The following is a 60,948-nucleotide window of genomic DNA, read 5'->3' on the forward strand; positions in this document are numbered from 1 at the left end:
GGCTCAGGCATGAGCGGACGTACTATACCGAGGAGGGAGAGAGGTTCACGTGCCTTACCTGCGCCCGGAAGTTTCCTAGACGGACACATTTGATCCGGCACCAGCAGGCGCATGGGAAAAAGAAAAAAAAACCTACCCATGCGAAGGGTTAACAAGGGTGTTTTACCGGTTGTGGGACTGGCGAGTGCATCAACGTGCTGAATACGCCAGGGTAAGTCACACACACATATACACGCACTAGTACCGTATAGTGTCGTATCGTATATAACTATAGTAGAGTATAAGCATAATACTGTATAGCTATAATATAGTAAAACTACAGTAGGGTAATAGTACGGTCGCATAGCACGGTGACTGGGTGTAAAAGGTCTGGGGCGTGTGATGACGCGACACCCCACGTACAGTGTCAGCCAGCATGATGAACACGGCAGGGTAAGTCACACACTGGTAAAAAGCCAAACGGTTTTCAACACTGGGTCAGACACCGCAGCGCTTTGTATAAGTCACACATGGCGTTATAGAATCGTGTTATTTACGTTCTTCCCTAGACCTGAAGGCCGCCGACTAAAACGGACATATTTATCATACGATGCAGTATAAACAAATGCCGTATTTCGTACTATGAATGGTCCAGTTTTCGAAGTGGCACAGCGAGTCTTACATAGCCGTATGTTTCCAAGTTATAAGCTTATTTTTTTACCTACATGTTGCCTAACACGTTTATGTGGCCATATTCTCTGGATTTGTTGCCTTTTATGTAACATGGAATAAAAAAATAATTACTGGACATTACAAATGGCGCTGTGTGGCTAATATAAGCCCACGTTTAAACGGAATGTGGTGGGTTCGAGTTGCGACACTTTTAATGTCCGAAAGCGCGAAAAATGGGTCTGTACATTTTATAGGCTATGTTGAACTTGTTCTGTTTTCTTCATTTTACTTGGGGGAAATCATTATCGATGACAATTAAACACTTAATCATGTTTAAAAATGTAAACAAATTAGAGCTTGACAGTGTGGGAGACGATAGCTCTCGGGTTTTCACCGAACTCTGGGACATTCTGGCGAGCTTGTCAGGCCTACGTATAGTTATACCTTACTATACCATACTACAGTTATATTACACACTACTATAGGTATACCCTACTATACCATACTCTACTATAGTTATGCTATACTCACACACCACACCTAACCACACCACACCACAGAGTTATACTATTTTTTCATAGACGGACGAGTTGAACAAGAAAAAAGTGGAAGAACCCCAGCGAGCCACCTCTAACCCAACCCAACCCAACTCCCTATCTAAGACGATCAGCAAACCACGTTCACCGTCGACTATAGCTTTGGATACATCCTTCGCCACAAGGAGACTGGAAAGGTGCGTTACTTTTGACCCCACACCAATAACTCCCGGGTACTCGACGCTTAGTACCACGTTTAGAGTCGGGCTGACCCTGCGTGAACTCCTCACCCATCTCCCCAGCAAAGATCCACTCACCTGGACGCAGCAACAACGCCCCAACACGAAATGGATCGTAGACCTCTCGACTGACGTGTTGTTTTTTGTCCACAAATTTCCCCATCAGCCCATCGGTGAAGGCGGGGTAACTTCACCGCCTTGCCTGGCGGCAAACTATGGGCTGCACACGCTAGTGGAAAGAGCTAATGGACCTTATAGGGACCATTTGTGTTTCTTTCGATGTTTGGCCGTCCATTTAGACAAGGCCAAACCCCAAAAACTGCGAGAACCAGGCTCGATATCACCACCGAATTTATCTGGAGGTGGCAGAGATGGAGCCTCTCAGTGCGCTGAACACGGTGGAAAAGCCTATTCAACGTGAACATTCAAGTGTACCAGCTCGTCCCCATGGACAACTTTTACTGGGCTCAACTCGTCCATCGCAGTGCACAGCGCTATGCTTCCACCATGCGGTTAAACCTTCACAATCAGTATTTCAGCTGCATCAAGGACATGGCTCGTTACACCAATCTTACACGTGTGAAGTATGCCATAAGACGTTTAATAAGCTGTATAAATTGCGACGGCACATTCAAACGTGCACCTACGCCGTTCGCCGATAGTACCCGGGATGTGTATTCCACAATCAACCCAGTAATTTCGGAGTGTTTCAGACATGGGTATTTAGCTCCGGCCAGGGGACGACGGAATATTCCCTTACCGAGTATGTTACGACTTCGAAGCTTACCTGGTCCCTGTGAACGAAGCGATGACGGGCTCATCGGAATGGACGTCCCATCACATCCCCACGAGTGTCACCGTAAACTCCAATGTGCCCGACTACGACCAGCCTGTGTGCTTCATCTCTACGGGTGATCCCCAAGCGCTCGTCGAACGGATGATGGTTTACTTCAATACAATCAGCAAGACCGGTAGCTCACAGAGAGCGTTATGCCTACATCCTGGACAAGTTAGACGAGCGCATCGATCCCAAAGACACCAAGACGTCTTACACTCGGCGGGCGCAATTGCACACATTTTTCCCCTGTATCAACCAGCTCCCCGTCCTCGGCTCCAACTCGGCCAGCTACGACTTCAACTTCATCAAGCAACAGCTTTACCTTCACCTGGTCAAGGCCGGTGATTTGGAGTGGGTCATCAAGCGTAACAAAAATCACATGGCCCTCAGCACGCTGCAGCTGAAATTTCTGGACGTTCAAAATTACCTGGCCCCTGGCAGACATCTCAAAGCAGACTTTTTTGTAAATGTGAGCGGAATGTCAACTCATATTTAAAAACACCAATGTGAGCCGGGAGGACACAGGCCCCGCCATGGCGAAGTTCACACGGGTGAAAGTCCGGTTCCAGGCGAATGCTGATCGGGAGTATATTCGGCACGGAAATTCTGCTGGCCACCCCATTACTGCAATGGTACCTCGCTCAGGGGTTGGTAGTGACCCGCGTCTACCAAGCGATGTACACGCCCAAGCGAGCTTTCCAAACATTTACGGACACCGTCGCCGGCGAGAAGGGGACACCGACAATTCCTAGGCTCTCATCGGGGAAACGATGAAGTTATTGGGAAATTCCGGCTACGGCAAAACCGTGACAAACCAAGACCGACACGTGGATGTGAAAAACTGTGACCTGACGAAGACGCACAAGGTACTAGAAAGTGTACAGTGCCGTACCGTCGACCAAATCGATGAGACCTTCGAAGTGGTGAGCAGCAAGAGGACCATTCGTTACAACCTACCATTGCAAATAGGATGTATGAAGTTTTATTGTGATTTTATGACTCGTTTTATACAAGTACTGCGAGATTTTATGACTCCCAGTACTGCGAGATGGACACGGACTGGCCTGGCCTGACCCGGACTAGCAATCCTTGGTTAAACCTGAGCTGCGAGCGGTATACGAGGCGGAGCGGGACACATGGTTACCTCGACGCGACCGCTACGAATTCGATAATCGCACGCCGGGGCTATTCAAAGTCGAGTGGACTGGTGACGTTATCGTCAGTTTGTGTTCGAAGAGATACTACTGATACGGCGAGGAATCGAACACTAAAGGCAAGCTCTCCTGCAAAGGCGTTGGCGCTCGGGGTGGATAAGGACGTTTACATCTCCGCGTTGCGCAACCACTAAAGCGCGAGTGGTTGTGAACCGAGGTATGCGTATGCGGCAAAAACATGTATTCCTACACACAACATAAAGAAGCTTTCACATATTTTTACGGGAAGCGCAAAGGTTTTGTTCGTTGATGAGGGTGTGGCCTTTAGGCACGAAGAAATGCTTGGTCAGCACGCAGCGGATAGGGTACTAGGCAGGGGCTTTGGCCAACGCTTTCAAATGCCCCAGTTGAACACCGCTGGTGACTTTGACAGCGCACAAAGACCAACACCTCCTCCAAGCAGGTCTTGTAGTCGGGATCCTCATCAGACATCAAAGCAAACACGTCATTCGACGGGGTGAGTCGGATTCGGACGCTCACGTTATTCAGCGGGTGACCCGTTGCAGGAACATGTCACAATGAGGCGCCCCAGCATGTCAACCGACCGAATTTGTGCCGTGAGCTGCAGCTGTTTGTCAAATCCTGTGCTGGTCTTATCCGTCTCGTCAAACTTCCCTGGGGTGTCCGTATGCCACAAGGCGGAGGACAGCTGGGTGCTCTTGGCCTCTTCGCCGTAAGACAACGTCTCCAAGTTGGCACGGTACGGGTACACGTTGGTGGAAGCGGTGATGAGTTTGTCGTTCAGGGAGACGTCGACCTGTTGCTAAAGCGAATGCAGCCACAGGTTAGTCGAGCTCCAACGGAGTGGTCGCAACACTCGGCGTGGGGGAGAGCCATGGTATGCGAATGTCGGACATGACGCTTATATTTAGCTAAATATATCCTGTGCGGAGCGTGGTTTGTTGCGTCGAGGTTGGCAGGAGAGAGTGTGTCTTCTGGGCCCAACGGGCAGGTGAGGACGAGTGGGAGCGGCGCGTCTTCATTGTCCTGCGTGCAGGTGACAGTGGGAGTATTCCGTCGGACCTTCCGTTTTATAAACGCCCCTCACACCCCGTTCGTCTTGCCCAGCAAGATGCGCTGGGCATAGCGACCGGCTTTGGCCACCAGCTGTCTTCCTCCCTTCAGAGCGCGTTGTTTCAAGGCCTGGCTCACCGGCACTCCCTCGTCCCACACGTCGTCCATGACTTTCAGTCCAGCAGGCTTTAACAAGGGCTGCGGCATTTTGATGAAACTGCCAAGCAAGCCGTGAACACGCTGTACAACTTCACCCCGAAACACAGGTAACCCACGTCCGCCAACTTGCTTGGTGTAATAGTGGATGTAGGATCGGTACATGGCGGGGTTGTCTACGGTAAGAGGTAATGCGCGCCGCTGTCGAAAGTGAAGTGTCAGCTCCACTTTACCGAGTTCAAATGCGACGGGTTGGCCCATATCGTCCCTAATATCAATTTCCATCGTCCAGAAATGCATGCGCCGCATCGGGATGTATTTCACGTGTTGGAAGGTCCTGGGGATGTGTCCCGTACTGCCTTTTCGTTGTGACCAGCCGCAACTGAGGCGCCAGCATGTCTCCCACCACATGTGGTTCGACAATGTCCGTGTACACGTACAGCGTGGGTGTGGTGGCATGTAAATCCTCGGCACCGCTATGCAGCAGATCCGCCCGCCCCATGAGCCAATTGTACGGTGAATTCACAAGCTGCATCAGACGTGGGCTGAAACTGAGCCCCTGTTGTTTCTGAAACCGTAGGCTGTATTTCCGCTGCACATCATCGAAGGGATGTTTGTGTGGGTTAACAAGCCGGTCAGGCCCTTGGCAAGGTCTTTAGGTGAAGGGTAATAGCCTGCAATCAATGTTAACTGATGCTTAACGCGGTGCGGGTCCTCTTTGGAGTCTAAGACATACCAAACTTCGTCTTGCCGCAAGTTGAACCAGGTATTGTATTTCTACCAACCACATTCCCAGTCACCAGTCAAATGCATGGGCTGTGACAGTTGGGTGTTGAATTGTGTCAAGGTATCCCTGGTAAAGTATTTGAGCGAGCTGTTACTGGGCAGCGTGACGTAAAACATGTTGGTGAGGTGATCTCCGGGCGCACTGACCGTCTTTCCATCTGGTGCCGGTATTTAATACGGACTCCACTTTAGCGGGGGTACGATGGCTGGAGACGGACGCAGTCCGGGTCGCCACTGTTGTCGCACCTTGTGTCGGCGTGGCGTGGTGGTGGTAGTGGTTTTGGCGGGAGGAGGGCGAGAAAAGACCGTGAGGCCGTTCAGAGACCGTAATGTGGTAGGGGACTTTTTCGTCTCGGCTGGTGTGTCCATCTTTTCCCGCACTCAAAATCACCCACTCGCTGAAACGACCGACAGGCTTGGCGGCGGGCTGGTCCGTCGTCGGGCTTAGGTGTTGCGCGGCTTGGTATTGATTTTGAAACGCACGGTACCGTTGAAGGGTGTGATGATACCGCTGTATTTTCTCATCGTCCGAGAGAGTCGTGTCGTGGAGCATCGATGCCATCTCTTGGTCGAGCGCGTTGAGTGCTTTAACAGTACTGGGCACGGGGTACGGGGGAGACGGAGTACGGGAGTGATAGCCGCGTGAGCGTGTTTAAGAGCCGCGGCTCGACCGTTGCCAATATCTTGGCGTGAGGGTTGGTGCGGCCGTGAGGAGGGGGAACATTTTTCTTTACCAAGGTGCGAAGACCCGTCCTGTGCCGCTGTAACTTCCCCTTGAACGTTTCCATTTAACACATTCTTGGCACATTCACATAAACACCGAATTAAGACCGGATCGTTGCCGCGCCGCACGGCGCGTCAAATAGCGGGGTGGTTCGAGTCAGCAGGGACTGCAAGGGACCGTAACGTTGGAGCGATGCTTGACATCGCGGGTGGCTGAAATGGAAACAACTGATTCGGCAGATCGCGCGTACGAAGTTTTATGACTTGGACAGGTAGACATGCTGAATCTCCCCGGGGAAGATGTGGGTGCGAAGTCGCAGGTGGTCGGGTATGGCTTGCTTTAAATCCACTAGCAAATACCCGTGAGGTTCGGCGGTGGCATCCTCAAATGCCTCGCGCACGTTCTGCGTCCGCCCCGAAGCCATCTGTTTAGCGATCGTGGTAATTTGAGACGCGTCTCGCGGGTTTTTAAACAACACTAAGTAGTGTGCGTTCAGACTGATGGTACTATGATCTTTGGTTTTGTTGAACGAGTTTTGCACGATGTACACCACGCTGATACTGATTCCACGCTGCCTTTGGTAAAGAGTTTTGTCATGCGTATTTCCGCTTCGGCTATCAAATCGTCCACGACGACTAACATCCGCTCTACTGGGTCGAATGTTGACGGGTTAGGCACATTTTCTTCAAACCGAACGTTGGGTAACGTGGTGTACAACGGCTGCCACTCCCCGTAACAGCAGACTACGGTGTGCGGTGTGGGTGAATGAGAGCTTGAGCGTGCTGTTCCAACCGTTTCACAAACAACGACTATCCACACCTCGTCGGTCCGCTGACGATGCAGGTAAAGGGATGGTCCCATCGAGTATCCATGGGTGGAGAAGCTGGGTGAGTCAGTTCGGCTGGTCGTACGGGTGAGGGTGAGGGTGAGGTACAGTGCGAGAGGTCACTGTGGTCAGCGCCGCCGTCACCGCGGGCGGGGAGGGCGAGGCAGACGGACTGCTACTGCTGCTACTGCCGCTCCGCGCCGTATTGGGTGTGGAAACGGTGATCGGTTCCAAGGAGTTGTTAGGGAGCGATGGTCGGTGACGCCGGTGGAGTTAAGGTGAACTGGGAAAATCCCGTAAAATTCAACCGGAGAGTGATGGCTTGGTCCGTGGACGCGTCTTGCTTGGCGGTAAACGCCTTGGTGGGAAACGGGGTGGAGGTCAGGTCTTCGCCCGAGACAGTGTTGTCAAGCCGACTCGCGCTGTCACTCGGCGACGACGGTAGTGATGGTTGCGGCGGTAGTGACAGGGACAAAGGCTTCCCGGACCAACGGAGAAACGTCTTGTTCAATTGCTCTTGTAGATAATGACTGACTGGTCTTGGAGGAGTTCCACGCTGAGTTCCGCGGCGAATCCACCCACTAAAACTCCGATGTGAAAGATTTATTTATTGTGTTGGGTTTTTTTGGGTTGGGTGTTTTACGCTGTACTCAAGAATATTATACTTCTACGTGGCCAGCATTATGGTGGGAGGCCGATGTACAAGAGAACCCCGAGTACGGCTGCCACGGTGCCTTTATTCTCGCGCCTTGTACCCACTGATCCATCCCTTGAGGTAGGTTGATAGGAGTGAAAGTCCACCCCATTTTGGGGTTAAATACGTTTGACGTCCGTCGCCGGCACCCAAGCATTAAAGCTGGGTGGATAGCCGACCCACTTCGCCAAAAAGTACAGTTTTCCCGGCGATGTTCCCCTTTTTAAGATCTTCTTCACCTGAGAACGCTTGTCTGCCGCGGCTGTCATCGGTTGCAGATCCGTCTCGTAAAACGTCCCGAGCAACCGTTTGCCCGTTCAAGTCCTTCAGTGTGTACATGACAGGCTGACGAGGGTGGTGCGGACGATGTGCTCCAATTCGGGAGGTACAATTTTTCGAATTTCCCTTTAATTTTACTTATACGCACGAGATCGCCGGCGCGATAACGTTACACCGATCGTTTGAACGGGGGTGAACCGTAAAAGGCTTGACGCGCTTCTTTCTGGTTCTGGGTGGTGACCGAAGGGGCCCGTCGTATACTCCTGTTGATACGCTCGATTGTAGCCGCGGACCAGCACGGTAAGACGTCCAGGTACCGCCGAATGTGTGTGTGTGTGGGGGGGGGGGGGGGGGATTAATTTGTAATGGCGTTTCCCCATCCAAGTTGAATGATGCACGCCAAGTGTTGTGAGCGGTGAAATGTTTGTACATGCGTCCTTTCCAAAGTACCCATCGATGTCGGTGAGTAGGTAACGGTTGTCGTCGTTCTCTTTGGCAAACGCCGAATAAATATGTCGACCAAGTCCGCTTGCCACTGACTGTCTATACCCCCAACCACAACTCGGTTACGAGGGTAGCGCCGTCGAGCGGGACGGTCAGCGTGCAAGTGTCCCTGTTGGGACAGCCAAGCCGACAATGCGGGCCCGACTCCACTTTGAGTCCATATTGCCGGGCTGCCTTGAGCAAGGGCTGAACGCCGCTGTAAGCTGGACTGTCGGTATCGATCGGGTTTGAGTCTCTGCCCGCGAGCGTTCTCTGACCCCGTTTCCGTCCCCGCCGCGGCGGCTGCTGCTGCTGGCGAGATGGATGGCGGCCGGTGCGAGGCATAGTTCGGTGTCGTCCCCGTGTCCGTGCAGAGTGAGTGAACCTATCCCAGACAGCGGATATATATTACCCGGTGTACATGCATTTAACAGTCAACAAAATTCAGGCGTCAAGACCGACCGCGTGATACCTATGGGTCAGTTTGGTCGCGAAGGAGCTGAAGGAGCTGCCCAACCCCAACATGCCAAGACCGTGTGGCTGCTCACTTGTCCGTCACGCATTTATCTGGCGCCAAGACCGCGGTCACCCATTGGTCATTTTGGCGCGAAATGTAGCTGAAGGAGCTGTTCAACCCACCTCTGCAAGCCGACGTTTTCGCTCCCTTGTCGCTCATTGGTCCGTCACGCGCGTGCGCCTCGAAAAGAGTTGAAGGAGCTGCGCTCATTGGTCCGTCACGCGCATGCGTCTCGAAGGAGTTGAAGGGAGCTGCGCTCATTGGTCAGTTACATGATTCGCTCTGAGCATGGACTCAACGACACGCCCGTATCGGTCATTGTTCCGTCACGTATCACGGCACTCGCTCATGGATGCGCTGCACGGACGTCAACGAAATTCAAGCGCCAAGACCGTGTGGTCACCCATGGGTCCGTTTGGTCGGGAAGGAGCTGAAGGAGCTGCGCTCATTTTTTCGTCACGTGCCTCGCCCCTGAGCGCGGACTCACCTGCATCGCTCATTGATACGTCACCCATCACGCTCCTCGCTCATAGGTTCTTTGCGCAGAGCGGACGTAAACGAAATTCAGGCGCTCAGACCGCGCGGTCACCCATGGGGTTCTTTTCGGGCGCGGACGAGGTGAAGGAGCCTGCGCTCATTGGTCCGTCACCCATCCTCGCCACGCGTGACGTCACGCGCCTAGCTCTGAGCGCGCGTCGCGCCTGACGTCACCCGCCTCGCTCGCTCATGGGTTACGGAGCGCGGACTCAACGACACATCGGCTCCGCCCCAATAAGACACGTTCGGCCCCTTTCCTACTACTAACGAACGAATGACTGCCAACACCCACCATGGAATTAAGACATCACATTAAGGAGCAAGATGTTAGGTTAACATCCACGGCACCCGCTGAGAGATAAATCAGAGTGTGAAAATCCTCAGTTGAAAAAATCAAAAGTCTTGCAGTTTTCCTTTGGTGTCCTGGGGTCATGAAAAAGACCCCTGCCGTGTGCCCTTTTGAATTTACCAGTGATCTTTAAACTTGAATCAATAGTTAACTCTTCACACAACCACGATAGAATGCCCTTAAATGTTACCAAAACATAACGTTTAGGTCTTCTATGGTGTTTCTGTTTGCAAAGAAATTGCTGATGCAGACCTTCTCACTCCTGTAGCTCACCCCTCTCCCAATCCAGATATGGCTAAAATGTCATTTTTCGTCAAAAAACCTGCCACTATGTTTGAGAACGATAGCTTGAATTAGTTAAGGAAGTATTCCTAAAAGTAAACACTCCGTTCCTTAGTTGGTTTTGGGGGGGGGGGGGGGGGTCAAATAGCGCTGTTATTGTATGACTGGTGGCAATATATGACTTAGCACATTGAACAATAGGTACGTTTATTAAAAGGAGCATAAACCATACAAAACTACCTATCTGCGAGGGCTATCGTACCAAAACATGAGCTAAAGACATGTACCAACTTAAAAATAGCATGGAGATTTGGTCACCCTGCGCGGTACTAATGTAAAATTTTGGGTCTTAGCTCATGGACTAAATGTTTAAGGAATAGGAAATGTATTCACTAATAGGCTGAATAACAATTCTGTAGTAATTTAGTATAAAAAACAAGTTCATATGACCCAAGACAAGGTAATAATATTTTTAAAGCCATACTACAGCGTAAAGTCAGGAACGACTCAAAGCATATATGATATATTTATTTATTTGATTGGTGTTTTACACGATACTCAAAAATATTTCATTTATGCGATGGTGGCCAGCATTATGGTGGGAAAAAACCGGGAAGAGCCCGAGGGACACCAACAACCATCTGGAGGTTGCTGGCAGACGTTTCCGCGTAAGGCCGGATGAAGAGGAAGCCACCATGAGCGATTGCGCGGCGCTGACACGCTTTCCACCTATGGCACATCTCGGCAAGAGACCCCCAGGATGTCGAACACGATAACCGTGATGACCATTTCCACATCACAGGTTTGGCCAACCATGACAACATTGCTGGCCCCCTCTACACAAGGGATCACAGTGCTGGCCCTCGACAAAAAGAGAGCACAGTGCTGGGCCTCTACACAAGGGATATCACAGGTTTGGCCACATGTGATTACAGTGATATCCCTTCTCTGCCACCATTATAAGCTCGTTGAATACTTAATAGTCACTTGTGCCAAGACAAACTGCCTCAGCGTCAGAAGTCACAATAATACATGGGGGTGGGGGGTGGGGAGGAAATGCAGTGTATATTTAGTTGCAATCTTCCATGTAACTTTATATAATTGTTTAGGCATATCCCATAACATGCCAGTGTCAGTGATATATTAACAGTGATATAAATTTTCAATATTTCACTCGTTATTTAAATAACCCGAAATTTTGATTGGTCACATGAACTTTCATTTACAAGCTTATCCAATGAAGAAGTACAACTTTATACCGGACTACTTCTGTTGTTTGTTGCCATGAAAAAAAGCAAGGCTAGCGATCATTTACAACACGTCACAGCGGTTCCTTGTTACCAAACGCTTAAGTTTGGGCGGATACTGGATAGGCATAAAATTTATCTTCATGAGATGTGAAAATAGCAAAAGTTGGTGAAAGGGAATGAAGCGCTTGACGCCGTACGCCTAAAACAAAGCAATATTCACAAACACAGGTTCAACCGTCATCGACAGCAGCATGCCTCGGTATCAGATTTTCGCGAAATTAAACACCTACAAACTTACCTTCTGTTATATTTCGTTCAGTATGATTTTTGAAATATCACCCAGATTTAAGTCAATTTTGGAGATAAATATTTCGACAAATGAGTCATCGTCATATGAATATTAAGGACGACGTTAACCCTCAAACATTTATTCAATAAATGAGCAGTGAGGCTATGAACGCTGATATTTTTGAGAAAAAAAAAATAAGGCTTGTCATCTTATCGCACACTAATGGACTGTTATGTTTTCTGTTCACAGAAATCACAGATTTCCTCATTTTTTTAGTGAAATGTTTGCGCCACGTACCACTACAAAATACCCCGTACTGTTAGCGGTGTAGTGGTAAGTGGAGCACGTGAAATGTGTGATACGGTCCCAACCGTATCAAAATAAATGATGGGATGAATAGTATATTCAATTCGTGACCGATTATATCCAATTTATTAAACTCGTGGCGTAATGAAACTTATTGATATAATGGTCACGAATTGTATATCCTCTATATACACAATGAATCTAATGGAAAAATAAAAGATTTCATCTGATGATGTTTATTACCTAGTGATGTTATTAGATATTACATTTGTATGTACAGCCTGATGTATCACAAAGTAATCAGCAAAATATGCAGGAAAATCAAGAATGTATATTTCATGACAGTTCATTTACCACATACAAGTCCTCCTACATGGATTTCCCTGTGAATTGATTCAGAAGCGTGCTCACCGACTACCTGACTGCATACCAGTGCAGCGTGCAGTAAATATAAGATTATCTTTACTCCAACTACACCTGCAAAAGATTCATTTATTTATTTTGATTGGTGTTTTGTGCGGTATTCAAGAATATTTCACTTCCATGGCAGCGGCCAGCATTATGGTGGGGGGAAACCCAAGACTATCCGCAGATTGGCCTTCAAAACATGGCGTTAATACTTTTCTTCAACATGTGTCATAAAGTTGTGCAAAGCTAAATACATCTTAGACATGAAAATACACATGCAAATAATTTAACGTTTATTTTGTATCCCCAAAAGACAAACAATGCATTCCAAAGCATTCTTGACTCTTTCGTCACATTCACTTCCCAGATATGTATACATTTGTGTTGTATATGAAATGTACATTGTAATCCTTGTCATAGTAGAAGAAATTCATATCTGTCAGCATGCCCTTTAGTGTACATGGAGTAAATTTGGCTGAGTACTCCACTAGTGAATACTTACACCTGTAGGTGGCATAGAAGCAGAGTTCTTCGTTCACTGATGTTTAATGAAATACATTTATATTTACTATTAAAAGAACATTTCACATTTATGAGAGTAGGAAAAATGCAAATCTAACAGAAAAAATCGGATAGGCCAGTAGGGAAATTTATTTTCTTTATCCTGGCTAGTGAAAAGATTTTAAAGAATTTTAAAGAAATTAACACTGAAAGAAAAAAGAAAAAAAAAGAAGAAATTCTACCAAAGGCCAGCTAAAAACATCAAAATATGACCCTGTTTTGGACAGTCGGTTGAGTTGCCCTCGATGAAAATATTTTTAATGATGACCTAATATACAAATGTATTGCTGGAGGAATTTCAGCAGACTAAAGATGAAACCATATATCCCCCTTCATCACGAACATGTAGACATCCAGAACATATTTCCTGGTACACACATGCAACCCATCTGAGCCTGCCTAACCTGGCATCTCACAGGTCTAGAAAACAGAAATCATACTTGTTGAGAAACCTGAAATTCATCCTACTCCCACCATATGAACAAATCAACTTTTACTGGCTACAAATCAGCTGGTACTGGGAACAAATCATTACATACTGGCAACAAACTAGCTGCCATTAACAAACTAACTTGCACCAGTGAATTTAACTCATACCAATAAATTAAATAATTTACATGCACTCTTATCCAACAGACCTAACCCCTCTATTCTCCCACTACGTCACTAACACCAACTCATAAGAAGCACAAAGTTCAGGTGACCTAGGGAATGTGTTTGCTGAGCTTCCTATTGCAACTCAAAAAAATGTTTCTTACTTTTTCTTCTTTGAAAGGGAAAAGTAACAAAATTTGAAGCACAATATATGACCTAGATATTAACTCTTGTAAGAAAAAAATGCTCCAGAAATGAACTAAAATTTCTGTCATCTACCTCTTAGGTATAGCCTGTCACCCTGACCTGGTCTCCGTTTTTGTTCTAATTTTGATCACTAGAAGGAAGTCAGGCAGGTATATGTAGTCAGTCAAGATTTAAAGCTTCCTTATCAATCCCTCCTATAAGTAATAAGGTCATAAACAGACAAAACTGTGATTCCTAGACAAAACTGTGATTCCTACCCAAACTGTGATTCCTAGACAAAACTGTGATTCCTACCCAAACTGTGATTCCTAGACAAAACTGTGATTCCTACCCAAACTGTGATTACTTTCACTTGTGGGCAAGGCCCTCATTTTAACATAGCCAAATTGCTAACAAACACTGTTCCAAAAGTATCACTATTGCTCAAGTGATCAGCCATTTCAGCTGATCCAAGAACACATTGTCCATTTGCTTTTACAGAAATTAATATATGTGTTCATTGCCACACTGTAGTTCATGGACAGAGTTTACACAAATCGGAGTACACATACCAAATACAGCTGGCCAGATTTTCACCCAACCTTTCCCAAGACATCAAAATGTTGTACTGCACAAACACTTTGTCACACCTGGGATAGATCACACACGTTCATCTCACTGGGAAAAATGTTCATCCAAAGTTCCATCCACTTGAGTCTGCTTTGCTCCTCGACAAAGTTTCTTCCAGAACTCCCTCCAGGTATCATTACGTACACGCATGTCTCACTGCTATCTCCCTCAGGTTGTCACAGTGTACACCTCACATACTGACTGTAGCAAGAGAACCACAGGTATGTTCATCTCTCCAGGTGCTTGTCTCACTGCTATCTCCCTCAGCTTGTCACAGTGTACACTACACATACTGACTGTAGCAAGACAACCACAGGTATGTTCATCTCTCCAGGTGCTTGTCTCACTGCTATCTCCCTCAGGTTGTCACGGTGTACACTACACATCCTGACTGTAGCAAGACAACCACAGGTATGTTCATCTCTCCAGGTGCTTGTCTCACTGCTATCTCCCTCAGGTTGTCACAGTGTACACTACACATCCTGACTGTAGCAAGACAACCACAGGTATGTTCATCTCTCCAGGTGCTGTTCACTGGTATCTCCGTCATGTTGTCATAGTTTACACTACACATACTGACTGTAGCAAGACAACCACGGGTATGTTCATCTCTCTGGGTGGTTGTCTCACTGGTATCTCCCTCAGTTTGTCACAGTATACACTACACATCCTAACTGTAGCAAGACAACCACAGGTATGTTCATCTCTCTGGGTGCTTGCCTCACTGGTATCTCCCTCAGGTTGTCACAGTATACACTACACATCCTAACTGTAGCAAGACAACCACAGGTATGTTCATCTCTCTGGGTGCTTGCCTCACTGGTATCTCCCTCTGGTTGTCACAGTATACACTACACATCCTAACTGTAGCAAGACAACCACAGGTATGTTCATCTCTCCAGCTGCTGTTCCCTGGTATCTCCGTCATGTTGTCATACTGTACACTAGACACATTGACTGTAGCAATACAACCACACATATGTTCATCTCTGGTTCTTGCTTCATTCGGATCACTGCATATTGACTGTAGGCAGACCACCACAGGTATGTTCAGAATGCAGAAAAGTGAGTTATCCCAGCAAATAAACGCTTCGAACATACCATGAACACATTATGAACACACCATGAGTACAGAAGATCACATCACTCGGCGATGTATCTATCTCCGCCAATAAAAGAAATATTTCTGGCACCCGTTTCTGATATTTTATACATGGGGTCAAAAACACGCACTCCATCATTTACTGCATATTGTTGTGAACTAAAGTTGAAGATCAAACCTAAGATGATATTAAGCGCTGACATGTCGTAATGATGGCACCCTGAGTAGCGGAAAAATGGGCGCCTTCTGTAGTTACACCCAGTGTTCTGAGCCCCAGTGGGGTTGATACAGTCTTCAGTCAGTGCACACTTTACCCAGGGTAACATGAGTTCCTTGTGGATGTGCGGTGTGTTGAACACAATTATATGGTTCAATTCCACAGCATGGTGGAAGTAATATTTATCTGGCTCAGTCTTGAAGTACTCAAACATTTTAGGATGCGTTACAGCTGATGTAGGGTTGCTGATCACCCAGCCTGCCAACCCTACATCCTGGGCCTGAGTCAAAGACTGATTTAGCTGATCTGATATGAAATACATGTGAGAGTCCACCCAGATCACTGACCCAAACTCCCTCAGAGCAGTCTGTTGGGAACAGAGAGAACAGAGTTACATTTATCTACTATTTCATAGCTGGATAACAACATACTCAAGTTTTTTTTCATATATATGTATCATTTTTCAATTGCACATGCACAATGGCACTCATTGGGGGAGGAAACTGGATTAAGCCTTCAACTTCATGTGAGTCAATGACAAACTTTCCTTATTGGTGAAAGACAAGTAGTCCTTAACAAACATTAGACACCTCAAACAACCACATGACTGTCGTTAATCATTTATTGTTACAAAAGCCCCACAAGCAGTGAAATGAACCCACACCTGTTGTGTCCTATCATATGAAAGCTATGTGTCTTTAACCACTAAACCACAGTTCATCCAAACGATCTGCTTTGTTGTTATGAAATTTCATTTTCTTTTTAATTAATTTTTTTCATTTGATTCATTTATTCCTCTCTCAAGAATTCAAGATTTATGGACTTGCCCTAACTCTTCAACCTTTACAACCACCACTGCGACCAATATTTTGAAATATTCTGAGAGAACTATAGGGTGACAAGAAATAATTTGTTCAGTTTCCTAAAGCTTGCATCTTTAGTGACACTCATAATTCATTTTTGATTTCATTTTTACAATAATTGTATGCATAAATTTCACTGAGAAAAGTGGTTTTAGCGGACGAAAAAGTTGTGTGCATGAAGGAAATATGGTCAAGGCTTTGTGCTGTCCACTGAAGCAGTTTTCATTACACTCACCTCTGTGGTCAAGGGTTCGTGCTCTAAACTGAAGCAGTCTACACTATACTAACCTCAGTGGTCAAGCCTTTGTGCTCTCCACTGAAGCAGTTTACACTACACTGACCTCTGTGGTCAAGGCTTTGTGCTCTCCACTGAAGAAGTTTACATTACACTCACCTCTGTGGTCAAGGTTTTGTGCTCTCCACTGAAGAAGTTTACATTACTCTGAGCTCAGTGGTCAAGGCTTTGTGCTCTCCACTGAAGCAGTTTACATTACTCTGACCTCTGTGGTCAAGGCTTTGTGCTCTCCACTGAAGAAGTTTACATTACTCTGACCTCTGTGGTCAAGGCTTTGTGCTCTCCACTGAAGAAGTTTACATTACACTCACCTCTGTGGTCAAGGCTTTGTGCTCTCCACTGAAGTAGTCGGCACTACACTGACCTCAGTGGTCAAGGCTTTGTGCTCTTCACTGAAGAAGTTTACATTACACTGACCTCAGTGGTCAAGGCTTTGTGCTCTCCACTGAAGCAGTTTACATTACTCTGAGCTCAGTGGTCAAGACTTTGTGCTCTCCACTGAAGCAGTCTACATTACTCTGACCTCAGTGGTCAAGGCTTTGTGCTCTCCACTGAAGAAGTTTACGTTACTCTGACCTCTGTGGTCAAGGCTTTGTGCTCTCCACTGAAGAAGTTTTCATTACACTCACCTCTGGGGTGAAGGCTTTGTGCTCTCCACTGAAGTAGTCGGCACTACACTGACCTCAGTGGTCAAGGCTTTGTGCTCTCAAGTGAAGCAGTCTGCATTACTCTGACCTCAGTGTCAAGGGTTTGTGCTCTCCACTGAAGCAGTCTATACTGTTGTGACCTCAGTGGTCAACAGTTTGTGGATCAGACCACTGGAAGCCATCCTCTGTGCCCTAGCTCAGTGACCTCACATTCACAGCAGACTACTTTTATTCCACCTGAACATGTCTTTTACATGCAAAAATGAGAAAGTAGTTAATTAGTATGCAGTCAATAATATCACAGTAACTTACCTGTATGCACAAGGGCCGGTATGCTTTCATATATTTATACTCTACATGAGAGGGAAATTTGGAAAAGTCCAGTTTTTTCACAATACACGATGTGGATGAATTACAATGACTTCGCAACTGAAAACAAGAAAAATGAAAATGTATATAATCAAATTACATTTAATTTCATTTAATGTGCCTTACATCATTATAAATGTCTCAAACTTTCAAAGCTCTAATAAAATGATACATGTACACATATGTAGGGTTCATTTTTCACCTACATGCATTCCACTTCTTAGCTTAACAGGGGTATTTTCCAACATTTTTACTCACAGATGTACATACATCTTATCATTTACAACACTGAAACTTTCTCAAGACCCCCCAACAATGCAGTATATTATAATTACTCAAGTTCATATACTGTAAACCTTGTAATTACCAAAGAAAGGTCGCTGTAGTCAAGTCCAAGGTCAAAGAAGAGGACAAGTTTAGAAGGCAAAAATCTGTGAGCTGTCTTCAGCAGATGAATAGCTTGGGTTATCTCCCCTGAAGCAATACTGCTACTGATCACAGGTAGCTGCTCATCAGTGGCCCTGAACACTTTGTTGGGAAAAAGCACAGGATTTTTTGTGAATCCTAAAAGGTGAAGGTAGACCTGGAAATACAAATGCAGGAATGCATGTTTATTTGTAATACCTGGAAATATACTGCATTTATAAATCAAATTGTTAAAGTTTACATGTACTAGGCTGTACAAATTCTGAAGAATTTTCTTTCCGAGTACATCCGCCATGTAGGGGGATATGGTACATCATAGTAATACCTCTGCATCTAGAGGAAGGAACCAGCAAAATAAAGACCTCTATATCACAGGAACAGTCCTTGCCTTGATCATATCAGGCATAAAAATGATCTCTTCAAAATCAATCCTTACAACGTACTCTTAATATTTAGTAGTAGTTATACACCACTACTGCATATAACTATATAAAGTCAAATCCAAAAGAAATGAAAAAACAAACCCCAAAACTAAGCATAGAATGAAATAGTTTCTCTTTCTATATGTTATACTATCAATATCGTTCACAATATTAGTTGACTCCGTAGCAGCTTTAATTCTGAATTTTCTGATAGTTTTAATATAAAAATATGAAACTGTTCATCTTCCTTGTATCATGATGTTCATTTTTACATTTATAATCACAAAATGTCCACTGTTTGATCCTAATGTCATTTCACCACTAAGATTACACTCTATGAAGATACAGTGAGCTGTGTATTTGAGTGCTGATCACCTCACCTGGTCAACCTCAACCTCCTGAGCCTTCTTGAGATTGGGGCGTAAATTTTTCAGGTTGGATATTTTTTTGTGAGCATCTGAGACGATGGTATGCAAATCTGGAGCTGGACTAACTACCAGCCACACTGCCACCAGTGACACAAACACCAACAGCAGAGCAGCGTAAAAATTCTTTGTTTTCATTTGTTCCCACATGTGCGCCCCAACCGATGTCATTACCAGGACTGGCATCTCAGTGTGAAATGAAAACCACCATTTTCAGACTGGCAGCACCTTTAGCCATGGAAGCATGTTCCTTGTTTCAGCTAAATCTGCAAAATATAAATGCTTTCTTTTTAGATTTGCTTATTTCATTTTACCCTGCACCATACACAGCCATTTTTATGGGCACAGGAAATTGGAGCAGCTGGGAAGTAAAACAAACAACATGTGATCAACCACTGGTAGAATTTCCTGGATATGGCATTTGGTCTCTAGACAACTTCATTAAGACCACAAAATGGAGCAATGTTGACACTTTCTTGCCACCACAGCCCAGACTAAGGGAAAAAAATTCCCTGTTCAAGAATGGACTGAACACTCATCTCAGGAAGCAGATCTTGGATGGAGTGGACATTTTAGCCTGAGGAACCCTGGTATCCGAGCACTCATGCATTCAAGAACATTAAGGCGTTGACACATTTCCAAAACTTTTTGAAACTACATGTTGCTTCACACTGACATCTTGTAGTGACATGTTTTGTAAGGACTAACCCTACAACTCTCGTCACTTTCATTCCAAATAAAGGATATACACAAAGTAGGACAGGAACAATTGCCTGGCCTGTTGTTGTTTGAGCAGTACTGTTTACTTATGTTGCAAAATGTTGATTTTAATGACCAGCAAATTTCGATGGCATAGGTGACAGTGTTACAAAATGACAGTTGAAATGCCTTGAGAGCGTCTTGTGTTTGAAAGATGATGAGAGTTAATTCAACATATGGACATTCACTTTTTCAATCTCCACTGTTACTTTTTCTGGTTAATTTATTTAGATTTTTTTTTTTTTTTTTTTGGTTGAACATCTTTGGGTTAAAACAAATTCCTCCTTCTAACCTTTTAAAATGCAAAGCACTATGACTAGAGCAGGTCAAGGCATTAAAAACTAAGGTAATATGTAGCCATGGATGAGGGTGTTCGTTTTTTTGTTTTTTTTTTGGACTGGTGCTTGCAAGGTCATGACTTGCTCCAATTCTACTCTGTAGGAAACTTAGTAAGGTTTCGGAAAACAGTTGATTACTAACTTCCCCATCCCGTCCAATTACTCCTTTACAATGCTTAGGGTCGTAGCTGTCGATCATCCCACAGGTAAAGATCTATCCATATTTCATCAAGTTCATTGTCTGTTGACCTGAAGTTCCAAATTGGCTACTGTCTTATGTCTGTTAGCATGTTGGATATGTGGTCATCCTGGCTCCTGGACCTCGTGACTGAAAATGGGAAGAATGTGTTGTTCAGCACCCCGGATGATGTATATAAAAAATCTTGGCAGTTTCCGTAAAATATGTGACGTCAAAATATTCCTTATGTGATGATAAATCAGGCTGATATGACATTGAGTTAGGCAACTATGTTGGAATGACGCCATGCACGTTTGAAAGTAAGACGTCATTTGCAGCTATACGTCAGTGAAGGTGAGGTCAAATGATATGCACGATGTCACACCAGGCAAAACTGGAAATGACACAAAACTGTTGTTTCCGTGTTATCCTCCCAAACTAGTAACAGCAACTGTAATACAATGCGTTTTTCACAATATAAAAAAGTAAGTCTATCTGTCTTCATCCTTATCATTTAACTTTGCTTTTAAGATGAACAAGTCTGGACACTAAAGTAGCTCTTTAAATAAATATGTAAGGATATTTAATTTCTGGATGATCAATTACTCAAGATTTTATTAAGTCTGGTAGTCTGGGTTAGTCACCAAATCTTTTCCCGAACGTTTAATGCTAAATACCCTCCAGGGGTGAATGGTAGCAAGCCATGTGAGTGCCACTTCAAATATGAAAACACAGTCATTCAGGGATAGTTGATATGGCACCGCAGCTCTTGGCGAAGTACTCAGTTTGCACCTATGAGCAACATGATTTATGTAAATACCATTGTGATATGATTAAAAATAGTAAGCAAACATACGGTCTGACTGTCATATATCATCAGTAATGAGGCTTTCCTGGCCTAGGTGGTTAGTGTTCCAGCGTGGCACAATGACCCAAGAGCATCTCACAACTGAAACCGTTGTGAGTTCAAGTCCAGCCCATGCTGGTTTCCTCTACAGACATGGGGAACGTCTGCCAGCAACCTGCGGATAACCCTGAGTTGATCCCGCGCTCTGTTCGGTTTCCTCCCACTCTAATGATGGCCGCTGTCGTATAAGTGAATTATTTTTGAGTACGGCGTAAAACACCGATCAAATGAATAAATAAATATCATCAGGAATTCGAAAGCTGACGCTGCTATCAAGTGGTAAAGTAGCGGCATTCACTGAAGAACCATTTTTTTCACAATGAGCACCTGAGAAGGGGCTTACTGACTAACAAAAAGGAGAAACCTTTGACATTAGGCCATGTTGTTGTTGTAATATATTCTCATATAATTAATAGGTCGACACACCATCTCCGTGTTTCCCTATGTCCGTCCCTGAAGGCGGTACGTCCCTTAAAACGATGATATTAACCCGAGGTTTGTGAAACTGTTGATAATTCAAGAGCTCATGGTCATCGACGATGCAGAGGAAGTCTCTGAACACAGATAGCAACACAAACATGATGAACAAAATCACATTCTTTACCTTTCACTCCCTAACTGGCACGCTGTTCGCCCATGGGTGACGTCACTGCTCGTCGCAAATATAAACTTCCGGTGGAAAAGCACGTGCAAGTCTGATGCTGTCTGCATGAGCCTTTTTTTGTGAAACGCAGCTGTACTAGTTATATCCGTCAACTAACACTGCTTGTGAATTGCAGGCTGTCGTTCCAGTAATCGCCGGGCGATTCGAAAGAGATCGGATTTGTCATGTGGCAGTGTATATTTTGATAGGAGGTTTGAAGGATCGTCTGCTTTAGTGAAAATTTTGGCGTTGCCAGGCCGTTCACTGCATACCGTACTTAAGGCTTAACAAGAAAACACGCCTGGAGTGGAGAAACAAAAAAACATGTGAGCAAAACAAAAGTTTAAAGTCATATGAAAATGTTAAGCCGAAAAGTAACCAAAAACCCGTGAAGATATACAGGGCAATCTGTCCAGGGTTATCCTGAATAAGTACAATATTCTTTATGTGGGTCGAAGTTGTAGGATAACTGCAAGGGTTGTGTCAGACAGAGCTTATCTTGCTTCAAGATCTCTCATGCTAAACTATACTGAACATTACATATATTTCCTGTGTGTTGTTCTAAGAGGGTACTCTTGTATGCTGACAGCTTGCAGTGGTTCCATTCAAAACTAATCCTGAACCATCATTCAGTATAAGTGAGTTAAAACACCATTAAATAAAATATTGTGTATTGCTCATTTTGGTAATATTGCATGGTAAGATAATAGGATTTTAAGGGATCAAATTTATAAGTACATAACAACCCAGTAGGCTACTAACTTTGGCAGTACATATGTACAAATTTGGACAATACAGATAAACTCATTCAGTTCAGTTTTAAGGGGAGATAAGTTTTCATTGGGAGTGAATTATCCCCCTTTATCAGGCAAAATCAGCACACCTACGCAAATACCGTGCACAAAACATAAGACTAAACAATTCAATGAGTGTATTTAACTAATTTTGATATTTACAATTTAAACCATATAGATAGACTTGGGTAGCATATTGGATAGTTATATTCACCGTGTCATAAAATGCTAGTTTCTGAATACTTTTTTTTCTTTTTTTTTCATAATTGGCAATCTTTTGTGGGTTTTGCTTCCTTGAACAGATCAAAATGTCTAGTACTGTTAATACAATTTCAGTGTGCTCCTGCATGCATGGCTTTGCAATGAGGCAGCACTATGCATATGTTGGCACTGAGAAAGGGCTGTGATATACATGTAAGGTATAGTATTTGTATATATTTACGTACATTATTCTTTTTTTAAATTTTTTTACAACTTTTTATATATGTATACCAGAATATTTTTATTCTTTTATTTTAATAATTCAAGTCCAATTTATGCTTGTTTGGTGTAGTACTTTTGTTCTGTGATTTTTGTACAGTGTAAAAGTTTTTATTGTAGGCTGTGATTGTTTCAGTTACCATTTATCAGGTGTGTCATGCCTCATTTAAACGAGGACATGATATTTGGGACTCCTCCAGAACCACATTTTAACCACAAGTCATTGTCACTGTCAGCCCCTCTCCTGGAGGAGTGGCTGACAGTCTTGTCAGAAGAGAATTGTCGGAGAGTCAGCTCAGCAGATCCCAGACAAGTGAGTGTTGTGTTTGATGTTGACTGAATGGATATGAACTTTGCTTTTGTACAAGCCTCTGCAGCGGTATAGCCACAACAGGAACCCAACCCGTCAGTGACTTATCTTTACACATTACTTTTTATTTTATTTTTTCCACTGTATGTGTAATCATTCAACTTATAGGTCTATTACAAAAAAAAAGGCAAGGAAAATTTTAAAATCTTTTACTTTGATGAGAATTTGTAGCAATTATAGCCCATAAAGCATTAACCATCTCCCACCAACTTATTTTCCATTAGGAAAAGCCTTATTCTCTTGTCCATGAAGAAATGCGTTGAGATTGTCTTAGCCGCCATTTGAGTGTAATTCATGTCTGTGTCATACACCAAAAATGCCCACAGGCTTTTTCTAACTTTCTTTAAAGAATCTCACCTCCTTGAGAAATAATTTTCAATCTCAGCAGAGTTTGTTCAGTGTAACTAAATCTTTTACTCATACATGTACCTACCTGCCCTGATGGTTCATTTGTTAGAACGTCCACTTCGGGGGCAGCAGATCCAGGTTCAATCTTGGGTCAGGTCACCTGAGACCTTAAAACAGGAAGTTGCAGCTTTCTCGGTTGGCATTCAGCGTTAATGGGATAGTGCAACGAATGGTTGACCTGTACCATTATAATGGGTGGGTCATCTTACTTGCCTTCATTGAGTGATCTCATTGAAGCAGCACTAGATAAAAGAGTGGTGGATATCCGTCCTGCAACAAAGAGGTACAATACAGTACATGCACTTTAAAGACTCCTTCGTCGTCATATGACTCAATAATTGTTAAGTTCAAGGTTAAACCCTAAGCACTAACCCACTCCTACATGTAGCTGCTTAAATGATTGTTTAAATTATGGTTAATGAAGCTCTTTATTTGGGCATTCTTAATGGAAACAAAGAGCAATGTATATAAGTAAAGTATTGGTATGTATGTTTTTAGATTATACCACATCTACCCATCACATCATTCTACAGTGGTGGTCAGTTTATAGGTGAGGAGTGAAACATGCATGGGGTTAGCCTCTGCATATTGCCAGATACTCAAAACCTTCCTGACTAAAAGCTACAGCCAGTCTAGTGAGAGATGGATTTTGGCCTAAGACATCACTGATCCAACAGGGGCTGAAAATGCTGAAATGTGAAATCTGAAACAGACTTCAGTGGTGTCAAATGTAATTATGCTGGTTTCCACAGACAAGGTTATCCAAATTGAATGGGAAGCTATCTGTTGTAAACCAAACCAAACAAAAGCCATGGATTAAGAAGTTGCTTGTTTGGGATATAAACGCACTGTTTCATTAAAGGATACTTGGAACGCTTTGGTTTTATTTCTTAATATGCAGATTATCATGTGTAATAACATGTAACAGTACACACAAATTTTTCAACTTTTACTGTGGGCGGTAAAAATGGCTTCAAAGTAAAGTTTTCATAAGGCCCCAGCAGTCAGTCCGGAAATTAAGTAGTTTGCAGTGGTGACATCAACGATGATCCCTGTTTAAAAAGAACTTTGTGGGAGAAAGACTGAACGGGCCTGGCCAAATGGGCCACCCGATTCAGCCAGGCTGAACAGGCTGAATGGGGGCAGGCGTACGGTTGCAGAGAGGGTGCTAAGCTGGCCCAAAGAAGCCATACTGTGCTCATGTCACCTTGCCCACACTGTAGCGACATGGTTCACTGGGCTCGGGGTACTTTGGGGGTGTTCACTCAGTCCTAAGCACGATCAACTATGACGTAATTTCTGAAAAAAAACAATCATTGAGGGAAAATATGCATAATATAGAGGGGTAATTAACAGGTATAAAAGTACCCACAACATGAAAACAGAAATACCAGTGCATAATTTTCTTCATTTGGCATATAAAAATAGTCTTTGTTTTATAGTTCCTTTTCATGTATGCTGTAAGGATTAAATATTAGGTTTTTAGTGGAGTTCCTAAAAAATCTCTACAATAAGATTCACGTGTTGAACTAGTTACCATAGAACCTATTTTTCAGAAGAGAAAAGTATACTGACCTACCTACCCAAAATTCACAAACTGATCGTGTTATCCAAACAAACAGTTATCTAATTTTGGCTCAGACATTGCATTGTTGTTGGTTTACTTGTTCATGAGTCTGACTTGATATGATTTCAGCTTTTGTTCAGGAAAGGCCATGCATCTGAGGTCATATTCTTGGTGTGTGATAAACTACGTCTTAGAAATGATGCAAAGTACATAGCTGTGGAGCTGTTTAACAGGTATATGTACTACACAGATTTTACTGTCTTATTTTCAATAATTTGAAATGGAATGTCTAACCAAGCAGATGCTTTTCTGAGCGATTGAAATAGTGTAAACCTTAATTTTCTCTCAAGAGAAAAACAGATTCAGACTCGAATTGGAGCTTTTCAGTCTCTTGCCAATGTTGAATCATGTCAACTATCACTGTAGCAAGGGGTAGTTTATTGAAGTAGACTTTTTATTCTAATAATTAGAGTTTTTACACCAGAAATGGAACATCATGGATGCAATATGTCAGACAACTCCCTTGTCACGTAAGTCTTTGCGTTAATGACCACTGTCACACATTTAATCAGCCTGGAAGAAAGATACTGGCTGCTTTGTGTAAACAAGATGTAAGTGAAGTCCATAATCTTCAGAATTTGCTGAAGGTTAAGTATGGAGTGGATGTACAGGCCTGAATATTGCTCTTCCACTTTGCAGCATGGCAGATATTATGCTTGTAAGACCACTATTTCATAACTGGTTTAATTTACACATAATTTCAGAGGACATAAAATACCAAAATTGGCATGATGAAATGAGCTTCCCTATGGAGTACAGTAATCTTTATAGTGGTGCCAGAATTAAACCCAATCTTCTTAATTCCGCAACCATGACGCCCACATAGGCCTTTGAGGGCTAGCAAGGCCTGTCAGCAGGGAAGCAACAGCTATTAATTTTACTGAAGGTCAGAATGTTTTTACATAAAGGTGAAGTGTCAGGATTACCTTCACTGATAAAAGTGACATCTCACTGGCCCAGTTAGACATCACTTTTGTTGTTACACACTGAGACGCCATGACGTCAGTAAAGAAACAATTTCTTTTATAATGTTCCCATGCGAGCTCCACAGGATGAAGTTTAGTTGACTGTAATATTCCTACGTCACACAACAAGACACAGCGTCATATAAGAAGTTTTGTATGACGTCACGCTATATGCACAAGTCTGTGAAGGCCTACGGCTTAAAAACATTGCTTAAAACTTGTTCAAATGCACAAAATCATGATATTGTCAAAGTATAGATAATAAATAGAGTATAGCAAGGCTGAGTATCATAAATATTTTTCTCATGAAAGTTGAAATGATAACTCACGTCTCGTGGGTAATCATTTTAACCTATCGCTCAAAAACTGGTTCTGAGGTGACAATTTTTATTATTTGTAATTTTATATTCTACTTGATGTATTAAATCAATTTTATGTACCAGGATTGTTTTCACATATTGGTCACACATCTCATCCATGACTCATGTATTTAATTAGGATGTCATTGACTGTACACAGTACCACTGGCCAGCATGTTACTGTGGCTATAAGCTCATTGTGATGTTAACCAGGTTATCAGAAACATCTATTCTGTCTTGGTTTAACTAATATTCTATGATTTCTGCTACAATGTGGAGAGAAAAAAGTCCATCAGTCAAAGTAACTCATCAATTCTCCTGCTTCAGAAACATGATCAACACTGTTTTAAAATGTTTTTAATATGATTTACATGCACAATACCATAGGATTTAGGTTGTGTGATGTAAAGTGTGTAGTGTTCACCCAGACGGTTATTGAGTGGAAAGCCATCTAGACGACAAACATATTGAATTGAAAAAAAGTAATTGTGCACATTGCACATCAGTGACATTTGATTTTTAGTTCTTAATCAACAGTGTTTGTTGACAGGTTTATGATTCAGCATGTTAAGGATCTGTACAAGCATGTATGTGAGTCATCCAGCAGAACAAAGAGGAAGGATTGGTTGGGCATCATGGAACGAGTTCAAAACCAGCTCATCTTGCGGATTCTGTCCTGCTGTCAGCTTGCCAGTAAACTCTCCTCACATTACAGGGTGGGCACATGTATGTGGCTTAATTGAGCTGTCAAAGGTAGTGAAAATCCAAGCCAAAGAAATAAACACCCATCTAAGGAATCAGCAGAATTTCTCTTTCATGTGGTTTTATGTTAGGAGGTTTAAGTTCTGACATTTCTTTTTTTTGTAAAATGTGGATTTTTTTAGCCAACTCCCATACATTTGACTCTTTAAGAAATTGATTAGCTGCATATAATTATCCAAAACTAAAACATATGCCTGTATGGTACATCCTTATTGTATCATGGTTTATCCCAGTTTAATATGTGCATTGAAAATTAAATTATATCATATTGACCATAATAATCACTGCTTTGAACATGATCTATAAGTATATCTTCACCTGTGATAACTGATTGAAGGTTGTTACCGTGGCAAGAGTGCAGAGATTCCTTGCAGGCAACGGGCAGCGGTACACGAGTGAAAGTCTTCTCAAGTCAGAGCTGCGGGTGTTGAAAACACTGGACTTTAAAGTGAACGTCATGTCACCTCTCACGTACCTCGAGTGCTTGTTGGAAATCATAGGTATGATCCTAAAAACTAAGTACTCCGAGTGTATCATGCCCTCAAAGTTGATTTTCTCTTCTCAGTCATATTTTGCAACAGGTTAGTGAAGGAGGCAGTGATATGAATGATGCTTTTCAGAGATGAAAGTTTTCTGGGTTTATCCAGATTTCAGAATTTTTTTTACTAAATAAAAGTCTAATTTCCTGAGAAATTAATAGAAGTTCACTAAATTTTAAAAATAATTTAGTAATTTCCTGATTTTTAACAATTCTCTGCTTTTATTTTGCCGGTAGTCCTGTCTCAAAAAAAAAAAAATGGAGTGAGAGGGTTACATGCAGGGCCTTGGGGGAGATTCAAAATTTCTCTATATTTTGGTGGAGAATAAATTAAATGATATAATTTGTGGTTAACAAAGGGCAGGGAAAATATACTGTTCATACCCTGGCAAATTGCATTTCTCCTAAAGCATGTTACTGTATGTGATTAATGTCAAACTCTGCTGTTACATGAAAGCCTTCAGAAAGACGACAAGAAATTTAAACAGTATATCACATACCTGTAAATGTAGTGTGCTGCATTTTGTAGATGTTTGATACCATGTTTTAGAAATTTCACTTAAAGGTTGGCAGTCATAGTGGTAATCTTGAAATTATGTGAGTCTTTACATGCTTTATGCTCAGACTAAGAGATGATTACATGTTTATCGTAGCATGATCATGAAAGAAGTTGAAAAAGTATGAAATCACCTCAAGCAAGGGCAACTGTAATGCCCAGTGTTAGGGATCTCTTTGTTTTCTGGTCTAATCAATGGGGTTGTGTCCCCTTGACTGTAGCTGTTTTCCCAATTCCGAGAATTATTCCCCCTGCACCATGTGCCACTATATTTGATAATGATGATCCTTTGCTTTAACCAGCAGTTAGTCAGTCTTTTTGTTACTGAGGATTTATGTTTTACTTGGCCCTTGTGCAGTTCATTTAAGTTACTTGAGTACTGTATTAGAATGTTACTTTTAGAGGTACAGGTATGATTGTTATACAGGTATTTGGGTTAGTCTAACGTTGATTCACAGAATACTTGCCCATGTGTTTCAAGATACATGTAGAAAGCAAATTAAATTAGTTACTAAACAGCTGAATATTAGTTTAGCACAATCAAGCATATAGATAGCATTGAGTCTGTATTTATTTTTTTATTTGATTGGTGTTTTACGCCGTACTCAAGAATATTTCACTTATACGACGGCAGCCAGTATTATGGTGGGAGGAAACCGGGCACAGCCCGGGGGAAACTCGCGACCATCTGCAGGTGGCTGGCAGACCTTCCCACGTACGACCGGAGAGGAAGCCAGCATGAGCTGGACTTGAACTCACAGTGACCGCATTGGTGAGAGACTCCTGGGTCATTACGCTGCGCTAGCGCGCTAACCGACTGAGCATTCAGTCTGTAGGATTTGTTCCAAAGTACATTCTCTTCATGCATTTTTACTGTTTTAAGCATTCTTATTGTGCAAATTTATACATGCATTCATGTTATGAATGTTGTGAGATCATCCAATAGTGATACAGTTAGTTACATGATTATCATACCACTTCTTCTTGTAAACCCTTGCCCTTTTCTCTTTCACTGGTTAAATCAAAATCATTTGTATCAAACAAATATAATAGACATATCATTTTTGTAGGTATTCATTTATTATTTTTTTGTTTCTCTTTCTGCTGCATAGGTCACAATGAACCAGGGACAGAGGTGAAAGTGTATCATGGTGTGAGTGTTAAACTGCTGGACCTGGTGTACATGAAGCATGAAGAGATCTTCAACAGGCTATATCAGACAGCCACTCATCACTCCAGCATCTCTCCAGCAGATAGGTAATAAGTGCATCTCTACTAGCACTACTGCACTCTTAAAAGCATGTATAAAGCATGAATGGTTTAACTTTTTTTATTTACAATCTTTGTTATTGAAAGTTTTACCAAAAATCAGGTTTATAGATTAGGAATCTATTTAAGGCCCCACACAACCTCAGTGACACACAACCCTCAATTCATCAAAGTGATTGTCAGATGAAGTTCAAAATTACATTTAAATAAAGTGATACGTGTGCATCACAGCATACAGGAATCTCTCTTCATATTTTACTACTGTTATTGTGTGTTCATTTACCCTGTTCTTGCTAAAACCATGCATACATCATTTAGATATTCATGTAGACCAATACTTTACACAATAAGCAGTTTTTGAGTTACGACAACAGTGTGACATTCCAGTGAAAACTGATACACAGCAGCATGGAATAGCTACTTGCCTATCTATATGATTAGTTTTCTATCCTCCGTATACATGTAACACGTACCACATGTTAAAATTAGCAGATTGGCTCTACCGACCGACTAGGTGACATCTCGTAGCAATGTATCCATCTCTAAGCGTGTGTATTGAGTTTCCTGCTTGGTGACATTTTGTGGAAATTACATCACAAGATTTAAATGATAGTCTTTTCATTGGCATTGTTGCTGGCAGTTGTAGCCATATGTGTAGTTTCCACAGGCATTCAGCCATGAATGGAGAAGTCTTGATTTTAAGGCTGTATGTACATGTATAAGCCTTAATTATCTATCATTGATTAACCAGCATTTCATGCTTTTATCCTGTAACAGCATCTCATAATAATGCTTCAGTGTTACCATGTAACAGTAATACCGAATTTTGTGAGGTGAGGCTGAGCCGAGTGAAGAGAGGTCTATACCCGTTGTATGCGTGAGATACGGTAAATATGGCCTCGAACTTCCAGTTTTTATAATAGCAACCATGTTGAAAGAATTATGAGAAAAAATAGCAAGAAAATGTCATTCGCACCAAAATCCAAAAATTGTCAGCTCTATGGCCGGTTTCATTAAGCATGTTTAGTGCTAAGAAGCCTTTAACACAGTCCAGTTTATATCTCTTTAACATACGTTGTTGTGGTATTTAAGGGCAAACTTAGCAAAGTGAGCTTCATGAAACCGTCCACAGTAATCAGCGATCAGCTCAGTCTGTATACTAGCTGCAATGGAATTTCAGTCTCACATGTCTTGAGTTGAAAGTAAATTGATGTTTTTGGAATGGTAAATTTTACTAGACATTTTACTCAGTATTTATTAGCCACAAACTAACTGCTTTATTCATTTATTTTGTGGTTAAGGTAAAGACAGTAAACACCATAACTTACTTCTCATCCCCCTGGCAGCCGTAGGACAAAAAAAGAAAAAAAAAATGGTACAAAAATTGAATTGTTCAGTTACTTTTACTTTGTGGTGTTGTTAATGACCTTAGATTTCATTAGCAATGTATGTTAACTACCCTAAATGACCATAAATTTTGCCCATGACTAACTTGCCAGTTTCTCCTGATTCTGAGAGTTGTTTTGATTTTAGAAAGGTTTTTTGAGGTTTGCTTTCAACATGAGATGATATTTTAATGGAAAATTATAACTTTCACTGCCCTAATAATTTTTTGTGACATTTACTTGCCTCTAAACATGCACTTTAGTGAGCGAAATTTGAGGTCATTTAGTGTACATCACACTTGATTGATAACATGAGTAAACAGTTGTCCGAATGAAGTAGAAACATGATGACATGCAGGCCTACAACGAACAATACATGGTGCAGCAAGTGAGGTGTAAATGACATGATAATATATTTCAGGCAGGAGGTGAAATGCAGTTCATGAAAGAGATTTTATTATCGGCATTTCTCTGTGTATAGGCCAAGGTCATAATATTTTCAAGGTTTGTCTTGTTATATATTGAATACTTAGATTACTCAGGTGTTTTGTATAATGAAATACTAACTGAGTTTCAGTATAATTTTAGACAAATGCTCCTGTTTTCTCTCATCATAACGTTGACCATTATTGTTGTCAAACACCCTTATCAAATAAATAAATCAAATATACCCGTTATATAATTAGTATATATAATATACATGTATTTCATTTTATTACAGATTTGTTTGATCTCCTAATTCCTGTTTTTTTTTTGTTTTGTTTTTTTTTTTTGTTTTTCTGTTTAATTTTATAAGCCATATACATTACAGATTGTGAAATCAAATAACAAATAATTACATATTACAAGTAGTTATAACTTAAATAATAAAATCTTGTTGAAGTGTATAAATGTATCTCCACATGGTCAGCATGGTCAGAAGCTGTAATGTTCTCACTATAAATTCTTTTGTAAAATGCATGTATATATATTACACATGCAGCGAATGTATGTGGTACCTCTTGTTAAATTCTTTTTTAACTAATTGCGCAATTGTTTTTTATACAGTACATAAAAATTGCTCACTTACATTGTGTCTGTCAATTTTATGGGTAAATGAAACCAGATACAGAACCTGGAGAAAACAATTCACCCTACTCCACAGATAGCCTGCCTGTCACTGTGTATCTTTAAATCATTTAAGTCATCTTTAAAGCTGTTACCAGTCCAGTCTATTAGACAGTCTTTTACAGATTTTGCAGTACATTCTTCAATTGTATTCATAGTTCACGCATGCTCTCTGTATCTAAAAATGAATATTAACATGCAAATTCAGGATATCACAGTTTCCTGTTAGAGCTACAAACATGGACAGTGATCACTGTTGATGTATAAGGCTATAAGCCAGAAAAGAGAATCAGCCACACAAGTTTAAGACATAAGACCGTCCAGATCGATCTATATAGGAGGTGGTAGCTTAACGTTCCTGTCAGATCGCGTGTGGGAAGGTCTGCCAGCAACGTGCGGAATGTTGTGGGTTTCCTGCCTGGTTTTCTCCCGCCATAATGCTGGCCGTCATCGTATAATCTTCTTGAGTTTTCAGCGTAAAGCATCAATCAAATAAATAAATAAATAAATAATAAATATTTATTCACTCAAATTATTATTTTTCCCCTGGCGGCCTCATTTTAATTATCCATGCTGCAGGAGGGTGTGAGGTTGATGGAACAGTTAATTATAAGCGAAAGACTCTTCCCTGCTAATAGCCTGGCAAACAGCGTTTAAAGAACATACACAGTAAAGAATGGAGAAATACACCACATGCAACAAAACAAAAACATATTTGACAAATTCTTGTTGTAAATGTAGGTAATATTTGAGTTATTAATTTGCCTAAAACTATATAGATGGAAAAGTAGGCCTACTCACTACGTTCGATCTTAGGCTTTGCCTATTTCTTATTATAGTTTTTTCCCATTAGAGTAAGAAATAACTAAAGGTTTTTATATGATCAGTAAAGTCAGTTTGTATAGTGTGATGTGTTGCATCGACTCATCAAATTCGACCAGTTGATTGAGAATAATAGGCCAATTCTTGTGATGCCCACAACAGAGTAGGCCTAATTTATGTAAACGGGAGTGCTACTCCTTTCCTATGCCCTTTAGAACTACTCATGTCCCCAAACATGTTACAAATTCTGTACCAGGAAGCATCAATCAGTGTATACTTGGGTTGTTTTCCCAAAGCTTGGAATGTATATATATGTGCCTTGTTCAGGGCAGCCATCTTGGAATAATCAGGAGCAGATTTATCTGTGCTCTGTGATTGGTCAATATTTGCACACTGAATGACGAGTCATTAGGTAACAAGTATAAGGTAAGGCAAAGGTTTATATCTATTCAGTAAACATTTTTTCTTTTGCACAAAAACATTTGTAATTTTGTACTCACCATTTTGGCTGAAGTAAAATGTCTAAATCTGATTTCTTGTTTTAAATCTCTAAAAAAGTGGCCGAGGTGTACCTGAGTTAAGTTTCAAAGTTTCTACCTGAGGTACATCTTCTGAGTGTTGATTTTTTTCAAAGTTTCCCATGTACATCTGAGGTATAGAATATGGCTGGAGTGTACTTGAGGTACAGTACACCTAAGGTGTACATGAGGCTTACACCCCATGTACACCTCATCTATACCGGTACCTTATACTGAGGTGTACGCCTCATGTCTGTAAGGGTATGTCACATTTATCTAGCTTGTAGCATCCATTTGTTTGGGAATATAAACATCGTGCTTATTTAATAATGCATGAAAATTTTTGATATAGGTATACATGCATTCATGTTGTTGTTGTTTTCATTTCCTTTCAGGCAAGGTTTAAGACTTGCACAAAGTGGTTAGGGCATAGATAAGTCTGCTTGTCTGCAGATATTTATGTTGTAGAGATATGTGTGTGTTTTGTTAAAACATCTTATTGCTTACCCCTACCACGTGAATACCAACTGATGCGGATTAGTTCTATTTTTGTGTGGCACTGAACCATGAATGACTTAGAAGGTAATTATTCAGAAACTTACATTTATTTTTTATACATCAGACAGTTCAACAAGGAAGCAAAATTTAGTAAACTTCAAGGCCACAAGAACATTTGATAGGGCATTAGAGCATGTTGCTATGAGCACAATTACAGCAACATTGAAAAGATAAGGAAAAGTGTAAGATGAAATGGAATACAGCTGATAACACAAATATAAGTGCAAACTGCATTTCTAGAAACTGTTATAACAGGCAAACAAATCTATAAATTGTTATAACAGAAAAACACATCTAGAGTCTGTTATAACAGGCAAACAAATCTAGAAATTGTTATAACAGACAAACATCTAGAATCTGATATAACAGGCAAACAAATCTAGAAATTGTTATAACAGACAAACACATCTAGAAACTGTTATAACAGGCAAATTAAAAGCAGATGAATTGAGGTGAAAGAATAACTGTTTCATGTATGACAAACTTAATTCACATTTCAATGTTTATAATTCATGTCATTTGTGCTCCTTTGTTAAACAAACATGTACATGTATATATATTACCAGAAGTCTGTGAGTATAAAAAGCCATTTTCACTGACAGTAGGCTATAGGCCAATATTTGTAGTTCTAAGCTCAACAGGAGTGATACTTTGAGCTTAAAAAGGGGTATGTTAAATACTGTTGACTTTTCACACTGATTATCAAATGATTACTCTGAATATGAACAGAGGTATCAACTTTCACAACAGCCAAGTTGAAAAGAAAGTTTCCTTAATATACATGTATACCCTAATCCTGCATCTTACACATCAGGTTATCATCAAAGTTGTGTCCCTGAAACATCGTGAAAGTGTTACAGAAACAGGCAAGGGAACTTCATAGCATGGCCTCACAAAGGTATCAAGGTTTCTGGAATTAAAAATCAGCAAGTAATTTTTGTACACATTTAGGTTTACTTTGGGCAATTTGTGATTCTGTCTAGCTGTACTGGGGACAAACCATGGAGAGACTGGAGCAAAGAAACTTGACTAGTTAGCCTGGTGCCAGTATAATGTGACAGGGTGGGGTGTCATGTCTGGTGTCTTCGGCCAATCCTTGAGTGGCGGGAGCTCTTACCAACAAGAACTGGCCCTACCACAAGAAGACACAATATATGTAAGCACAACTAAGTACGACATTAAACACCAAGCATACAATCATACATATATGAACGTTTCCTTCAAGGGTTAATAAACTTTGACAAGAGCAGGTATGACACCAAGGCAGGCATGCTGAAAACATGGTGGCGTGTAGGCGCTGCAGCCTATTTCACATCCATAGTGTGGTTTGGCCTGAGTCTGAATGATGGTCCGAAAGGTTTACAGGGACCTACACTTTCTTTGACATGAGTGGCCTTTAAATTAGATGCAATAATGTAGGTCTTGAAAAATCTAAAACCTTGCATCTTTCATTTTTTTTAATTTGCCAAAAAAAAAAAAAAGACTTCTTCAAATGTCCTGTAAGCCATCTGAATATTTTTAAGGGCTTAAAATTCTACCTAATCATTTGAAACATTGATATATTTACCACACTAGCATGGCAAAACATTGGGTAAGCTAGTGTGAACTTTTTTTGACTTAGCATTTTTATACTTGCAAAACCTACATGTAGGTGACTCATTTGCAAGTCTTAGGTGGCACACTTGCAAGTCCTAGATGGCACACTTGCAAGTCCTAGGTAGATGATGTACACAAAACTGGGCAAATTCAATAGAAACAAGTTCCAGGGCTATTTTGCTTGTTGGATACTTCTTGTGAGGAGCCTATAGCAGCCAGATTATCTGTTATCAAGGGCAGGGTGGCTAAGTCAGGTCTCATGGCGTGTAATGGATGGAGGATGCTGGGTGTTTATCTTGTCAACTCCTGGAGGCTCTAACTAGATTAGGCATTGTTGGCTGGAAGGGTGAATTTATAGTGAATGTTATTAGTAGCCCACAATATGCAATCATGTGATATGTGATGGTGAATAAATGCCTGATTACATCACAGAGGTTGTGGGTCAAATATTATATGTACAGCTGTAATTGGGGAGGTGTCTTCTGGGTCCAGTACTCTGTCAGCGAGAATTCATGTGGCCACATCAGTGACAGCACAAGGCAGCTTTGCTAATATGGATTAATATTTCACAAGCTATTTTCACTTTTTGACATTCCCGAGCAATCCCAGGAAATTGAAATGCATTTGCCTTCTGCTGGTACAGGCACTGACTTCCATGTTGTGTCACGTCCAATACTGTTCCAAAACCAGGCTTTCTGATGCTGCAATGAGAATGAGCTCCCTCTGTAGCTTTTCTTTACCAAGAGTATTTTCTTGGAGCACCTGCTTTTTACACAGCATGTGCTTGATGAGAAAGAACATGTCAGATATGGTACATTGTACTGCCAGCTGCTTGAAACCGGCTGCACCAACCAAGTATGGCAGGCATTTCCAAATCAGTGTCTAATCCCTTACTGTTGTCATTCATAAGAGCGCGCTATTGCCTGTTCTTGTCAGCTGCACAAAAGCTCTTTAATCTGAAGGTTGCCATTAAGCACAGAGCCAGAATTAATGCATTCCCTTTATTAATATCAGTTTCATCACATATACAGCAGTTACGGCTCCATTCCTATGTTTATTGCTCATAAATGTATGGATGAGGTCTTTGATTATAGAAGGTATCAGGCCAACAAAGGCAGTTATTGAACTTCGTGTACATATATGAAATAATGAACAAGTATAAAGTCCATTGTATATGTACAAAGATAATGGTTTGCAGAGCTATCCATTGCATGAATGCATATGTTGACAATTACCTCTGCTGTGAGATGTTTCTATCACCAGTGTACATGTCCGCAAAATACATGCAACTTTTAATTTGATAAACTGTATTAATTAAGTCTCTGTTTACATGGAAGTTCTTGCATTAACATATTTGAACATCTTTTTTTTTTTCAGAGTTTCCGAAATAAACTGGAGTTTTGAACGATAAACATCTGTTAAGCTCTTGAGGTTTAAGCCCTGTTTAATCTTAATAATACATGTAATAGTGAATGATATAATTCTTTATTTCCGACACAATTTCAAGGGTGGACCATGCAATGAGGTTGCCTGTTCAAATCCAGTTCTTTCTGTTTTGGCAGCAGCCAAATTAAGTGAAGGATTTGTTGCTGCCTGGTATAAACAGTAATTTTGGTACAGCATTTAACAACATTGGATGCATCAATCAGTGTTCTGTGTAGATTATGTCAGAATTACAGTGTAATACATCTGCTGAACTCAATCACTTGAGATACCTTTGCCAACAGAAGTGAAACTAAGGCCTGCTGAGCTGGACGAGCTTTTGGCTGGTAACTGTAAAAGTTGTGAAGCAATGTCCTTACACAGACAGTACAGTCCATTGCAAATTTTGAAAGATATTTACAGTGAAATAGACAGTTTTCACTGTATCAGAGTATAGATCAAAGGTTGCTCTTTTCTCATCAAGAAAACATTTAAACTTGAAAATTCATTCACTGTGTTTATATCTATAGCTTGTTAAATCGCCTCCCCCATACCATGGTCAGCTTTAACTTTCAATAAATGTTCTGTGTAGACCATTGTACACCACAAGGGCAATAGGGCATAAATTTTATACAAACTCCAGATAGTAAATGCCATGACATGAAGATGATGTCAATACAGAGGGATTTTATGTTTTCTGACTGCATTATGGCTGTTCTATGAAATGAGAGCAGTTTCATGATTAATTTCGTCTCTTAGCATGCTTAGAGGCTTGGCCAGCGATACATGCACAATCATAATGCAATCTTTTCTCGGACATTCCTGGGTGCCGCTCATAACTGTGCTAAGATTTTGAAACTTGCATTCAAGCTTTGCTGTATCTGGTACGATAATTTACTTGCTGATCTGTTAATCTGACAACAGATGTCATAGCCTCACTAGCTAGTATGACTGTTGACTTAAGCACCGATCTGATGTACAGCAAAAGACAGACTTGTGGCCTTTGAGTTGTGCTCAAATCCAGCTTTTGCTGCTTTCCAGGTGATGAGATTTCATCACTCATAACTTGAACATGACCACAATTGTGCATATAAAATATTCTTGAGTAAGTTCTAAAACCCCCGAAAAATATATAATAAGTATATATAAATTTCAAACATTTGGATTTATACATTTGACATTTGTATGACAATGGGAGTTGTCTTTAAGTATATATGTATATATAGATATGATATTAAGCATAGCAGAATGAATTGTTTAAGACAAGGTATGCCTTAAGTTTACATTTTATACTGGGCTGTTACTTTTTCATTGGTAATTAAATTCTCAAGTGTTTCTATTCAAAGTAATTGTATAAGTGTGAGACTAATAGGAGGGAAACATTTGAACATATTGTACGTGGGAAGGTCTTACAGCAACCTGCAGATGGTCGTGGGTTTCCCTCGGGCTCTGCCCAGTTTCCACCCACCATAATGCTGGCCGCCGTCATATGAGTGAAATATTCTTTAGTACGGAGTAAAACAACAATCAAATAAATAAATAAAATTTGAACATATATCCTGCAAGTTGCATGATCCTGACAGACTTATATGGAATGGGGCTTTGCTGAACACTTACTGCCTAAAAACTGTCATTCATGTTTCACCATTTTTAGCTTGCCTGTATGAAGGCTGTCTTTTACCACATTGAGCTCAATGTTTTGCTCAGCTATACACAGGGTTGTAGTTGCCACCCATAGTACATGGATTGCCAAATGCAGTTTGAGATTTGCATATCAGACCTCTGCGGTAAATTTGTGCGCAAACTCCTCACATGGTCTTTTACCACGGCAATGATTTACAGCTCCATAACATATGAAATCACTGTTTTGCAATCCTTAACAGTCCTGGTTGTGACAGTGTAATAATTTTGGCCTTACGTAATAATCTTAATGATCTTAGCACTGTCTAATTAGAGAATAATATCTGTGTATGACAGTGTCGATCATTTTACTTTATTTTGGTTTAGAGGTCAATATCTGAATACATCACATGACTTGAACTCGTTTATGAACTGCTCGATCAGACAAGCTACCATTATTCTCTGAATGCCTTGTGTTATATGTGTTGCCTACAGTACATTTAACACTATTGTGAATTTTCGGATGTCAACATATTCTGTTCTTCTCTGCACATGCTTATTTCACTATAACGTAACGTGTATACATGCATCCGTGAACACTGGTAACTGTTAACAATTATTATGTAGATAAATTACATGTACCTATGTCTTTACACGCACACACTCATGTGACAGTAGTTGATGAGTACGCCCAATTTTCCTATCTCACCTGTATGTAAGACTTAACATGAATTCCAGCTTAATTAAGTGTGATTGTTGCACATCCATGAAGGTACATGGACGAGGAGATGGATGTGACTCACACATACATGTACATCTGAACCATCTCCTCTACAACTGTAATTAACCCTGTGCACATAAAACTTTAAACTGCTTAACTTGGGATTGCATGCATGGTGAGTGGAGCACTGCAGCAGCATGCCGCCTGTTTTCATGTAATAAATTTTTGAAGCTGCACAGGCATTGTACTCTGCTGTATTTTTTCTCCTTTCGTTCTCTTGTTTTGCAGGGAGAAACTGGCTGGTGTGGAGGCAGATAAGATGCTGTTGGCCGTAGGAATAATCACAGCTTCTGTTTTCATTATTGATCAGGGACAAGTTGAAAAGGTGAGCCCCATTCCTCTCCCCTCTCACTTACACATGCAGTTAAATCAGGGCCAGCTCAAATTACTGCAGCAAGGAAATCCTCACCAGTGCTATCCTCCAGTTTCCCTTCTGCTGTTTTCAGGACTGTTCTGTAAGGCAAGTCATAGAATTCCATAAGTGCTTACCGTCCTTGTGTTCCAATGGCTGGTCATAGGCATCATATACTCATCAACAAGTAATAGCTTAAAGATTTAAAAACAGATCCACTCTCTCAGATTACAACATATAAATGTAGTATGGAATATGTGGAATTATTTAGCTGATATGTAACATATGCTCTCTAAGTGTTTGGGAGGACATCATAGCATCTGCCATATATAATACATGACTGATTTTCCCTGTGTAACATGGTACCAGAAGGGAGATGTTTTTGCCATAAAAGAGGGGGTTTATGCTCCATATTTATTTATTTATAGTGTTTTGTATATATATGGTATGAATTTTTCTCTTTGTTTTTATTGTATTGAAAAGTTGGGGGGGGGGGTCAAAAATGGGGCTTCGTGTTCATCTGATCTATTAGAAAAGTATAATTACATCCTGTGGATTGATGTATAGTTGAATATCCAAGACACCTTCATTGTCCGTATACATGTGCAGAGTGTCATGTGTACAATATACTAGCTCCAAGATCAGTTGGCCATGTTCCAGCTCAGCTTCCACATATTAATTGTTAACCTGAATCTCTGTCCTGTCGCATTCACTGTCCTCAAAGTCTCAGAGATGTATGCGACAATTGCAACTTCCCCATGATCTTTATTCTGAATTCATATCATCTCACAGACCACCATTTTGTGTCATTGCTAGGGTAAACTTGGCACCTCTTCTCAAAAGTAAGGTCATCTTTTTTCCAAAATAGTTTGTTATTATTGTATTATTCCTCCTTTTTAAAACAAGTGACCCAAACAAGTTGTCAATCACCCCTGTTAATGGTGTATGTCTTCTTGGTTTCAAACAAAACATTCCACAATTTTTTTTTTTTTGCCGGATGACGCATGCTGAGTGTAACAGACTAGAATTGAACATGTCTTTTAACTAGGTTCATTTGTGGTAATTGTGACATTATGGCCTTTATTGTTCATGGAGGTGCCTCCGTGGCTCAGTTGGTTAGCCCACTAGCGCAGCAAATGACCCAGGAGCCTCTCACCAATGCGGTCAGTGTGAGTTCAAGTCTACGGTCGTACATGGGAAGATCTGTCAGCAAACTGTAGGTGGTTTTGGGTTTCCACCGGGCTGTGCTTGGTTTCCTCCCACAATAATGCTGGTCGCCGGCGTATAAGTGAAATATTCGGCATAAAACGCCAATCAAATAAAATAAATGAATAAATAAATTATTCGCATATAACTAGGTCATATGAACATAAAATTTCTGTAGGATCAAAGGAAACACGTTTTTGAAGCGTATGGCTTTTGAGCACGCTTGAAGAGACCAGGCGTCAGATTAGTGAATGACAAGCGTCAGGTTAGTGAATGACAAAGTCTAGGTCTGTATTCCTGAAAGATGTACGTATAAAGCTGGGAAGAATGACACAGATCTCAGATCTGGCCGTGTGTATATGGTTGTATAGCAGTACACGAGTTGAATCTCCATTGACCACACAAGGGAAACAGCATGACTGCGGTCATAGGAGTAGGATATGACATTGAACAAAAATCAAATAAATAAGTTACATGTACACACAGTAAAATAGGTACATGCATACTCTTGTCTCATTATACTCTTTTCTCACAAGACTATTGATTCTATTTTGAGATTTTACTGGTGGATGTAATATATACATGTACATATTTAATGACCATATTTACTGTATGCTGTACATTTAGCATAAAGCAAAAGCATAGATACTCATGAAAAGAATGAGAAGTCGCATATTTAACGTAAGCCGTATATTTGACGAAACGTCAAAGATGCAACTTCTCCATTTTGTCGAAGTATCTATGATTTTGCGTTATGCTAAGCTTATTGGTTGATCAACACACTGTACATTTACACATTTGCTTGTAAAACAGCTCAGTTTGGTTAGTTTCTTATGGTGCTGATCTTGAATTTCTGTTTTTAGTATGTACTATTAGCAGTTTTTATGCATTAAAGTATAATGACCCAACATATTCAAGTAAGTATACCAAATGTCCATGGAGATAAAAATCCAAATTTGTCTCATTTTGGTTTGTAATTAACATCTTTTTAACATGTAAGACACAAAATGAAAACATCCTACAAAAACATTTTCATTCAGCAGGTGGACAGTTGTACTTGTACACTGCTCTGTCCTTCGGGGTCACGTGAAATGTACCAAGGTGTGGATTAGCATATACTTTAGATCTAAGAGGGCTGATGTTTGTTTCTACATTAATTCTTGCCACACCTTTCAGGAATGAATGAATGTGGTCAGAATTGATACATGCTCATGTACAGAATTAGTCGCTTGGATCTGTAACCTCCAGTTATTAGCATGGATATGCTAGTAATTACATGCTGGCTATCTTCAAAAGTGCATAACTATGAAAATTTACATACGTTTAGATAAGCCATATTCATAGACTAGTGCATGGAATATGGTGTGTGATAGCTTCTGTCTCATTGCTGTAAGTTTTTACCACATAAATGTTATAAAGCTCATTGGCATGGTGACATATTCCATCCAAGTTAAAGGTTACAGTGACCCATGCTGATACTCCCATTGTCATCATTTCTGCATCATCAAAGAGCCTTCTGTTTTGCAAAGGGTTATTGTAATGGACAAATTAATCTTCATCAAAATGTGTTAAAAAAGAAGTGATAAATAATGTTCATCATTTTTAAAGATCTATCATTTTTATGAAATGAGCTTGAAATGATAAGAGAAAACAGTAAGATAACATCATCAAACTGCTGCAGTTAAAATATACATGTGAGCAAGCTTCTTTGTTATTTTCTTCCAACATCTGCTTGTCAACTGTTGCATCCTTCTCTAACAAGAAAAACATGGTAGTTTCCCTGAATAGACATCAATATTTTCACATGGCGTTCATACCCCAAAGCAATTGTTTCAGTGCCTTGTGTATGAAGCATTCAGATTTGTTCGATTGTGATCAAAATATGTTCTTGAAATGTCCCAAATTGCTGGAGTCATTGTGTTTGTGTTATAATGATAGATAGCAAAAAAGGTCACAAGGGATGTGAGTTTGAATCCAGTTCCCCTTGGATGAGCTCATTATTTCTGTCTGTGGTTAATGTGTTTATTTATTTGTTCATTTGATTGGTATTTCACACTGAACTGAAGAATTTATAATCAGATTTGTGGGTGGACAGAACAAGAGTGTGAGGAGCAAAGCATCGCTATTCATCAGGTATATGCATGCACCTGACAAACCTCCTGGCTAAACTAGCCAGAAACTTTAATATCAAAACCAGCACGAGTTGAATTTAGCCTGTGAACTCGTGTTTTAGAGGCCAGTGGGTGGCAGCAAGAAAAATGTTTGGGCTAAATGAGCCAGAGAGCCCCCCTTCCATGGTTAAAACATTCATTATTCATGTTATCACCTAAAATTCACATTTTTGATGGACATGTAGGAGAAATAGGAGGTATTTTTTCTGTTGAATATAAATTTTTTTTTTTTTTTTGGATATTTTTGTTTGTCACCTTGCCCCTTTCACCACTACAACCAGAAGTATTCTCCGCCTTTTATTTATTATTTGATTTGCTTGTGGTTTGGGGTGCTGTTGTTTTTTCTAACTTTGCTCTGCACATGAGCCAAGCTGAGCATTTTATTCCATGTTCACTCAACATGGTTTTACATAATGCACTGTAGAGTTGCCTTGTGATACAACAAATGAGACTCTGGTGTTGAAGTTATCCCCCTTTAGGGTAAACTGTGTAAAATTTGACAGCACAGGTCATGAATTATTTAATTTGCCTTACCTTTTTTCTTGCCCAGTGGTGATGATGACATTCATGTAACATGCTCCTTCTGTTAACCGCACATCCAAATTATCAGTATGAACGACAAAACAACAGTAGTGGTATTTGTTTATTGATGCATGTGTAATAGTGCATTTGTGCAACAACCCTATTATCATAATCACTTTCTGCTACAGCTCCTTTTTTCTTTTGCCAAGATCCCCGCAGCTAAGATACAGCTTTTGACAAGTTTAAAACACTTCAAACATAATTCCAAACCTGCAGCCTTTCCTATTTACATGTTCTCATTTCTTTTTATGTGACAGAAAATATGCATTATTTACTGTGGAAATGTGCAGACATGTAGTTTACCTAGTTTTGCAGCTGCACTAGTTTAGGATAATAGCCATTCTGTAGCGTTGTTTCCCTAGTTGATTGCGTTAGGTGCGGTTTTGTGCACACACATGTACATGCCACCAAATCCGCTGACAAGCTTGTTGCCCAACCCTGCTGTGATCACGTAAAATATTACATCTCTTGCAATAATAATTATATCTTGACAACTTCCAGACTTGTGAACGTGGGTGGCCTCAGTGCTTGAGAAAATGGGGAACATCCCCGGATTTCTGACTGCATATGAGTGTGAACTGCTCAAGCACTGTTAGCTCCGAGCCGGGCTGATGTAATGACCAACTTAGTTGTAATCCCAACACAGGGAGGTCCTTTCCTCACTACACCCTGTAATGTAGACTTTCTAAAAAACAGCATGCCTCAGTTGGACTGAATACATGTAGAACTTCCATGTAAATTACTCTGCTCCACCATCATTCCTGTTAAGTGACAAATTTGCTGATCAGGACGCAACTGTCAAGGATGTATGTGCAATAATTGCCAACAGATTTTCAGCAGATAAAGTATTGATACATATTGACAAACTGATGTTTAAATCCACAAAGGATACATGTGTATATGGATATGTAAATGGAAATCAGTTTCAAAATCAGTCTCCATGAATTTCTAAAACACTGCTACACATCGTATATGACTTTTTACGTAGCTAACACCAAGGTTAACAGTGTTTGCCAGTTTTGTCTTATAATTCAAAATATTGTTGTTACCATGGGATTAACTCTGAACAGAATGATAAAGTATTCTGCAGATGGCTCTGCCGAGTTTCCTCATTCCATTATGCTGGTATAAGTGAAATACTCTTGAATACGGTGTAAATTTTCAATCAAATTAAGAGATAGTGATATTCCAAGTGATGACGCCTTTGAGAGAATGACAAATCCCTAAGGTAACCGCATTGTCAACAGGTGTGAAACTTCCGTGAAGGACTCAGCTTTGGGACACGAACTAAATACTGTTATTGAATGGGAGATCTGTGTGAAGAGATACTGTATTTTATGAGTATTAATATGTTAGATGTACATGTAAGCCTCTCTGCCTGCAATGTAAACGGGTATATATTTGGTGTCTTTTGAATGTCATCATTGGTATCAATGACAGTCACATGTTGTCTTGGACTGATAAAACAAGACCAGATTTAAATATTAATGAAAGTTTGTCTAAATACCGGTACATAGTGATTTACCTTCAGTGAGAATATGATTCTTGTTATGACCTCCCTGTGCACCAAAACTACAAGTCACAAAATTACCTTTCAAAATGATTGATAGTTTTGAAATTTCCAAGTAATATTAGTTAGCATCATTGGATAGCAAGTGGAAGTGGGAGTTTAATGATGATGTGAATAATGGTCAGGTTTAAAATCTGGTCATGGAGAATCTGCTTTGTATTTTGTAGATTTGGACAAGATTCTGGTGGATCAAGTGAAGCAATAGAAATTTGAGTTTCTGTTCAAAAATGACAAAAATAAATGATTGATTCAAAGTTAAAAAAAATAATCAAACTGTTGGATGATATTCGCTAGAAAGTCATGACAACTGGTCAAAGAGATGTAGATAACTGTATGCAAAAAGGTTATTCACTAAATGTAAATTTGTTTCACCGATTTAAGTGTGCATGCACTCAACACTCTTCATCCATATCACCCGATTGTTGCGACAGTTGCAGAGGACGTCACTATTAACTTTTCTTTTTGTATGTATGATTACCAAACTTAAAGAAGACTATATTTTGATATGATAGTTGATACTGAAGTACACATATTTTATCCACGTGTTTTATTCCCACAAGTCCAGCTCATGCTGGCTTCCTCTCTGGCTGTATGTGGGAAGGTCTGCCAGCGACCTATGGATGGTCATGGATTGAGCATGTACAGTGCAAGAATCAAATAAATAAATAAATCAATGTTGAAAGGTATTGCAACCCAGCATCTTCACAGGTTTTACTCTTAATAATGAAAACAGCTATTTTGTTTGGAGAATTTATGAACATCCATTGTAAACATTATTTCCCACAAAACAAACTTATTGACACTCTGGCTTGACAGTGGCCTGTGTAACATCATATATCTTGTCAACTCATCATGAACCATGTCAATGATACACACTCCCTGTAATAGGAGCTCATTGATTTTAACTACATCTATTATGACTTTATTATAATAATAATAATAATAATAATAACAATAATAATATAATAGTAATATCTTATTTATCAAACATAACTGTTAAAAACAATATATAGGGAATAAAATATTTATTTATTTATTTGATTGTTGCACTGCATGTACTCAAGAATATTTCACTTGTACAATGGCTGGCAGCCGTGGGAGGAAACCAGGCAGAGCTCAGGGGAAACCACCAAATTGCATGTAAGAATTCAAATCTAAGTATGTTTTGTGAAGCAAAAAGATGAATAAGGGTTGATATATGTATTTACCCTTAAAAAAAAGCAGAAGGTTTAAGAAATAATTTTCATTAAGGCAGCATAAACTTACTATAAGTTGAAGGTTAAGTAATCTAGCTGTAAAATGAAATAACCAATAATAGATGAATGGCTTACTGGAGAGGTTTATGGCTATGTGGATATATAAAGCATCATGTGGATCAGGTTGCCAGTGTTGTAGACTGGCTAACCTGATGAGGGTGGTTTCATACCTCTGCTTGAGTAGTAGGGTAAGACTTGCTGAGCGAGTCTGATGTCAGAGAACAGGGGTATTTACGGTGGTCTAATGATCCTATTAAACCTATCTGTATGGGGTAAGGGGAGGGGTAGGACACACAAGTGCTGACACAGGGGATGGGTTAGATTGCGACAGCACCTTGTGAGAGCCCACTTCACAAGTCATCTCACAAATAGATAAAGTTAATGAAAACACAGAGATGCTTAAGCCCTCATTTCCCACCTCCATACCTGCTTTAGATCAACTGTTCCCTGTAGCAGTGGTTTACGAAGTGTCCTTGTTGTGGGACAGGCATGCCAAAGCTTTCTCTCAGCTTTTCTAATTTATCCATGCAGCAGATGCTTGTGGCATTTTTTGACCAAGTCATTCTAATTAAACCTGGAATGTCTCTACATAGCCTATACATATGTCTGATTCTACATGACTAATATATTTCCGTACATATATCTTACTGTAATAGCTTCTCCAGGTAATCGGCTTCTCTAAAAGTTGATGTGTTTGAGAATTTTTTTGGGTGTAATGATGAACTCAAGAATATTTTAGTTGTACAAAGTACTGTGCTGGCCTGGTTTATTCCCAGACAAAAACTACTGCCATTTGTTACGTAACACATAAGAGGTACAGCTAAGTCAGCAAGAACTGGATTTGATCCTGATAAATGGTCAAGGCGTGAACAGCTGGTGTGAGAGCATCTCTTTAGCCACTATACATGCTTGAGGCTGCTAGCAGTGTACATTGTCAAACTTTTTGTTTTTTCTCTAAAAATTAAGTCTGAAAATCTTTCAGTTTTTATCTGTCTGTTGGTCAGTGTTGTCCTCAAAACTGTCTGTCCCACTTTACTGTTACAGGCTACTCTAATCTGAATGCTATTTTCAGAATGGTTTAATGTGAAACTTTTTTAAGTTAATTATTACTGATTTTTTCATTTGTTTGAAAATTTATGAAGTCCATATGTTTCCCTTTATGTCCGTATCTAAACATGAGGTGTATCCTATGAAACAGTTTTATGTGCCAAGGTAAATAATTTTATCGTTACATGCACATAATCCAGATTTTGGGCCTGTTTGCTGACAAACTGTTCTCTGTCATTTTCTGTAGCATTGTATTCAGCATACTCCACCATCGTATGCTAGGTGAAGTCCTGAGTACATGGTGAAACACCAAAAGACCATTCAGTCATCTACATGTACATGTAATTCATAGTTTATATGTAATGCATTGTGCAAAAGTGAAATAGAGTGGCTATATCAATAATTGTACTATGTTTTTCAGGTACTTCTGGCTTTAGAAAAAATTTCACAGATTCCTCAAGAAGATATAATGGATTTTTGTACAGTGTTGGTGACAACAGTAGCTAAAGGAGGAATGATTTAGCCCAGCCAGCAACGTTTGGACGTAGGTTGTATATGGTGACATGCACATAGGTAAGAGGTTGAGTTTGAACATCCACATTTAGGATATACTCCCACTATTCCTACATGCAGATGCATTATTGTGACATAGTTGGTATGTGTTACAATTTGTCCAAGGGCAGCGGGATGTGGCCAAGTGGTTAAGATGCTAGTCCTACAATTCCCAGAAGAAAGGATGTTAGATGTTCCCCTGCAGACATTCTTAGGGCATTGACGCAATGAATCAGTTAACAGCCGTAATGTTGCCGTGTAAGAGTACAAGCACAGTGGTATTATTCACCCAACATCTTCTTGTGGGAACATCTTCTTGTGGGAACATCTTCTTACTTATGAATATTTGTGCTGTTCCATTGTATTTGTAACGTATGAAGTATCAAAATATTGGTGGAACACGCTGTTAGTTTTCTTTGAAATATAGTAACAAAAGCACTCTCTTCATTTTAGTGATTGTGATAAGATATTAGATTTTTGTAAGCCGTTAAGAGATGTATTTAACTCATTGTTGTTTTAGTTATATTTTACAACATCAAAGACACTTGTGAGATGTAAAAATATTATATATGAGACCACACAGGGTTTCACAGTTATTCAGCATACGGCCCTCTGATAAATGCCACATATTAGGTTAATCTCAACCCAATGCATTGTTTCCGAGATAAAAAGTCCAATATTCTGTGATATAGTTTTGTGCCAAGCCAATCTGTGATACAAGCCATTTCCAGTTTATACAGTTGTACCAGCTGTATTGTAGTTATTGTTACATGTTGTTATGTAGAACTTATCCAGATGTTATGTAGAACTTATACAGATGTTTTGTATAACTTATTCTGATGTTATGTATAGCTTATTCCGATGTTATGTATAACTTATTCTGATGTTATGTATAACTTATTCTGATGTTATGTATAACTTATTCTAAAGTTATCAAATAGACTGAATTTACAAGATGATCAAAGGGCTTGCGTTATGTATTCTGAAACATTTTTTAACAGTGTACTGTGACTGGGTGAGATGGCTTGTCTTTTCTTGGTATATTGTGACGGAATGGAATGTCTTGTCTGGTGACAGTATACTGTGGCTGAGTGGGACGTCTTGTCTAGTGTCAGTATATTTTGTTGGGTATCATGTGGTGTTGTGACTGGATGGGGTGTCTTGTGTGGTCTCAGTGACCCATGACTGGGTGGGATGTTCTGTCTGCTGTCAGTATACTGTGACTGAGTGGGAAGTCTTGTCTGATCGTGTTATATTGTGACAGAGTGGGATGTATTTTCTGGTGTCAGTATACTGTAACAGAGTGGGATATATTTTCTGGTGCCATTATACTGTGACAGAGTGGGATGTCTTTGCTGGTGCCAGTATACTTTGACAGAGTAGGATGTCTTTCTGTTGTCAGTATACTGTGACTGGGTGGGATGTCTAATGTGGTAATAGTGTACTGTGACTGGGTGGGATGTCTAATGTGGTGATAGTGTACTGTGACTGGGTGGGATGTCTAATTTGGTGTCAGTATGCTGTGATTGGATGGGATGTCTAATGTGGTGTGGGTATACTGTGAGTGGATGGAATGTCTAATGTGGTGTGGGTGTACTGTGACTGTGCGAGATTCCTAATGTGGTGAAAGTGTACTGTGAATGGGTGGGATGTTTAATGTAGTGATAGTATACTGTGGCTGGGTGGGATGTCTTTTATGGTGTCAGTATACTGTGACTGGGTGGAATGTCAAATGGGGTGTCAGTATACTGTGACTAGGCAGGATGTCTAATGTGGTTATAGTATACTGTGATTGGGTGTTATGACGAAGGTGGTATCAGTACACTGTGACTGGGTGGGATGTGTTGTGTGGTGTCAGTATACTGTAATTGGGTATGATTTATTTGGTGTCAGTATACTGTGACTGGGTATGATTTATTTGGTGTCAGTATTCTGTGACAGGGTGGGATGTCTAATGTGGTGTGGGTATACTGTGAGTGGATGGAATGTTTAATGTGGTGTGGGTGTACTGTGACTGTGCGAGATTCCTAATGTGGTGAAAGTGTACTGTGAATGGGTGGGATGTTTAATGTAGTGATAGTATACTGTGGCTGGGTGGGATGTCTTTTATGGTGTCAGTATACTGTGACTGGGTGGAATGTCAAATGGGGTGTCAGTATACTGTGACTAGGCGGGATGTCTAATGTGGTTATAGTATACTGTGATTGGGTGTTATGACTAAGGTGGTGTCAGTACACTGTGACTGGGTGGGATGTCTTGTGTGGTGTCAGTATACTGTGACTGGGTATGATTTATTTGGTGTCAGTATTCTGTGACAGGGTGGGATGTCTTGTGTGGTGTCAGTGTACCATGACTGGGTGGGATGCCTTGTGTGGTGTCAGTATGCCATAAATGGATATGATTTATTTGGTGTCAGTATACTGTAACTGCGTATGATTTATTTGTTGTCAGTACACTGTGACTGGGTGGAATGTCTTGTGTGGTGTCAGTATACTGTGACTGGGTGGGATGTCTTGTGTGGTGTCAGTATACTGTGACTGGACAGGAATCTAATGTTGTGATAATTAAATGTGAATGGGTAGGATGTCTAATGTGGTCACAGTATACTGTGACTGGGCGGGATGTCTTGTGTTTTGTCAGTATACTGTGGCTGGGCAGAATGTCTAATGTGGTGATAGTGGAATGTGAATGGGTAGGATGTCTAATGTGGTCACAGGATACTGTGACTGGGCGGGATGTCTTGTGTTTTGTCAGTATACTGTGGCTGGGCAGAATGTCTAATGTGGTGATAGTGGAATGTGAATGGGTAGGATGTCTAATGTGGTCACAGGATACTGTGACTGGGCGGGATGTCTTGTGTTTTGTCAGTATACTGTGGCTGGGCAGAATGTCTAATGTGGTGATAGTGGAATGTGAATGGGTAGGATGTCTAATGTGGTCACAGGATACTGTGACTGGGTTGGATGTCCTGTGTCGTGTCAGTACACTGTGACTGGGTGGGATGTCTTGTGTGGTGTCAGTATACTGTGACTGGGCAGGATGTCCTATGTGGTGATAGTGGAATGTGACTGGGTGGGATGTCTAATGTGGTCACAGTATACTGTAACTGGGTATGATTTATTTGGTGTGATGTCAGTATACTCTAACAGAGTGAGATGTCTTTCTGGTAAACATACTGTGACTGGGTGGGATGTCTTGTGTTTTGTCAGTATACTGTGACTGGGTGGGATGCCTTTTTAAGGTTACCACGCCAAATTTACCAGGATATAAAGCTACATGTGCATATGGGGTGTGAATTAGGGATCAAAATATTTCTATATTTATTTGATTGGCTAACAAAATGTTGACTTTCGGGGTCTGGAGAGGTATGAGAAAAAAAAACTTATTTTTTACATGGCCTCATATACCGTGACAGCTGTTTTATAGCATGGTTATTGTTACATACAGTATTGCAAGCGTTCGCCTGAAAACCATGGTTGCCTATCAACAAAGAATCAGATATGTTTGTTTAGAAATACAGTTTTTCTTGTTCCAGATATAATATTGATTACGATGTAAACTCGACGGTTAGAAAACAGATGTGCACTATGTTCGTACTCCATTTGCTCATATATATCATCTTTTTCCTAACCGCTATATTTTGAGTTTTGTGTTACGATAGTAACCCTGAAAATCCATACTAATTCAGAACAATGCAATCCTGAGAGGACGCATTAACTAAAAATAAAATATTTTTTTATCAAGCAAAGCACGTGTATATAGTACTGGTAGCTCTTGTACGAATGCAGAATGAACGATCACAATTTACATCTGATCCGATATGTAGGATTAAAATTTTGTCAATGCAAGAAACTTAAAAGAAACTTAAACTACCTTTAAATATAAGCGCCAAGTCCGACATTCCTATACCATTCGTACATCTAATACGTACATCATCGGGTAAATGTAAATCTTGCATTTACGTGATGATGGATTGACTTCATTATTGCCGTTGAAACCACATACGACAAAGAATCTACAGCAGTATATAATACATTTAAATCTCCCTGGTATAGAATTTGTGCAGAGCTGTGTATTGCTTATTGTAGTCTGAGTATATTAGTTCAATTATATTCGAAGTATTATTTTAACTCTTTTTTTTAAATCATCAATAAACCAAAGCTGTCCCCAGTATTACCCTCGTACACAACTTACACCCGACCCAGATGGCTTGTGTTGCTGCCAGCAGTAATTCTCTGCAGACTTGACGCGCCAGTTATGGCGTGTTACTGAATGGTGTTGTTAACACTTAGAACTAATTACGTTGCCCTGGGTCGAAATAACACCATTTGAAGATTACGCAACCAGTTAATGGTATGGATGCCAATTTGCATATCTGAGTTGAGTGTTTCTTGTGCTTCCAAAACTCCGAAGACGGACTCTTTCTTCTATCTGCCTATTACGTGGAAAGAGTTCTGTTTTCAAAGGATTAGCTTTGGGATTAACCAAATTTTTAAGACGTAACGAAGAGCTGAGTGTGAATTCAAAGCTGAAATAACTATTTAGTCTTCCCAAAGGTGACATGTTGTACATGGAAGTATATGAAACTGTCTTCAACCATTACCATCTTGTGGTTCGTCATGTGTTTGAGAATGCTTTAAAGACAGGAAAACAATATGCCCAAATTTCTAATTTTCAGAACGACAAGTAAGCTGATTTAAACGTAGCTATTTTCCGTTACAGCTTTTTTGCCCATCACTCTCTTCAATGGATTCTCTCTACATTTAGCTGTTGCTTCTATTCGTACTTAATAATCATCATTTTGTAAGCCTGCCGTTTAGTTAAATATTTTGTCTCATACCTACATGGCCCATACCTACATACCTACATACCTACAGGCCCATATGCTTTGTAAGTCTTTAATTTACATGCCATATGTCGATTGGAGTCTTAATCATATTGTAGATCGTAACATTACCTTTTTCAGATTAATCGTTATTGGAGTTACAAATAACCTCACAATCTGGTCAAACAAAGAAATTCAGTGAGCTATACTAATTTGGTACGTATAGTAAAATCCCTGTATACTATTGGACAAATATAGCCAAAGATATGTTTCTTCGCTATTCACAACTGGTACAATATATGGATAACCTGCGTTGAAAAAGACATACTCTTATAGCGCATGTGCCGCGCTCTACGCTCGCTTTACATCACTCTCACCTCCAGACAAGTTTGACTTGTAGGCTTGAATGTGTAGGCCTAGCTTCACCACCGTCCTCGTGCGGAACTATTTAATCAGCATTCAGCAGTAAAACTGTTTCAGGTGTTGGTTAGAATCATGTTGTGCAAACTTTAGACACCGGTACAGAGAATGCATGTGTATAAAATATTATTTGATACAAAGGTTGAGACAGGTTTTATTTTTCGGACATTACTTCTTGCCTCATCAGCGTGACCCCAGTGACCTTGACGTTGTTCAAGACTTCTGTACAAATTTTGCGAGTGGTGGCTGTGATGTAGTGGTGATGGCGGTGATGTACAGCAAGCTTATGGAAAGACCGATGCGCTGTTAGGTGTAGGCCATGCCTTAAATCCCGTCCATTTTTGTACAGGCACACGCCAAACGCCGAAAACCTCTGGGTAAAAGCGGCCACCATTGAACAGCAGTGGCCATTGCTCACGCCGAATGAGACATATTTGATTTCTTTTACATCACTGATCCAGAAACGAACTGAACGCAGTGGTTAGTATGGAGGGGTGAGGAGGGAAATGTTATAACTATGCTGCCAGTGATATAGCGCTGTGGAGTTTAGCTCTCAATGAGCGGTACGGACCATTTATTAGAAATTGTTTACAGCGTGCGATGGTCTCCCTTTCCCTCTGTGTGGTCTCATTTAGTCATTAATATGATGGATCTAATGTAATCCATTTTATATTCAGGTCATTTTATGTTTATGACCTACATCAAGCACCAGTTTACACATCTTACCATATATAAAATCTTATCTTCCTCGTAGATAGCATCGACGTATGTAATGTTTTACCATGAGAGGCATTTCAAGAAAACCACATATACTTAGTTTTTCTAGCAGTAATCATTGGAAGATTCTGATTGAAACGCTCGACCTATTTGGTCACGAGATATTGTCTGCACGGAGGCTACACTTGCAGACCACCATAATCACGGAGTTTGTCACGGTAGCCTGTAGAACATACCTACTCGTTACGCTTTATAAGATCACAAAGTATTTTCTAGTTTGTTTAAACCTGATGACCTGTGTGCCAACGAGTCCAGGGAATTGATTTTGAGAGATACAGGCCAAAATTAAGAAGATGTAGAACGAAGAGCAACAAGTCTGCCTGCCCCATTTCCTGTCGATAGGGATCTGAGAGAGTGTCGCAAACTTGGCTATCTGTTGACATCATTGCCTACAGTGTACTTAGTTTGCATTCAGAGGACGTTCAGTAAGCCGCTCTGACAACGCCCAACTGTCCCATATGACAATTGTGAAGCCTACCGCGACAAACGCTATCCGATATATATCATGAACTCTTGTTAACTTTCAGATATCGCTTTGAAATGCCGATCATGTGTCCTTAAAACATAGAGGGCACCTATTACAGGCACAGGCAGGTACAGGAAGAGCCCATGGTGAATTATGTCCGATGATAGAATTATCTTTATATCTATCAAAGTCCAATTTGGTGACAAAAAGAAATTATGACAAATTTATAAATAAACGCAAAGCTATATGTATGTACGAAGGACGACTTTACGTTATCTAATGTGCGAACATGAAGTTATTGAGTGATTGAACAAAAAGGCTTAGAATATGCTGCTGTCTGTTAATCTACGTAAATGTATTATTTTTAAGTTCCAGCATCACCAACATCAAGTCCACCTATCAAGGTACTGAAGTCGTGGAGTAGGAAGCAGGGGTTTGAGGGTGTGGGTAATACCCCCTCCCCTTTCCTCCTTCCTTTTTTCAACCATTTTAGAAAAAAAAAATATAACAGAGGGAATAATCTTCAATGCTCGCTTCATTGTGACATTGAACTCATCAGAATCGATTGTTAAAGCATTTTTTTTCACCTACACATTCTTTGCTAAATCAGGACGTTTACATACCGGAAGCATTGCAAGAAAAGTGGTTAGTAGAAACCTTTTTGAACCCGTTTTCACACAAGTAATGGTTTTTTTAGTGAACACCATATCTAAACATGATGTTGGAGATTTCCAGCTTTCCAAATTGCTCCATTTATTTTGATCGGTTGATTTTTATTCCGCATATATGTAATAAATATTGTTCGGTGGAGCAGCACTACTGAATGAGTACTGGTAATCACTTTGCAATGCACAAAGAGTGTATTTCGGCTGCATTTATGTTGTCCGCAAAGTATATTTATTTATTTGATTGGTGTTTTACGCCGTACTCGAGAATATTTCACTTGTACAGTGGTGGCCAACATTTTGGTGTGAGAAAACCGGGCAGAGCCAGGCCGGAGAGGACGCCACCATGAACTGGACTTGAACCCACAGTGCATACTCCTTACAGCGCATGCGTTGCTCTCTGCCTTTTGCTTTACATCACTGCCACCACTAGACAAGCTTTACCTTTCATCGGTTTCCTTAGGTCTAGCCTCACAACTGGTGTTCTCGCATGGAAGTATTTAATCATCTTTCAGTAATAAAATTATTTCACGTGTTGGTTATAGAATCATGTTGTACATACTTTAGATACAGAGAATACATGTGTATGAAGTATTGTTAGAGACAAGGTCGAGACGGATTGTTTTGTTTTCTGACATCACTTCCTGCCTCATCACCGTGACACCAGTGACCTCGGCGTTGTTCAAGATTTCTGTACAAAATTTACTAGTGGTGGCAGTGATGTAAAGCGAAAGATAGAGACCATGCGCTGTAAAGGGTATGAGCACAGTGACCACATTGGTGAGAGACTTCTGGGTCATTGCGCTTCGCTGGCGTGTGAACCACCTCGACCACGAAGGCTCCCACCGCAGAGTGTATAAGGTGTAGTAGGCCTACGGAAAGCATGGAAGGTATCACGTATGATTAGATTTGTGCCAAAACAATCGCAAGCCCTCATGCGTTAGTTATATGAATTTCTTCAATTACAGCTATTTGTTCGCTTCTCTTCTAAGATTTGTAAATATTCCGGTTTTAAAGAAATGCCCTGCGTTGACTGGAATTTCCGACCACAGTTGAGGAGTGAGTGAAATGTTCATAAAAGTGCTGACAGTCGGATTCCGCAAACATGCAACTATGTCCTGTCTGTTGGCCACTAAATCAGATTGCTCTATGCGTCCTTTATAACAATGCGGTTTCTTTATTCCGGGTTACGTGAACTATTCCGTTGATGGCAATATAAGGGCTTTCGCTTTATTTTGTTTTCGCGCCTCCCAAACTTTACGATTATAAGATCAACAAAACCCAGTGCAACGGCACTGACGATTATTTGAAGCTGACACAATATTTATTTATTTGATTGATGTTTTACGCCGGACAAAACCAGGGGAAACCCACGACCATGCGCAGGTTGCTGACAGACCTTTCCATGTATGGCCGAAGAGGAAGCCAGCATGCATGAACTGGACTTGAATTCACTGCGACTGCATTGGTGAGAGACTCTTGGGTCATTGCATGCTAACCCCACCGGCCACGCCCCAAATAAAGAGTGAGTGTAGACTGTATAATAGCGAATGCATTACATGCACAGCTTGACATTTCTAATACCTTTTCATAGTACACCCCAATAGGACGTATTTTCATCGGCTTTATCTAATACGGAGTTTATCCCCAATATTCCTTCAGATGTTAGAAATGGTGTCGTCCAGTAGACAGTGTTCTTCTGGAATCAGGTTTCTGCCTTTAGGATGCACAGATAACAGTTTAGTTATCTTGTAAGACAAGAGAACAGAGGAACTGAAAACAACTTTGAAAACCCATAAAAGGTGTGCATGGGTTTCGGAGTTGACTTAGCTTGGCTTCAAATGGAGTTCCTGTTCGCGGAGTTATATATCGGAGAACGTCGTCCTTGTATAGGAAGATAGAAAGGTATCACTCCGCGGGCAACTTCCGGATTACCGGAAATGCACTGTGGGTGATATGTTGCCCAGTTGCATTGTGTAAAAACGACGTAATCGTCCTTCGTTGGTCTGAATACGACAAGAAAACCTTGTACAGATACAGGCAGACGATGAGTGAGGCAGGATTTCACTGCAGGCAATGCAAAGACAACACTTTCAAAGTGCACAAAAACATGTATACATGTTAATAGGCATCAGAGCTGGAAAAACAGCCGGTTGATTGCATATTTATCAGGCAGAGTATCGGGCGAGCCCTTGGATCGGTGGTCTTTAGCGAAATCGAAGCTTCCATGCACTCATTAGGCGGTCGAAATTCTGCATGTAAATGAATGTGGGGTCGCCCTTGACGCTCGTTCGTCTTATCGCTTTTTTGGCCCCCAAACCATTTAGATGATGTAACGAGTTGACGTAACATCATTGAGTCTAATTAGATAGCCAGCCCGTCCGCAAGGGCATTGGGGCGGCCAGCAATTTGAATAGCCCAATTATGCAATCTTGATTACCCAGGAAGGGTTAGTTGGGAGATGCCTGCCCAGTGTGTCTCTACAGTCAATCTTACTGGGAAGTAATTAAAGTGAAATAGCCACCGTTCTCCTATCTCTGTGTCAAGACGCTTGTCCCGGGTCACAGACGTCGTTTCCCATTCATTCTGTGTCGATCGTAATCACCATTTGACTTCTGGTCACTTAAGTACATTTACAGCAGACTGTCGGCCCAGGAACGACTCTTGTGGAAGAAGTACAGACTCTTGGAATTTGCAGTAGAGTCGACTACATGACGTCAGCTCCAACACATCGTCGCCAGGGGAAAAGCAAGCAAAAAAAAAAGCAAATTTCTTGTCATGTCAAACAAACAGGTAATTACTATAATTAAAGAAAACTAAAGACATCATGTGTCACAGAGCATCAAATATTTCCGGGCTTTCATCCATTGGAGAGTTTCTCCTATTGATGCTATTGACACAGGACATGTCACAGGAACCAAACTTGCGTATACATTGTTTCAAATAAAGATACGGTGACATCAGGACAAGAACGATGCGTTTTATGGTGATGTACTTTTTATCCCATATGTTTAAATGTTTCAGATATGTTTAAATCTTTCAAAATAGCGCATTTATTAAGATTAGTGTCTGTTAAATACATTAAAGGCGTTAAAAATATGTTTAGCCCGAATCAGCTTAAATTCAGAAAATCTTCGTACAATGAAGTTGTTATAAACACTTGCTGCACAGGGCCAGATTATAACATCATAAGACCAACATCAGATGTGAGACATGATTGATGTGTGATGAATAGCAAAGTCTCACCCTGTCCCATACTGTATCGACGAAGTTTTTGTGGGCAGTTTCTAAATATACAAATAACTTTTATGTTCGATCTAACTACACACCTAAACCGTGGATGGGCTGGATCCTTACTGGCTAGGCAGGGTACGGCACCGAGCGTTACACACTTCAGCCCTTTAGGGCTTGAGTCCTTATTGTCTCAGTAGGGTACGGCACCGGGCGTTACACACTTCAGCCCTTTAGGGCTTGAGTCCTTATTGTCTCAGTAGGGTACGGCACAGGGCATTACATACTTCTTCCCTTGACTTCTTGTCCTCACTGTCATAGTAGCGTATGGCACACTTAGTAATCACAGAATGACTAACGTACGACACCCGGCACTACACATTTGAGCCCTTTACCACATTTACTCCTCACTTGCTCCGTAGTGTGCGGCACCGGGCACAATACACCTAAACCTCATTGATACTTTTACTCTTCACCGGACCGTAGCGTACGACACCAGGCACTACACACCTTAACCCTTTGCAATCTTCACTACTAACTGGCTCTTTAGCGTACGGTATACTTGTTCCCTTAAGGGCTTGGATCCTGACTATCTCAGGATGAGTAACGTACAACACCGGGCACTACACACCTTAACCCTTTGGCAGCTTTATTCCTCACTAGCTCCATAGCGTACAACACCTGGTACAATACACCTTAACCCCATTGATACCTTTACTCTTCACTGGCCTGTAGAGTACGACACCAGGCACTACACACCTTAACCCTTTGCAATCTTCACACCTAACTGGCTCAGTAGCGTACGGCACCTTGCTCTACGCACCTTAACCCCTTGGGTGCTTTGATCCTTACTGGCTCAGTAGCATATGGCACTCGGCACTACACACTTTAACCCTTAACACCTTGAGTAATCACCAGATGAGTAACGTACGACACAAGGCACTACACACCTTAACCCCTTTACTCACTGGCTCCGTTGCGTACGGCACCCGGCACTACATACCTTAAGCTATTCAGTCCTCACTGATTCCGTAGCGTGCGGCACCCGGCACTACACACCTTAACCCTTTTACTCCTCAGTAGCTCTTAGCATACGGCACCTTAATCATTTGATACCATGAGTAATCACAGAAAGAAAAACGTCACAGGCACTATACACCTTAACCCCTTTGCTTATCACTGGCTCCGTGCGTACTGCAGCGGGCACTACACACCTTAACCATTTAGCACCTTGGGTAATCACAGGATGAGTAACATCACAGGCACTACACCGTTGAGATCCTGGCTGCACAATCCGCCGTCAACCATTATAGGTGCACCCATCAATAACTAAGAAAGTAAGAGAAAGTCGGTGTTCCACTGGAGTCAATTAAATAAATAAATAAGATGAATGGTTTAGAGAACAACATCGCGCGGAAGTGTCAAATTTAGCTGACGATCTCATGTTAAAAACAAAAGTAAATAAAGAAAGAAATAAGACCTATATGTATATCATGTTGAAATATGAAATAAAAAACAATGTCACGAAGGTTAAATTAATAAAAAAAATATCATTTACCACGCACATTGTCAGGCAGAACCCCTAACATATTTCTGACAAATGGCAATGCAGGATAATGAAATGAATGCGGCAGTGACTGCATTGATCAGTTCTGAGTGGAACGTGACTCAGTGATAAAAAGTGTGACGACAGTGGTCAGTGGGGCGATCTACGTGACTCACACTTGGATGGAGCGTGACTACAATGGTCAGTGGAGAACGGGACGTGAATCAGTGGTAAGGAGCATGACTGCATTGGTCATTTGGGAGAGGCCGTGATGAAAGTGGTAAGGAGCGTTACTTCATTGATCAGTGGCGCCCTGTACATGACTCACTGGGATGTAGCGTGACTAAGTGGTAAGGAGCGTGACTACATTGGTCAGTGGGCCCTGTATATGACTCACTGGTGTGT

At 40.8% G+C, this 60,948-nt stretch overlaps 2 protein-coding genes across 8 annotated transcripts; one reads left to right on the top strand and one right to left on the bottom strand.

Moving 5' to 3' along the window:
• Positions 1-12,202: 12,202 nt before the first annotated feature.
• LOC135474858 (uncharacterized) lies at positions 12,203-21,808 on the bottom strand. Of its 5 annotated transcripts, none has more exons than XM_064754487.1 (6): positions 21,788-21,808; positions 20,355-20,540; positions 19,071-19,381; positions 18,210-18,425; positions 17,786-17,902; positions 12,203-16,035 (listed from the first exon to the last, which is right to left on the bottom strand). In XM_064754487.1, the coding sequence occupies exons 3-6, from the start codon at positions 19,299-19,301 to the stop codon at positions 15,493-15,495; spliced, it is 1,107 nt and encodes a 368-aa protein (XP_064610557.1). In that variant the 5' UTR covers positions 19,302-19,381; positions 20,355-20,540; positions 21,788-21,808; the 3' UTR covers positions 12,203-15,492. The 5 variants fall into 5 exon arrangements, with proteins under 5 accessions (XP_064610557.1, XP_064610558.1, XP_064610555.1 ...); XM_064754488.1 differs by lacking the exon at positions 21,788-21,808 and adding an exon at positions 21,662-21,677; XM_064754485.1 differs by lacking the exon at positions 21,788-21,808 and adding an exon at positions 21,247-21,518.
• Positions 21,809-21,996: 188 nt separating this feature from the next.
• On the top strand, positions 21,997-55,356 carry LOC135474798 (cyclin N-terminal domain-containing protein 1-like). Of its 3 annotated transcripts, none has more exons than XM_064754395.1 (9): positions 21,997-22,266; positions 23,071-23,153; positions 23,351-23,527; positions 25,689-25,792; positions 27,494-27,659; positions 28,043-28,205; positions 29,912-30,056; positions 40,106-40,202; positions 48,483-55,356. In XM_064754395.1, the coding sequence occupies exons 3-9, from the start codon at positions 23,372-23,374 to the stop codon at positions 48,582-48,584; spliced, it is 933 nt and encodes a 310-aa protein (XP_064610465.1). In that variant the 5' UTR covers positions 21,997-22,266; positions 23,071-23,153; positions 23,351-23,371; the 3' UTR covers positions 48,585-55,356. The 3 variants fall into 3 exon arrangements, with proteins under 3 accessions (XP_064610465.1, XP_064610464.1, XP_064610466.1); XM_064754394.1 differs by having other exon boundaries at positions 23,071-23,148; XM_064754396.1 differs by lacking the exon at positions 23,071-23,153.
• Positions 55,357-60,948: the final 5,592 nt, after the last annotated feature.

The sequence above is a fragment of the Liolophura sinensis genome, chromosome 9 (genome assembly GCF_032854445.1).
Source record: "Liolophura sinensis isolate JHLJ2023 chromosome 9, CUHK_Ljap_v2, whole genome shotgun sequence".
NCBI lineage: Eukaryota > Metazoa > Mollusca > Polyplacophora > Chitonida > Chitonidae > Liolophura > Liolophura sinensis.

Bases quoted from the DNA above. Each gene is read 5' to 3' on its own strand.
- LOC135474798 (XM_064754394.1), top strand. From the start codon at position 23,110: ATGCATATGTTGGCACTGAGAAAGGGCTGTGATATACAT. The intron at 23,528-25,688 runs GTGAGTGTTGTG...ATATGATTTCAG, and splicing joins GCTCAGCAGATCCCAGACAA to CTTTTGTTCAGGAAAGGCCA. The intron at 25,793-27,493 runs GTATATGTACTA...GTTTGTTGACAG, and splicing joins GCTGTGGAGCTGTTTAACAG to GTTTATGATTCAGCATGTTA.
- LOC135474858 (XM_064754487.1), bottom strand. From the start codon at position 19,301: ATGCCAGTCCTGGTAATGACATCGGTTGGGGCGCACATGTGGGAACAA. The intron at 18,426-19,070 runs GTGAGGTGATCA...TTGTATTTCCAG, and splicing joins AGGAGGTTGAGGTTGACCAG to GTCTACCTTCACCTTTTAGG. The intron at 17,903-18,209 runs GTAATTACAAGG...TCTTGTTTTCAG, and splicing joins ACTACAGCGACCTTTCTTTG to TTGCGAAGTCATTGTAATTC.